General features: G+C 41.1%; 1 protein-coding gene across 3 annotated transcripts; it reads left to right on the top strand.

Moving 5' to 3' along the window:
- Window positions 1-27,916: 27,916 nt before the first annotated feature.
- Window positions 27,917-57,414, top strand: LOC147626486 (uncharacterized). 3 transcript variants are annotated; one of them, XM_086816931.1, is made up of 4 exons: window positions 27,917-28,002; window positions 28,197-28,310; window positions 28,437-28,799; window positions 57,207-57,414. In XM_086816931.1, exons 3-4 carry the CDS (start codon window positions 28,442-28,444, stop codon window positions 57,299-57,301), a joined length of 453 nt encoding a protein of 150 aa, XP_086673057.1. In that variant the 5' UTR covers window positions 27,917-28,002; window positions 28,197-28,310; window positions 28,437-28,441; the 3' UTR covers window positions 57,302-57,414. The 3 variants fall into 3 exon arrangements, with proteins under 3 accessions (XP_086673057.1, XP_086673058.1, XP_086673056.1); XM_086816932.1 differs by lacking the exon at window positions 27,917-28,002 and having other exon boundaries at window positions 28,037-28,310; window positions 28,431-28,799; XM_086816930.1 differs by lacking the exon at window positions 27,917-28,002 and having other exon boundaries at window positions 28,074-28,310.
- Window positions 57,415-72,089: the final 14,675 nt, after the last annotated feature.

The raw sequence follows: 72,089 nt of genomic DNA, 5'->3' as shown, positions 1-72,089 counted from the left end.
ATGAAGCATCGGAGGTGTGATGCATAGACTGCAGATACCAGACCTCGCTAGCTTAATAGAGAGGAGTGAAGGGCTATCAGAGAGAAGAGGACAACTACTCCAGATAGGTAGCAGTAGCACAGGCCCCGCAGACAGAGCTCGAGTGGAGGCTAGATCATCCCATCACCTTGGGAGTGGTGACTGGGCCAATTTTGAGGAGGATTTTGTAAGATTTTTGCACTAAACACTCTTTTACTTATGCATATTTTTACTGGCCGTGTGTTGTCCAAAAATTTGACTTTTTATAATTTAAATTTATGTTCAATAGTATGAGGTCACTGGGAGAGCGCCGTCCAACAAGTTGGAGAGGGTGTATGGACAGAAGCAAGGCTTGGCAGAACTGCTGGAGATCTTGAAGGGATGGGGTGGAGAGGTGAGAAAACTAAACACTTTGATAGTCTTTTCCAACTTGCATTATGGTATGTATATCTATTCGTGTACATTTTTTTAAGTTCTAAATGGTGCGTTATATATCTTGCAGTCCCCTTACACGAAGCCTTTGACATGAGCAGAGCTACCAGATGTGCAGTAGCAGATTCGATCCCATATATAGGGCAATTTTTATAGTGCCGGCCATTTTGTATGTAGTGGATCATTAGTCTCGCATTTTTTGGTTATGCTGGCCATTTTGTCTCCCGACATATATGCTAGCTAGTAGTGATAGACACTCTTGTATCCCATCTATCATTTTTTTGGCTGATCACATTTTACCTATGGACATGTATATTTTTATACTCTTATACACATTGATCACGTTGCACTTATGGTGATACCAACCATGACACACTTGTATTTTTTGGATGATATATACAGTTATCTCTTCCAACATTAATTAATGTGTATATTAAGCTTCAATTTTGTTCATGTATCATCTTCAAGTTTCTCAAGTGCATAGCTTAAACATTTAAAATTTCTGTACTTTGAAAAAATAGGGGCTAGACCTCTATAGTTTATGGATAGAATGTCCAAGAGGTCATTCCATCTATAAAAATTTTCTGTTTATAGCATCGGTATGTGTGTCTCTTTTTGGGTCGTTAAATTTTTTTTGTTTATATGGTATGGTCGTCGGTATATACGTCTCTATTAGAGTCGTTATGAGCATTGTTATTAGCGTTGCTAATAACATCAATAGTGAAATTAATACCAATGCTTATAGTGATGCTTATACCTAAGGCCTACACCCATTGGACCTTATATATGTGGGGAATGTGGTGGAGACCATAGAACTCAAGAGTGTATACCTACGAAGAAGTGGTGTCAAGAATTTTTTTGGAACTATATCCACACAACACAGGAATGTCCACAGATAGCTAGAAGGTTGCAGGAATGGGCTTTGGCTAGTTCTTTGCAACCACCTATGAAACAAGTGATAGATAGTGAGAGACCGATCATGACTAATCAGGGTAACTTGGAAAACACTCAAGAAAAAATGAAACTGCCAATGAATTAGTCCTTGCATGGAATGTGGAGAAGACCATTGGACGAAGGACTGCCCTCATAGGCAGGTACCAGTAACACAATGTGGGGATACAAATACGCAAATTGTTCCTTGCATGGAGTGTGGACAAGATCATTCGATGAAGGATTGTTCGTATAGAGACCCACCAATAATCAAACCCAAGGAGACTGACATTTTATTTCCACCTATTGAGAGGTATTGTGTAGGATGTTCAATGGAACACTTTCCTTGGCATTGTGAATCACGACCGAGAGATGATAGAGAGATAGGAAAATATCTTCCCCCAATACATCTAAAGCTGAGAAGGAACTAATTCCTTTGCGAGTGATCACTCGTACTCAAGCAAAGAGGAATGTGCAAATAGACATCAATGAGGGGACAAAAGGCCCTAAGAACGACAAAGCCCAAGAGGATGTTCCATCCTCGTTCAAACAAAAAAGAAAACACCCGATAAGTAGATGAGGCAAGAAGTCTAATGGGAAAAAGAGTTCTGACAGAAGAAACTCAATTCCGGAAGAGCTTGAAGGAGTTCTAAGATCGAGACAGGATCCAAAAAAATACAACGAGCACAAAGAAAGCAAACCAAATCCAAAAGAGCAAGAATTAGAATCTGAGAAGGACTTGAGTGGATCAATTCTTGTCAAGAAGCATAGTGAGGGGTTTGATGCTACGCTCAAGGCTTATGAGAGCAGAAATACCGCTCTGACAGAGATTCCTAAGAAGTTGCAAAAATATCCTAACCCTAGGATGGAAAAGATAAACCTTGCTATCCATCAGCAATTGATTAGGGACACTCAAACACTTTTTGAAGGACCTCCACCAGCCCTCGGGGCCTTCACTATATAGAAATGTACTATATCACGTGCGTTTAAGGGGTATTTATAAAATCCCTTATCTGTAAATTTTCTATGATTATTACACACCCTTTTCCTATTCAATCTGTAATTTTTTTTCAAATTTTTTTAAATCATACCCCTCTATAAATAAAAATGTGAGAAAATTTTGAATTAAAAATTTCCTTCTGTTGCACTCACGTGATACTTCACATATTTTATACAGTGACCTCCCTGAGCACCACCCTATGCTAGAAGGCTAGTGGCATAGAAACCAAACTTGGAAACCATACATGAGGTCACTTCAAGTATGGAAAAAGAGAGCGAGCCATCTGTTATTCCACACTTGGACAAGGATGTGCTTGAGAACAAACCACTGGCGATTGAAACTCAGAAGCCATTGACCATAGCGGACTTTGGAGATATGATACCTGAAATAGAGGAAGTGTTGGCTATCGAGATGTGGGAATCAGTAAGTAGCCAAGAAGGAGAGAAGTCCGAGATCAAATCTCCACCTCTTTCAATGTTGGATTTCATGGGTTGACAGGCGTATGAAATGGACAACGCATCTCTGCTATAGAGGATGAGAAAATTGTGGTTTCAAAGCAAACCCTCATAACAATGCCATTGTACATAGGAGAATATGAGGATCATTCCCAAGTCATGCGAGTACCATCAATGTGGAAGTTGTTTCCAAAAAAGGAGGATACATCAAACCTATGAGCTATCTTATCAACACCTGTTGATTATACCCTTCCACTAGCAGACTTGTTAAAGGTCAAACCAGGAATTTGGGATGAGGTAGCAGTTCTTCTAAGTGAACGAGAACCAAACAGTAGGTCCTTGGGACTGAAAGAACTTATGAATGATCACATGCAAATGCAACCTACCCCGATACCTATCAACAAAGTGGGAAAATATGAGGGCGATGAAGGAAATACTACACTGCCACTAGAGATTAACAAAGTGAAATCCATAGCTATTCTAGATGGTGGGGCAGGGGTTAGTATAGCAACAAAAGCCATATGGAAAATGTGGGGAACCCAGCAGTGAGGAGTACGCATATGAATCTACAGTTGGCCGATGGAAGCTTAGAGAACCCCATAGGATTGCTTGAAGGTATCTTAGTGCATTCCTGCAGCATTGAGTATGAACATACCTTTGCAATTGTGGACTTCAGCAAGAATCCAAACTATGAGGTAATCCTAGGACGACCCTTTATGTGCCAATTTAAGATGATCCATGATTGGGGCTATAACTACTTATATCTCAGACACGAGGGTAAATCTCAGAAACCACAACTCGAGAGATATATCTAAATCACCAGTTGAAGTGTTTGACTCAGTTCACTCATCTGAGGAATCATCAAAGGAAACCATGTCAGAAGATAAAGTGGGCTTATGGATGTGTGGCGCTTCATCAAGTAAGAGCTTTCATCTTGACAAATGTGAGTGCTAGAGATGTACAAGGGATGACTCATATACACCAATACCCTTTCTTGAGCACCAACTAGATCCTCAAGAATGGATCCATGCCTTAGCTACTCTTTCCGTGAGTGCATTTCCAAAGAAAAATCGATTCTTTAATCGAGATGGCTATGACATCATCCCCATATGGATGCTTAGAGTTTATCTAGATTCTGATGATACCAGTTCTGGAGCAGTTTTGACCATGATAGCTCTATTGAAGAATATTATGAGATGGACCATAATTCTAACACGAGTAGAATTCTGGAGATGCATGAGGAATGCGATGATTCTTTAGAGAATAATGATGGAAAGCGGAAAATTCAGAATACCTTGACATCAACAAAGTCTGGACCAACAAAACCTGTAGATACCCCACTGATAGATCAAGCCATTATGTCCATAATACCTCCATACAAGATTGAACTAGTATACAAAATTTCTCCATACTTCTACGAGTATGAGGATTAGAGGGGAAATTTTTCTAGGTTGTTAAAAAGGCACACCAACATGTCCATCTACCAGACACAGGTCGTACCACTTGGAGAAAATCCACAAGGACCATTGCAAGACATTGACAAGATCAACAGTTCATTTCAAGCATACCTTCCCTAATTAGTTGTGGCATATGGTTTCATACTTCTTGGGGTATTGTGTTTGAATTGTTTTATCCTAATCCTCCAAATCATGTGTCTAAATCATATATATATATATATATATATATATATATTGGAATTTGGCACAAAGAATAGAAAGAGGCATTAAACATCATTTGGGAATGTAAATTCACACATTAAGAGGAATCCCAATAAGGAAAGTGCATTAACAAATCTGCCAATTTCCTAGTGACATAGCAGCACACATACACTTCATACATCTTAGGTCAAGGAGGACCATTGCATCCGGTTCAAGTTACGCCTCAAGGGTTTCTCTCTAAGGGAGTGGGACAAGGAACCCAGAACCACTTGACCCCATAAACAAATAGACATTCTCAGAGTCAAGCAATTTAATAAGCGCATCTGCTATTGAAGCATCCAATGATAGAGGTGACTTCAAAAGCCAAGGAGGGCAAATTCTTTGTTAAAGGCAAACTCACAATGAACTTGAATCCCATCTATGACACAATTGAAGTGAGGTCACTTGGCACTCACCTTGGTTTTTATGCTGACCCCTACGAGACGGTCTATATGAATCACAAGGACTATAAGCCTGAGAATATCACCAAGCTACATCAAGAATCAAGTCTAGTGCAGCAAGAGTGTCTACAACCTTTTGAAGAAGAACTACACCATTGTGGTCATATATATAATGCTAATGCTCAACAATTCTATGTAGATGATGCAGGGAAGAGATATGTGAGAGGAACACACAACCCCAAAGCAATTCTAGAGCAAGTCGAGGTCATACCACTTGGAGAAAATCCACAAGGACCATTGCAAGACATTGACAAGGCCATTTACTATCACCAAGGACTGTAAGCTTGAGCATATCACCAAGCTGCATCAAGAATCAAGTCTAGTGCAGCAAGAGTGTCTACAACGTTTTGAAAAATCACTATGCCATTATGGTCATATATATAATGCTAATGCTCAACAATTCTATGTAGATGATGTAGGAGGGCAGAGATAAGTGAGAGGAACATGCAACCTTGAAGCGATTCCACAGTAAGTTGAGGTCGTACCACTTGGAGAAAATCCACAAGGACCATTGCAAGACATTGACAAGGCCATTTTCTATCCAATCGCAGATCTTGATCCTCAAAAGGTATCCCCCTATGACTCATTAAATGTTATTCATTCTTTTAGTCAAACAAATGTGGATGATGTCATTAAATCAAAAAGAGCCATGCTGCATGTCATAGATCAACAATTCATTTCAAACATACCTTCCCCAATTAGTTGTGGCATATGGTTTTGTACTTCTTGGGGTATTGTGTTTGAATTTTTTTATCCTAATCCTCAAAATCATGTGTCCAAAAAACCTCTCTTGAATATGCTTCAAGAACCCAATGACAAGACCATCGAGTATGAGGATGAAAATCAAAATTTCTATAGACCCATTCCTCTACCTGCCTGGCATGTCTGATGAAGAAGCCAAAGAGTGGCATCCCAGCCTAACTCGCATAGACCCAAGGACCAGAAGACCTCTACTAATTTCTAGCAATCCTAGACTGAGTGAATCTAGCAATCCTAGATTGAGTGCACCAGTGGCAACATTTGCCCCACAAAATGTGAGTCACTCTAGCAATCAGAGTGAACAAAGCAGTGAAAGAGACCCAATCTCTAGCATGATTGCTGAAAAGAAACAACCCATAGATATTCTTTGCACCATAAGCTAACAAGTAGCAAACTTGAGCTCAAATTCTTTGACCATAGAGACTCCCTCAAGCCAGGAACAAAGTACATCTTAAGGGTAATCCCAAGTGATCCCTGCCACCAGCAAACAACCACAAAAGCTAAAGCTCATCATCATGAGCTATCAAAAAGGCCACATATTCAATGTCATAAAGAAGACTGACAAGGACATAGACCCATCGATTGAGCCTATGGTTGCATGCCAAATTGATCCCACAAGTGGTCTTGAAACTTACACGGATGAGATGGCCAATGTCTACAAATTGATACCTTTGTTGCTTTCTCAAGGCAAAAACCAACCTAGAAAGAGGGGGGAACCATCAAGTATGTCATTGAATGCATTGCTTAGATTTGATTCCAAGCAGACTATCCCACTTTGCCAAGATACAGAAGATCCTAGGAAGGGGGGGAGCCTGCCTAGATTTGATGCTAATGGAATATCACCAGAGTTTGGTATGAAGGAGATACAGCCTAGCTTTATTCCTAAGGAAATTCCAGCTTTGAACATTATTTCACAAGCTGAGAAAAAGCCTTTGAGTCTCCTTGTAATGCCCAAAACTTTGGTCTTTGAAGTACCACCGTCAAAAAATCACATGCTAGTGGATAAATATCTACCAATGCCCAAAGCTTCTAGTGATGAGAACTTATGCTTGTATGAAACAAAAAATGGAACCTTGTTCCAATTGTTTCACTATGAAGTGGAAAAGCAGTGTGCCAAAGTGAGATGCCCAAGTATCCTATTGTAGGCAAGTACCTCCATGCGACCCATCTCACATACACCTTTATAGACAAAGAAGGAAATAAATACCAGCCACATCAAGGGCAATCAGAAGTGCGAAAAGCATTTGATGCTATCTCTTTAGCGAGTGAGCATGCGCCTAAGTGCAAAGATCGATACCTTGTAGGTATGGGCACCGTACAAGAAAGGGAATCTCCTTAATTTGCACTTGTCCTAGATGTGTGATTGACCACCTCTTCAAAGATTGTATATTAAAGAGCAAGACAATGAGCACCCAAGCACAAGAGGTTAGCAAGAAAAAGGAACAGAGCACAACAATTGGCAAAATCACCTCCCAGATTGCCACCCAAAAGGTAATTTTTTCCCCAAATGACTACGGATCTTATTCGATCCTAGATTATACAAGATTGAGAAAGGAATGCTGAAATAGAGCAAGCTAAGAGCGCCAATGGCAATACTACTCTAGCCATAGAAACCACAAAAACCTCCCATGTTAGCTCACCCGTTTGCCCCAATAAGGAGGCTCCAAAGCTAATAATTGTTTCTATTGAAGAACATGTTCAATCTTGTGTGATTGAAAAACCAGGTATAGTAGGCAACACCTACAACCATGAAGAGCACACAAAAAGTGCAAAGGGATATCCAATCTAGCAAGAACCTACCTCACAAAGTCCAGCATTAAAGCCTAATGTGCAGAAGGACTCAAGTTCTAGCTCAAAAGTAGGTACACAACCTGAAATGACTCAAGAGCAAGCACTGATACCCCTACAACAAGATGCCAAGATTGCATATGAGAAGGCCAAAGAGAATGTACCATCTACAAGGATTAATATCAATATCCAGAGTGATAATGGACATCAACTCCAAAGGATAGCTGTACTTGATAGGTGTGCACAATATTAATTGATGTCCTATCAAACTTGGTGTTTGCTCGGTAAGCCTAAACTCAAATTTTCAACCAAGTTTGTACAAATTTTCAACCAAGAGTTGCTTACACTAAACAGGAGTAAGGATGAGTGCACAAGCCTTGACACCCGATGCCCTTGGACCAAATTTTTCCAAGACCCTCAGTATTTGTAGAACATATTCTTTTTAATGCATTGATTGTGATGGCATGATAGGGCTACATTACAAAGCCATGCATAGGCACTTTTACTCACCAGGACCATAATAGCTTGCAGCTATATAAAGACAACTCCTCTACAATCAATTAACTATTCTAGCATCCGAGGACAGATACTGCTATAGGTGTGGGGGAGGGAACATCCAAAAGAACAAGAGTAGAACAAGAGCACTTCAAGATGCTCGCAAAGATCAAAGTCATTTGGGCAATGTTTTCATTGATTGACAATAGCATAGTTTTGTTTGATTGCATTAGTTTTTACACAAATTTTGCATGAGTCTTCCCAAAAAAGTCCAAATTGATAGGGGATAATACCAAATGTGAGCCCCTTAACTTCATCAATTGGATATATGAGCTAAGAAATTATGCAATTAATGGGATATTTACTATATTAGCTAAGATGGTGCATACGGAGTCATATGGATATGTGGGTTCATTTGTAGCAAAGATAACATCATTATCTTCGATTCGAGCATCCAACTCCATCAAATGGATATGTGAGCTAAAGATGGGAAAATTAACAATCACCAGCAGTGGCATGTCATGCTACGAGAATGTGCAAAGTGAACGGGAATGAAACCCATGCCTAAGTGCAATGTAAATATATGTGAAACCAGAAGATGGGCTCGTGAGAGTTCCAAGTTGTATAATTCTTAACCCATTTCCCTGTGATATCCATTTTCTTAGAAGTGTCTTCTGCCCAAGAGTGAAAAGCCTAGTAAGCTTTTGCCCTAGGTATAAAGATTAACTTTTCTAAGAATTTGGGACTTTTTGGTCATTTTCTCTAAAGAGCTCTCCATTTTAGCTCTCCTCTACTCTAAGCTAAGCTTCAAGATTCCATAGCTTAAGCACCCATTGTAATAGATCTTTATTGATTAATGAAGTGGGCAATGGCTTCTCTCTTCTTCTCTCTTACTCTCTCATTGTCTATGTACGCTATGCATGGATGATTCTTTGCTTGTGTGTGATCAAGTAGTTGTGTGTGTGCTTGCTTGTTTGCTTTCTTGATTAGCATTCTCTTTTGATTAAGCATTGTGTGGTGAGTGTATGCATTGTGGGCTTGACTATAATTCTCTTCTTCTATCTTACTCTCTCATTGTCTATATAAGCTATGCATGGATGATTCTTTGCTTGTCTGTGATCAAGTAGTTGTGTATGTGCTTGCTTGTTTGCTTTCTTGATTAGCATTCTCTTTTGATTAAGCATTGTGTGGTGAGTGTATGCATTGTGGGCTTGACTATAATTGTTATTTCATTCTCTCTTTGATTGGATTAAGAGTAGACTTGTGAGCTAGATTAAAGATTGTGGGTTAATTATCTTGTCAATTCAACTTGTGGGCTTTGATTAAGTGCTTGTGGGCTTGTGAATGTTGCTTGGATTAAGAGTAGGCTTGTGAGCTAGATTAAAGATTGTGGGTTAATTATCTTGCCTATTCAACTTGTGGACTTTGATTAAGTGCTTGTGGGCTTGTGAATGTAGTCAATAGATATCTTAGTACTGGAAAAATGAGATTCCCTATCTTGTAGTGAATGGGTAGCAAGAGCTATGCCTCGATCATGCCCATAGTGATATTGCTATCACGGTCATGAAGGCTTATCCCTAATGGGAGAATACATAAGCTAATCTACTTACCATTGCCTACTCATTCACACTCTACCACACACACACACACCTTATCAAAGTAAATCGAGCTATCCCAAAACAAGAAGACAATGCTACTTAAAGCATACAACAAGAGCTTCTCAATCTAATCCTTCCTAATCACATGCCATTGATCAATAACCCACTCAACTCACCTAAGCAACCTCTCTACCACTCATACACTAACCTAGAAGCAAAGAAGCATTTCCACATGCAACCAATTCTACAAAGCATACAAGGAAAGACTATGCATTCAACCATTCCCATGTGTGTAAGCTAATGGTTAATGGCTAATGAAGCTAAGTAATCCTCTTCTAACAAACCCACAATGCAAGCAAGCTCTATCTCTTTCCTACTCAAGCAAGCAAACCGCAAAGAATACAAGCAAGCTACCAAAGCAATGGTGCTCAACTCACACACACACGCTAATGTTCAAACCCACAAGCTACTAAACAAGAGAGCACTTAAGCATTGAAGATTATTTAAGAAAGAAGATTAGTAAAAAATATTAATCCCACAAAGCATTCTATGCACTAAACATAAGAGAAAAAAGAGTGAGGAGAATTTAGGGTATCATTGCCTACACATTACATGCAAACAAGAGCCTAAATTAATCACAAAACATAAGATTAAGCAAGATTAAAGATTAGCACAATGTACATCTTCATTGCATTAGTGAACACATGGCATAGATAGCCATGGCTCAAGAGTATAGAATGGATTAGGTTCTGAATCAACTATATGATACTCCTTGACTGTGGCTATTCTACAAGCTTATCAATGGAGCGAAGGTTGGTTAGATTTCTCTCCTTTGAGCTTTATGGTCATATCTTCCTCATGGCACCATATGCGCTGCATGAGTGCATATGGGCAATGCATGAAGCTCATATGCACTCATGCGGTGCATATGGTGCAATTACACAGTGTAAATGCTCCATCCATTGCCTATATATGCATAAACACTCTCCGATTGCACCATGTGTGCTGCATAAGGCGCAGCATGAGCGCATATGGGTAATGCATCAAACCCATAGGCGCTCATGCGGCACATATGGTGCAATTGAAGAGTGTTCATGCTCTACAAATGCCCCATATGCACCACATGAGTGCATATGGACAATGCATCAAGCCCATATGCACTCATACGGGGCATATGGTGCAATCAAAGAGCATTTATGCTCCCCAAATGCCCCATATGCACCGCATGAGCCCATATGGGCAAGGCATGAGCAATGATCTCCCTAAGTTGTGCATGATCACATGCCTTGATGATCATTAAATACACCCATATTATTCACTTTGGCATCCTGAGCATTTGCAACCATGTTGCTAATTTTGAGTTAAGCTAATATAGCGACCTTTGGGATCTCTTCATACAAAGTAATTCAGCCCCAAATTTCCATGATCTTCCAATGGCGACATGGATTTAGCCAACACAAGAACGGAAAAATCAAGATCGAAAACTGGATTCAATAAACTCAAGATCGGCAACATGGCTGTAAATGCCCGAGACAAGGCACAGGATCATGCACAACAAATAATGGGATGTGATAGTATATATCTACAAGCAAGACTCCTAAACACTCAAAGCACTCACATATTTCCATCTCATAATACAATGTCGATCTCAAAATACAATGCCAATCTCTAGAGATGATGCAAGAAAGATACTCCAAAAGTTGGGCGTAGACTATAATCTCATTTATGCCTGCCGCAACAACTCTGTCCTTTTTTGAAGGGAGTATGAGGACTTGGAAAAATGTCCAAAGTGTGGTGATGATAGATATCATAAAGATGTTTAAGGGGAAACTATGCCAGAGAAGGTCTTGAGGCATTCTCCACTAATACCAGGCATTCAACACATGTTCAAGTGCAAATCAATTGCAAAACTTATGTCTTGGCACTCCCAAAATCACTCCACGGATGGTGTGCAACATATTCCTATAGATTGCATGACATGAAAACACATCGACGACACTTGTCCAAATTTTGCAAAAGAGCCTCGTCATTTTACACCTTGGTTTGGCAATGGATGGAATAAATTTATTTTGTCAACACTTGACAACGTATAGTGTGTGGCCCATAGTTGTTGTGTAAAAGAGGAAAGAGTACAACTTTTATGAAAGCCCTATTGTGTACTGAAAACAAGAACATAGGCAGGCTAAGTATGTATGCCAGCTATGTACAACTACCCACTACTAAGCATAAATGAAACCGCCAGCAAATCAGCTCCGTATCCCACCAATCACACTGGCATGTGTCAGTGAAGTAGTTGGTGTAGATGACTCATCACCCTGGTGAGTCATGTGTTGAGCTTGATATTTCAACACTCCCCCTCAAGCTCAATTTGTAGTCCTATACTCCCATCATGCTCCTGAATGTTTTACCTTTTCTGTGCCCAAGCATTTTGTGAAAATGTCAGCCACTTGCTCCTCTGTGCTGACATACACCAAATCCACATCTCCTACAATGACCTTCTCATGCTTACAATGATAGTGCACCTCTATGTGTTTTGTCCTTGCATAAAACACCAGGTTGTTTGCCAACTAGATGCTGCTCATGTTGTCAAAATACAATGTGACTGTCTTCATACCATCCTGTCCCAAATCCTATAAGAGCTTGTGTAACCAAGCTGCTCATGTTGTCACATTACAATGTGACTTTCTTCATACCATCCTGTCCCAAATTCTGTAAGAGCTTGTGTAACCAAGCTATCTCACATGCAGTTATGGATGCACCTCTGTAATTGGCCTCTATGCTAGACAAAGCAACTATTGGTTGCTTCTTGCTGCTCCAACTCAGACCAGCATTACCAAAATTGAATACAAAGCCACTAGTGGACCCCCTGTCATATGAGCACCCTGCCCAATCTGCGTCAGTGTATCCAAACACTTCAATGCCCACTCCATATGCATAAAAGAGTCCATAATTCAGCGTGCTCTTTGCATAACATAGCACTCTACGTGCTGCATCCAAGTGGGGCTTCTTGGGTCAAACCTGCATAAATTGGCTCAACACTCCTACATCATGACACATGTCAGGCCTTGTGAGTGTTGCATAGATAAGACTTCCAACTATTTTCCTGTACATAGTTGGGTCTTCCAAAACTTCTCCAACATCAGCCCTCAACTTTGCATTCTGCTCCATAGGCGTGGCTATAGGCTTACAAGCCGTCATCCCATACTTCTTCAACATGTCTAGCACATATTGTCTTTGCAGCATCCATATGCCTTGAGGTGTTTGCACCACCTCAATGCCCAAGAAATACTTCAGTTCTCCTAAGTCCTTCATGTCAAATTCAGTCCCAAGCACCTTCTTTACATTCGCAATCTCATCCTTATTGCATCCTATCACAATAAGATCATCTACATAGATGACAATGATGATCAATCCACAACCTATTTTCTTTACATACAATGAATGATCAGCCTTGTTGATCTCAAATCCAATGCTTTGTAAAAACCTGCTCATTCTATCTGTCCATCCTCCTGGTGCTTGCTTCAGCCCATATAAGCATCAAAGCTTACTTTTATATGAAGTTTGGGAAGCATTAGGTAAGCCGATTCTAACTCCTCTAGAGCCCTAGGATAAAAGATGCATAGGGTCTGTAATCTTGAAAGTCAGAATACAATTGCAGTCTATTTACTCTACTTTTCATGTTGCTAACATGGGTGAGACAGTCGAAGATGCAACTTTGGGCTGGTATTGGATGTGTAGAATAGATTACCAAGTGGACAAGAAGCTCAACACATACTCGGTGAAGGTAAATTCTATAATTCTTACAGGAAAATGATGTACCAAGATACCCAAAGAAGTTCAAGAAGTCCAACCTCTTCGACAAACTCCTTTAAAGCCATGGCAACACTTACGGTGAAAATAAAACCATCGACAAAGAAAGTCTCATTCAAGGAACCAGTGTAGATAGTGGTGACAACCACTACGGTAGACCATTTTGAGAAAGCTAGTGTTGAAGAGGGAAAAAAAATTTAATCATTGCAAGGCTTAGGAAGGGGGGAGTCTAGATCTTCCACAACCACCTGCCAAGATAAAGGCAAGGCAAAAGCGAAATCTGCCATTTGACCTCTGAATCCCCAAGTCAAAACCTCACAATGTTTACATCCGCTCATTAAGGAGTCATCCACAAGTTCTTCATCAGCAACTAAAGACTCACCAAAGATAGAGTCTCACACTAAGCGGCAAGGAATAGTTTACCACATCCAAAATACCCATCACTGAGAACACAACAAAGAAGACAACCCCAACAAGTCTTAGTGCCGAAACCCATACTTGGAGCATACTGGCTTTGCAACAGTGATGAATACAAGTGGGTAGAACATCAAGCAATAACAAGTATATAATCAAGTAGCTGGTGGATGTCTACTCAAAGGTCACTGGAAGCACAAGGCTACCACCAAGGACATAGGGAGTTGTGGATGCTAAAGCCAAAGTTTACAACATACAAAGTGCCTTCCACAACTGATTTTCCACCAACTGGAGCTCAAAAGAGACAACAAAGAACACAACAGCAAAGATGTAAGAAAAGGAAATCGAAGCCAAGGAGAAGACAGCCACCCAATACATAACATTGGTATGTTCAGACTTGGATCCCTAAGGATAGCATATCTCAAATATCATCTAAGGGAAGGAGCCACTTAGTTTGGATCCTAGCCAAACGAGAAGAATCAAGGGCATACCAAGAGCGGATTGTCCTAGAAGATCTAATTTGAGCACAAGGATATTATGAGGGGAGTGCACAACTATGGTTACCAAAACCTCTTCTTCAAAGCCAAACTAACCATCTACCTTTTTCAAAAGAGATGCCACAGTAATAAAGCCCACCAAACAATGAAGGCTAGTAACACCGGCTTCAAAAAGGGTCTCAAAACCTCATGCTAATCAAGCTAGATCCATCAAGCCGGAACAAAAGTGGGTCCCAAAGAATATTCATGTTGACAAGCCTAAAGCATTAGCAAAGACGAATTCCAAGCCAAGGCAACAATGGGTCCCAAAAAGAAGCTTTACTGAGGCTAGTCTCAAGTCTACGGCCCCTGAATCAATCGACAAAGAGTCACTACCAGGAGAACCTTCATGGCTATACAAAATCTTCAATCCAATTTTTGAGCTACTAAACCTCATGTCTCAATAGAAAAAGTCGTACAAATGAATAATCAAGTTCTATATGTGTACTTCAAGACACACACAGGAAAGTCCAAGTCGCTAGTAGTAAACACTATGGGCATAAAAGTCAAGAGTCGGGTATCCAAAAGCCAAAATATGCATAGTTGTCAAGCCCAGTGCTTCAAGTCAATATTAGCTTTGTGACTAAGAGTCAGAGCTACTAGGTTACTGCTCAAGTTGGAGAGTTGAGATAGGTAAGTCAGTTGCTCATGCTGGATGAGGTGGGCATAAGAGTTGAAGTCTAAGTCTATTTATGGATCGAAGATAATGAGAGTTCACACAAAGCACAAATGCACTGAGAGGTGAGTGAGTGTGATATCCTTGTCAACAAATGCCACTTAACTGATGGTTAGCAGCCATTTAGATGCTCTTGAGTGTTAAAGTTGCTATAATTCATCTCTTGAGTACCCATAGACTTCTCTTGCATTGCATATGCTTTCAAATGCATTAATCTATGAAAAGCATATAGAATGTCCCACATTTGGACATTACGCATTAGGCACTCTTTGCTAGCTCACCCAGACACTGCACCACAAAATAACATGCTTACCACAACAACTTACAGGTGGATAACAGGTTCAAACAAGCTATACACAAGTCTAAGAATCACCAAAATGTTCAATTGTAGGTACAAAGAAAGTAAGCCTTATCAATGAAAACCCTTTTAGGAGTTTTGAAAGCTATTGGAGCATTTCCAAGTGCTTCATGTGCTACATTTACTCCTAAAAGAACCCTTCATTACTCTTGTCTCGCACAACATACTGTTTAGTTGTAAAATCTTTGAAAGCATATAAGGTGTTTCACTCTTGAACACATGCATTAGACACACTTTTTGCTTCCACCCATGCACAAAAATACAGCATGACACACCACCAAAGACATCTCCCACAATAACATAATAAGATCGACAAGTTGAGGGCACTTTTTCCCCACAGGGTTTTTTTCCCTTGGCCACATTCGGTGTCAAGCACCACAGTTTCATTTTCTTTCTAAAAAACAAAGCAGTGATTAACCAACGACAATCAAGAAGGCTACAACAAACCAAGCGGACATCCTAATCTACAAGCAGCATCATCTTCACTACCACAGGCACAACCATCCTAACAGAACTAGGGACTTCCATCCCAAAGCACTACAAAGCATGTCCAAGGATGGACATAGTTTAGGAAGGGGGGAATGTTTTGGGAATACTGGAACATGAGTCAAGACCGCCAAAACAGGAGCGATAGATATGCCAAAATAGGAAAGTTACTATTTTTAGCCTCATAGAGGGACATGTGGGTTTGTTTGTTATGAAGCTTATGTCAACCCCTTTGATTCGAGCACTCAACTTCATCAAATGGAGCATCGAGCTACAAATAGGAATTTTATTTGTTCCATGGGTACGAGAAATATTTAAGTGTTAATCATTATGAGAATCCCGTCACTCAAATAAAATCCCAATTTCATTGTAATACTATTGTGGGATTTTCTCCTATTTTTGGTGGGCTCAAGGAGTTCCGAGGTTTTAATGCAAGAAATTTTAGGGTTTTAGCCTCCTTTGGCCGGCCGATCAAGTGTGAACAACTTTATAAAAACTCTATGTAAGCCACTTTTGTAGAGGATTAGGGGTTCCACTTATCATTTGGTTGAGTGAGCTATTGAGGAGCTTGGCAAAGAGAACACTAGCATTCCCATATCTCCCATCTCCTCCACTACCATTGTACACCTTTGAGCTATGGCTTGTATGCTATAAGCTTGTTAATACAATGAAGATGAACACTCTCTTGCTCTCTAATCTCTTTGTTAATTAAGTTGTTGTTTATGCTTAAGCTTATGTCTATGTGTGAATGTGGGCATTCTAGCCCTTATGCTCTCTACTCTTTTTGATGTATGCTAAAGTTTGATTAGTTGATTGTGGGTTTGTGGGTTAGCTTAATCTTCTCATTTATTACTTGATTATGCGTAGGAGCTCTCTTTAATTAGTGGTGGGAAAATCCGACAGAGTATCCCCTGTATCTGGAGCAAAATCTCAACACACATGATGCTATCAAAGCATAAACAAGAGTTATCTTCTCTATAACATGTACAAGGGCAATGCACATAAACCAATGTCGAAGAGAAGTGCACCAAACCTGGACCAAAAGGAGCTCCCTGCGGGGAGAAAACACTCTCAAAAGAGCTCACCGACACTCATAGTGCTCAAGCGCATCAACACATAAAATCTCCTGCGGTAGTGTAAACCACACTGTGCTCTGTAATTGTCACATTGATGCAAGTCTCAACTGCCAAAATGTACCTGGAACCTGTAGAGCGAGTGGAGGAACGTCTCGACTACTGCCAAAGCTTAAGTACGGCTCACCTTCCTGTATTTTGTTAGGAGGATCACCACTATCCATACCATCTCCCTCCCCATCCCAAATATGTCTCCCCACTCTAAATGACTAGATTCATCCGCAAAATGAGACCTACCCTGCTCATCCACTGTAATGGGGATGTCCGGCTTTGTAAAGTTTGTGATGAAGATTGGGAACCTACCATTTTTTTTTGGACAAAAGAGAAAATTAGATGACTTAGTCGAAGGACTAGTGAGCAGACTCCTTATCCTCCCTCTTACTTATTACACTCTATGACAAAACTGTGTATTCATTCATTATTTCTTCAAAAAATGGGTACTCCTGCTTCCTTTGAATTTTTTTTATTTATTGAATCCCGCACCTTTTACAATAACAATATCTCAACATTTGAAGGCTAGTGGTAATGTCACTATTCAGTGCAAATTTTCCTCCAATGACAAGATCCTTTTTTGAGAATGCTATTCTTGATAATGTTTTCACCCATCTAAAAGTCTTCCTAGCTAGCCCGTAGACTACGGCACGGTCTTTGAACAAATGAAGGGGGGTCTCAGCTGTTAATTTGCATCCTAAACATGTGTCACTGCCAATATCTCTCAGCAAGATTTTATTTCTTGTTGGAATTGCATATGCTTCAGCCATTTTAATGTTCACGGAGCCTAAATCTACAGAGATTTTATCCACCGATATGCGGTAAAGGTATGCGGTAAAGGTCAAGGATCATCCCTCTAACTTTGAACATACCCCGCGAGTCAGCTATCAAGGGGATCACTACATGAGTACTAACGGTGTGATGTACCTACTCATAGAGTGGACCTAACTAAGCTAAGGTTGGTCAACTCTCTGTTAGCTCAAAGAACCCTTGTAGATGACCCCCAAAAGGCTGTATACAAACTTGAGGACGGCGGTTCTGATTTCTATTATGTAGCGGATTATCCTCCCACATATAGCTTTGACACCCCAAAAGATTTTGTATGTCTTCGACAAACCAAACACAGATAATGGGTTTTCAATCATGTTTCTAGACAAATTTGGGATAGAATGGGGGATGAGATTCGAGAACAAGATGTTAGAGTTTACCTACCTAGGAAAACCTATTGTTAGAGAAGAGACTAGAAGACCAGAGACGAGTACTTCAAGCTTTGTGTTTAGAACTCCTACATCCATACCAATGCCAACACCAAGTGCTCCTCCTATGCCCATGCCTAGGCCGACACCAAGTGGTCCAAGAGTTTCATTCGCATGAACACTATGGACAAGCGGACCTAGACCGGTTGAATCGGGTCCATCGCATGCAATGAGTGGTCTTCCGGCAGCAAGAGTGCCAACAGGACCACCAATATCCATACACCACCATCCCTTGGCATCTCCAAGTGTGCCTGGAATGTTTTGGGGAACTTCCAAAAACAAGACAAGGCCATCCCATTTTCAAAAGTGGGTTACCAAGTTCAATGGATCAGGAGATCCATATGACCATTTGGCCTCATTCAACCAAGTTGTAAGAGCTAAAGAAGTCATAGATCTTCATGTCCTCAAAGAGGGATTTGGATTGACTTTGTCGGGAAAAGCTCTACCATGGTTTCAAACACTAGATACTAGTTTGTATCTTGATTTGGACTTGCTCCAAAGGGACTTCATAGTAGCCCACAACTTAACGGGAATCAAGCATAGCGTCAGTGAACTAATACAAAAGTTCAAACAAGAGGAGAAAGAGTCAGTACGAGACTGTGCCAACCGCTTACGGCAATACATAGCACGATGCCCTCAGAGAGAATTGCCAACACCAGAGAAGTTAGTATCCACCTTCTTAGAAGGACTACTAAAACAAAATCTCCACGCAAACCTCTATGGCATGAAGCATAAAACTAGAGAATTGCCAACACCAGAGAAGTTAGTAACCATCTTCTTAGAAGGACTACTAAAACAAAATCTCCACGCAAACCTCTATGGCATGAAGCATAAAACGCTCAATGATTGCATAAAGGATGCCATTGACTTGGACGATAACTGCGACATCTACGGAAAAAACAAGCCGGTCAGATGCTTCAAGCATCAGAACAGGAAGTGACATGGAAAGAGCAAAGTTAGGGGAAACCAAGGCCATGGTCAAGATGATCATGAAGAGAATGAGTCAAACATTTCAACCACCTCAATTACGATGCGAGGTATGTGGAGGAGACCATCTAAGGGAAGGAGCCACTTAGTTTGGATCCTAGCCAAACGAGAAGAATCAAGGGCATACCAAGAGCGGATTGTCCTAGAAGATCTAATTTGAGCACAAGGATATTATGAGGGGAGTGCACAACTATGGTTACCAAAACCTCTTCTTCAAAGCCAAACTAACCATCTACCTTTTTCAAAAGAGATGCCACAGTAATAAAGCCCACCAAACAATGAAGGCTAGTAACACCGGCTTCAAAAAGGGTCTCAAAACCTCATGCTAATCAAGCTAGATCCATCAAGCCGGAACAAAAGTGGGTCCCAAAGAATATTCATGTTGACAAGCCTAAAGCATTAGCAAAGACGAATTCCAAGCCAAGGCAACAATGGGTCCCAAAAAGAAGCTTTACTGAGGCTAGTCTCAAGTCTACAGCCCCTGAATCAATCGACAAAGAGTCACTACCAGGAGAACCTTCATGGCTATACAAAATCTTCAATCCAATTTTTGAGCTACTAAACCTCATGTCTCAATAGAAAAAGTCGTACAAATGAATAATCAAGTTCTATATGTGTACTTCAAGACACACACAGGAAAGTCCAAGTCGCTAGTAGTAAACACTATGGGCATAAAAGTCAAGAGTCGGGTATCCAAAAGCCAAAATATGCATAGTTGTCAAGCCCAGTGCTTCAAGTCAATATTAGCTTTGTGACTAAGAGTCAGAGCTACTAGGTTACTGCTCAAGTTGGAGAGTTGAGATAGGTAAGTCAGTTGCTCATGCTGGATGAGGTGGGCATAAGAGTTGAAGTCTAAGTCTATTTATGGATCGAAGATAATGAGAGTTCACACAAAGCACAAATGCACTGAGAGGTGAGTGAGTGTGATATCCTTGTCAACAAATGCCACTTAACTGATGGTTAGCAGCCATTTAGATGCTCTTGAGTGTTAAAGTTGCTATAATTCATCTCTTGAGTACCCATAGACTTCTCTTGCATTGCATATGCTTTCAAATGCATTAATCTATGAAAAGCATATAGAATGTCCCACATTTGGACATTACGCATTAGGCACTCTTTGCTAGCTCACCCAGACACTGCACCACAAAATAACATGCTTACCACAACAACTTACAGGTGGATAACAGGTTCAAACAAGCTATACACAAGTCTAAGAATCACCAAAATGTTCAATTGTAGGTACAAAGAAAGTAAGCCTTATCAATGAAAACCCTTTTAGGAGTTTTGAAAGCTATTGGAGCATTTCCAAGTGCTTCATGTGCTACATTTACTCCTAAAAGAACCCTTCATTACTCTTGTCTCGCACAACATACTGTTTAGTTGTAAAATCTTTGAAAGCATATAAGGTGTTTCACTCTTGAACACATGCATTAGACACACTTTTTGCTTCCACCCATGCACAAAAATACAGCATGACACACCACCAAAGACATCTCCCACAATAACATAATAAGATCGACAAGTTGAGGGCACTTTTTCCCCACAGGGTTTTTTTCCCTTGGCCACATTCGGTGTCAAGCACCACAGTTTCATTTTCTTTCTAAAAAACAAAGCAGTGATTAACCAACGACAATCAAGAAGGCTACAACAAACCAAGCGGACATCCTAATCTACAAGCAGCATCATCTTCACTACCACAGGCACAACCATCCTAACAGAACTAGGGACTTCCATCCCAAAGCACTACAAAGCATGTCCAAGGATGGACATAGTTTAGGAAGGGGGGAATGTTTTGGGAATACTGGAACATGAGTCAAGACCGCCAAAACAGGAGCGGTAGATATGCCAAAATAGGAAAGTTACTATTTTTAGCCTCATAGAGGGACATGTGGGTTTGTTTGTTATGAAGCTTATGTCAACCCCTTTGATTCGAGCACTCAACTTCATCAAATGGAGCATCGAGCTACAAATAGGAATTTTATTTGTTCCATGGGTACGAGAAATATTTAAGTGTTAATCATTATGAGAATCCCGTCACTCAAATAAAATCCCAATTTCATTGTAATACTATTGTGGGATTTTCTCCTATTTTTGGTGGGCTCAAGGAGTTCCGAGGTTTTAATGCAAGAAATTTTAGGGTTTTAGCCTCCTTTGGCCGGCCGATCAAGTGTGAACAACTTTATAAAAACTCTATGTAAGCCACTTTTGTAGAGGATTAGGGGTTCCACTTATCATTTGGTTGAGTGAGCTATTGAGGAGCTTGGCAAAGAGAACACTAGCATTCCCATATCTCCCATCTCCTCCACTACCATTGTACACCTTTGAGCTATGGCTTGTATGCTATAAGCTTGTTAATACAATGAAGATGAACACTCTCTTGCTCTCTAATCTCTTTGTTAATTAAGTTGTTGTTTATGCTTAAGCTTATGTCTATGTGTGAATGTGGGCATTCTAGCCCTTATGCTCTCTACTCTTTTTGATGTATGCTAAAGTTTGATTAGTTGATTGTGGGTTTGTGGGTTAGCTTAATCTTCTCATTTATTACTTGATTATGCGTAGGAGCTCTCTTTAATTAGTGGTGGGAAAATCCGACAGAGTATCCCCTGTATCTGGAGCAAAATCTCAACACACATGATGCTATCAAAGCATAAACAAGAGTTATCTTCTCTATAACATGTACAAGGGCAATGCACATAAACCAATGTCGAAGAGAAGTGCACCAAACCTGGACCAAAAGGAGCTCCCTGCGGGGAGAAAACACTCTCAAAAGAGCTCACCGACACTCATAGTGCTCAAGCGCATCAACACATAAAATCTCCTGCGGTAGTGTAAACCACACTGTGCTCTGTAATTGTCACATTGATGCAAGTCTCAACTGCCAAAATGTACCTGGAACCTGTAGAGCGAGTGGAGGAACGTCTCGACTACTGCCAAAGCTTAAGTACGGCTCACCTTCCTGTATTTTGTTAGGAGGATCACCACTATCCATACCATCTCCCTCCCCATCCCAAATATGTCTCCCCACTCTAAATGACTAGATTCATCCGCAAAATGAGACCTACCCTGCTCATCCACTGTAATGGGGATGTCCGGCTTTGTAAAGTTTGTGATGAAGATTGGGAACCTACCATTTTTTTTTGGACAAAAGAGAAAATTAGATGACTTAGTCGAAGGACTAGTGAGCAGACTCCTTATCCTCCCTCTTACTTATTACACTCTATGACAAAACTGTGTATTCATTCATTATTTCTTCAAAAAATGGGTACTCCTGCTTCCTTTGAATTTTTTTTATTTATTGAATCCCGCACCTTTTACAATAACAATATCTCAACATTTGAAGGCTAGTGGTAATGTCACTATTCAGTGCAAATTTTCCTCCAATGACAAGATCCTTTTTTGAGAATGCTATTCTTGATAATGTTTTCACCCATCTAAAAGTCTTCCTAGCTAGCCCGTAGACTACGGCACGGTCTTTGAACAAATGAAGGGGGGTCTCAGCTGTTAATTTGCATCCTAAACATGTGTCACTGCCAATATCTCTCAGCAAGATTTTATTTCTTGTTGGAATTGCATATGCTTCAGCCATTTTAATAGCCATATTTGGTTACTACACCTTGTATGGAAAATGTTCACGGAGCCTAAATCTACAGAGATTTTATCCACCGATATGCGGTAAAGGTATGCGGTAAAGGTCAAGGATCATCCCTCTAACTTTGAACATACCCCGCGAGTCAGCTATCAAGGGGATCACTACATGAGTACTAACGGTGTGATGTACCTACTCATTGAGTGGACCTAACTAAGCTAAGGTTGGTCAACTCTCTGTTAGCTCAAAGAACCCTTGTAGATGACCCCCAAAAGGCTGTATACAAACTTGAGAACGGCGGTTCTGATTTCTATTATGTAGCAGATTATCCTCCCATATCTCTTACGGAGATCTCATCGTGTATATTCAAGTGAAAGATCACTTTGATAACCTCTTGCACTCTTTCCTTGGCGTTGTTTCCATTGTTATCTTCTTGATTGTTGTCTTCTGCGTCATGAAAGACTTTAACCATCTGTAGGGGGACAATGTCGTACCCTTCTTCATCACAGAACCCACTATCTAGGATGGCGATAACTTGTTGCCCTTTGCAGTGTTCACAAAAAACTATTATTTAAACCAATGGAAAAACGCCCTACTCTAAATTCAATCCGATTTTTCCCAAATTTAGCCGGTTTGAAAAAGACATTACAAATTTTTCTTCGGTTTTTTCCAAGTGTAGCTTAGTTTGTCTTGCATTCCTGCATTGCATTCCCGAAATATTACACAAATTTACAAGATAATATATATATATATATATATATATATACACACACATAAATACCTAGTACGTACGTACGTACATACGTACATACATACATACCTACGTACATACCTACGTACCTACCTACCTACCTACATACATACATACATACATACATACATACATACCTACATACATACATACATACATACCTACATACGTAAATACATACATACATACATACATACGTACCTACATACCTGCATACATACTTGCACATACATACATACATACATACATACATACATACATGTGTGTGTGTGTGTGTGTGTGTGTGTATGTGTGTGTGTGTGCGCGCGTGTGTGTGTTTGTGTGATTTTTAAAGGATGTATTTTTCCCAAGCCTGCCAGTAAATTAAGGGTGGATATCACCCTTGCCTTGAAAATAAAGAACTATTTGGATTTTTCCTCCTTTAAAAAAAAGGAAAAGCCTTTAAAATTTTCCATAAATTGTAAAAATTAAATTTTTGGGTATGAAATCATACTAGCAGTATAATGCTATATGTTTTAATCCACCATGAATTTAAATTAACACATTATGTGTTATCGAGAGAGTGAGAGAGGAAACTAGATAAAAGGAAGCTTATAAGAGCTACTTAGTATAGAGTATATGAGTATATAATTTTGAAATGGGTGTGCAAGTAGGAGAGAGAGAGAGAGAGAGAGAGAGAGAGCTCGCAAAGCTAGCAAGGAGGAAGCTAACAAGTATGAAAAACATTAGCTCAACCCTTTTCATCTTCCAAAATTAATCAGAGTCTAACATGAACTCCAATTAATACCAATAGTTAAGCATAAAGAGAAATGGCTTCAAGAGTGTGTTATTGAGAATGAGTATGGGTGTGTGTGTAAGTGTAAGTGTGTAAGAGCACCAGTTGCTAAAAGAGCGAATTCCACTTTACAGAGGGAACAATTTTAATTGTTTATTAAGTCAACTAATGTGTTTAGATGAAGAGCATTTGAATAATTAATGCATTAAGTGCCTAAAGCACTTGTTTACTGAAAAATGAAATCAATACTTATTGCTAACTATGACCCATAAAACAAGGTTTTTGTAGTTATAATTGGGAAGCTTTTTGCAATAATACATAACACAAAATAGAAATTAGAGCCATCTTCCAAAATTTTAGATTTAACAAATCCTATTAAAGTTTGAATAATATCCTGCAGTAAGAGTGAAAAAACCATTTATCATCTTGCTTATTAACATCAAGAAAACTATTTATCATCTTGCTTATTAAAGCCTGTTTTGAAATACTTTTTTGAAGTCAAATTATACAATTTTGATTTATTAGGTAAATAACAAGGACCAAACCTGCCAATACATGCACAATAAAAAGACTATACCATAACAGTCACTATAGTTAATTAAATTATTTGCTTGGTTAAAGAAGAATTGCGACAAAGCAAAAGCTCAAATAACTCAATTATGAAGGTATCATTTCAAAAAAATCATTGCATCAATAATAAAACAAAACCTTCACTTAAGAAAACCTTCACTTAATTGCCCTAGTAGAGTGTGATGGCACTCTAACTGAGCCATAACTGTGAACCACAGTAATATGGGGTGAAGATCCAAGGGGAGGGTGTATTTATGAAGAGGATGTAGATCTGCTTTCTTGCATTAAGAAATAGTGAGTGAAGCGGGTCGGATTAAAAAAAAAACCACCAATATTTTTATTTTCTTGCAAAGAAAATTATTGTGGCGATAAAGAGGAGTGAATAGAGCATAATAGAGAAGTAATAGTAAACAGGTAAAGAAATAGAGCTAAAATAGAAAGCTTTATAGTTTAGGTGATGTAGGACTCAGTGTCCCACCATAGAAATTATAATTAAAAACATCACTTTTTTTACAAAATTATATATATTGCATACCAATTGTGGTATGTCAATACCATTTATGGTATTCAGAAGTCATTTGAGGGCAAAAGGGTTTCACATTACAATAAAGTATGCAAAGTTACCTTACATGCATGCATAGGATAAAAGTTTCAAAATAGAAAGCTAAGAATACCTTCCCACACTGTAGTTAAAAAATAGAAAGCTAAGAATACCTTCCCACACTGTAGTTAAAAATAACCATTTTCTATGTCTAGAATAGAATGTCTAGCTTCAAAGTCAAGCTTAATATAGATTTTAATTTAGGTTACTAGGTTTCAGACCATGTGTCCATTACCAAGAAAATATGTGATCTTTTTATATATGCATACTACAAGGGTAATAATACATAGGTAGGGAAAAAGAGTTAAAATTAGAAAGCTTTATAATAATGTAAGAGTTAGTGTCCCACATACCATTTGCAATTAAAAATCACTTGAAGAATATTTTCCATACCAATTGTGGTATGGTAATACCATTTGTGGTATTAAAAAATTGTATATACCAGGTGTGGTGTGAATTTCAAGCCAATTATGGCAAGATGCTTACTAAAATGATATATGTGTGTTTGTGTGTGTGTGTGTGTGTGTGTGTGTGTCCCTGATTACTAAAATTGCAAGGAAGTATTTGGGTATAGGTCAATGTGTGTATAAAATAAATCCTTAGTAATGGACACCCATGTGTATTAGAGTAAAGAGGTAGAGGGTTAGGTAGAAATAAAATGTTCAGACCAAGATATTGCCAAGCTGAGTTTCCCACCTAATCAAGTAGAGAATAAATTTAATTGCCCATACCAATTGTGGTATGAAAATACCAAGTGTGGTATTCAATGGAGTAAAATACCAAGTGTGGTATGTAATTTAATTGCCCACACTAATTGTGGTATGAAAATACCAAGTGTGGTATTCAATGGAGTAAAATACCAAGTGTGGTATGTAATTCAAGCCATTTATGGCTTAATGTTTTGATAAATTGATATGTGTGTGTGTGTGTGTGCGTGCGAGAGAGAGAGAGAGAGAGAGAGAGAGATCCAAGAGAGAGAGAGAGAGAGAGAGAGAGAGAGAGAGAGAGAGAGAGAGAGAGAGAGGCTTACATGTGTGTGTGTGTGTGTGTGTGTGTGAGAGAGAGAGAGAGAGAGAGAGAGAGAGAGAGAGAGAGAGATCCAAGAGAGAGAGAATAATAAATACATATGCAATGATGAAGATAGGATTTTCATGTTTCAACAAATATTGGAGTGGGGTGGCCCTTTAATTAAAAGATATTTTGTTGTCATTAGTATTTTGACACAATCTAAATTTAATTAAATATTATACCTGGTGGTGCTTGTGGACTTCGTGCTAGAAGAGATTCATGCTGTCGCTTACCTTGCTATAGCATAACCTTAATACCATTTTCTACAATGGAGACGGCTTGTCTGAGAGATGAAGCTAAAAAGAAGCATGTAGAGCTAGCAACTACGAATGGTATCATTGAGGTTTCCAAACATTATCTCTCATTAACATTTGGATTGAAGGAAGATTCAATAACTCTACATCAGATAGTTGGTGCTGAGACTAACGGCCTTTCATTTGAGATGCCAACTATTAAAAGAGGAGATGAAAATTTCTTTCAACTGGACATTCAGTTTGGGAGAACCTTTGTGGTTAATGGACACAAAATTCCATCACAAGTCTCCACAGATGACCTACTGGTTGATGCTAAGGGGACTGAGGATAGAGTAAAACTGGAGCCCCTTTTCAACATTGAGACCTCAGATACAATGAGTGTTGTTGAGATGTTGAAAATTTTGCCTGTGCAGAATTCACTCCAAATCACATTTGATCTGATCAGAGAAATCCGTCAGGTTGAAGAGCTCCCTACAAGATATAATGGGAATATAATGTTTGAGTTGCCATTTGCCAAGGCTAGTAATAGAATGGTTGGCCTAGAAAATAAATTTGATGGCCATGTGTGGACAGATGAAATGACAAGCAATGTTTCCAGTTTCATGGGGACAATTAGGATTAGAAGATGTGGGGGTATTTAGCGTGCTCTAATGTACTGTGTGATGGATTGAAGAGGTCAAGGGAGAATAATAAGCCGCATTGGATTGGTCGTTTGACAAAAGTTGGTCCTACTGGGAGAAATGTGGGAAGCTATGATACTTTGAAGTGCTTTTATTGCTCAACACCTCCCATGTGCTTGGTGATGTGCTTCCCCTCTGAACAAATAGGGAAGAAAGTAACACGAGCAATTCTATACACTGGCTCTGATATGCACCTTGTTGCATCAGGAATCACAAGAATGGCTCTAGATGAGGTCAAGGTCAAAAAGAGATGGTACAATAAGATTTTTTGGGTAGACCGAAAGCCATGCAACATAAATTGGCTAAAGAGATTCTTGTTGAGTCAGCCATCTTTGGAGATGGGACAGCCAACATTTGCTGTCCAACATTGGGCACCCTTGCACTCCTCCAACAGCTTTTCTTCCCGCCATCACCTTCACTCGTGCAGACTGACAATAGTAACCTTTTCAGCAGCCTTTTTTTTTTCCAAGCGAACGTTGCTTTTTTGTTTTTTCCCAAGTGAGGGTGTGTGTGGTTGGGCAACGTATTTTTTTGAGTACCCCAGTAATGGGCTGCGATTGGGGCGCCGTGTGTAAAAAAGCCTAACTTAAGCTGAGTTGAAACTTGAAGCTAGCACTTGTGTCTGCTGCAGCGTGCTGTGTAACAAGCTTGAGCCGGCTACTGCCGCGCCATCTCCTCGTCCTGACTCCCAGCCTGCCCGCAGCCCTCCTCCCACTGCCCAGTGCCCAACCTCTGTAGGTTACAGGTATGAGCTGCAGCCTGCGCTTGAGAGAGAGAGATCATGCGTTGTGAGTGTGCGTGTGTGTGAGAAGAGAGAGAGAGAGAGAGAGAGAGAGAGAGAGTCAGTAATGTCTATGTCTGTAAGCTGCAGCATCAATGCCGAAGAAGCAGTACCTACGTGTGAAAGATCTAAGGACAAAACAAAAGCTGAGCATTTCAGAAAATGTATTCACTTGCAAAGTCAGAAGGCAAAGTCTCATCTGCTTCGCCAAAGGTCGGCAGACATCTGACATGGTCTTTTGGTGTCCGACTGTGAGTCCTGGTCCATTGGAGGAGTTCCTCAACGTGATAGAAGAAGGCGCTCTCATTGGTATCGATGACATGAACCTTCCTGCCTATGCGGATGCACTAACAATGTTGAAAGAAGAGTATGAACGTCTAGTGGAATCTAGAATGAAGATGGCAGAAAGCCTGCTAGAGGAAGAAAAGCCAGGAGTATCAACTTCAAGAGCAGGTGCTTTGTTTGTGAAGTGCTTTAATTTGTAGTATTGAGCTTAGTTTAAGAATTAAGGTGTTGTAAAATTCTCTTATTTTTGCTTGTTTAGGAGTTAGGTGAATGTTTGGTTTTTAGTAAAGAGTTTTTGGTTAAGTATGGTAGTCTGAACCATGTCATGATGAATAGCCCCCTCCTAACCCCCCTCCCCCCCAACACACACACATGGATTGTGGTGATGACCTTGGAGTTGGACATGCGAGTAAAGCCGACTAGATAGATCCCCCACTTCAGATGTGGTTGAAATGGAAGCCCAAATGCTTCGTGTTACATGCACCACCTCTTGACGCGCAGGTTACTGTCACCAGCAAGGTGCATGTTAGTGCACACCACAGTACCTAGAAACCTGCTTGCATTTAGGCCACTTTTTAAAGTTGCCCTATGCCGTCTGCGAGAGTCTCTAGGTCTCTAGACGAGCCACATAGGCATCCATTCAGAATCTTAGAATCATGAAATTTCATGTAGAAAATAAGGGGTTTTGATACTTTATAGGTTTGGGGTCAATTTCTCACCAAAAGCACTCATTTTTGGTGAGTTATTGATTTTCCAGTTTTTGATTTTTGATCTTGCTCGATCTAGAACTCAAAAACCAAACCTGTATAAAGAACCCTTTGTTTTTCGGACTCACAAGTCAAGAACTCAGGGGGTGATAGAATTGCTTAAGAGGCAGTTAGCAGCAACAAGCCTTGCCGTACCCGTCGAGCAGATGAAGAGTAACATTGTGGGAAGATGAAGGGTCATCATCAAGTAGCTTGCACTGTTACAACATTCTCTTTGCTTTCAGTTTACTATGCGTACACCCTCAAGTCAGCAAGATTGTGTCATCGAGGGAAGACGAAGGGTCATCATCAAGTAGCTTGCACCGTTACCAACATTCTCTTTGCTTTCAGTTTACTATGCGCACACCCTCAAGTGAGCATGATTGTGTTCTTCAGTTACGCTTCTCTATCTGTGGTGGATAGAGTAGTTTCATCGGCTGTGTGTTACACTTTGCATGCAGTTACAGTTTGAACGGACTCTTACAGCTCTTACTTTTGAGATGACCGGCTTGTATAGTTGAAATCAGCCTCAATAACTTGAACGGGTGGTGGGGGATCAAGAACACTTCAAAAAATGAGAAGAACACGTTAAATAACTTCACGAACACTTGCACATGGGAGCTAGCATGCTTCTGCATTAGAGATACTAGCCTCAAACCTTGGTGCCCCTTTCGGTATTACTTTATATTTATGGCATGCTTACTGTACAACATGAGGTTTCATGCGAGATTTGATGTGCTACAATGAGGGTCTCACCCTCCTTTTATTCTTTTTGGCTAAAAGCGTATTGCTAGCACTCAAAAATAAAATTGTTCTAAAAATAAAGCACTATTTGACGTCTCACATCTGAATAGCTGAAGAGAGAAATTACCTCCAAAGTGAGAGAAATGAAATGAAATGTTATATTAACGTCTAGAATGACCTATGAGACCAAGATAATACAAAATAGATGGTCAGATTATACAACTCTCCTTTTGCCAGCGTATCTATCACTGGCCGACCGGACCAGTGCTTGGGCTGCTAGTCTTTTGGACACTTAGCTCATGATTGGCCTCACCCTACTCGACGCCCCAGATAGCAGGCTCAGGCACAGCATCCGCGTCGCACTTCGCAGCAGCAGCAGCCGCGACCCCTTAGTAGCCGTGTGCTACCCACCCCCCGGAGACAGGGGGCTGGCGCACAGTTGATCGTCGTCATCATTTTAGGGCACCAGTCACTCGGGATGCCCCACCCTCTTCTAGTGCTCAGAGATAGTAGCAGCAGGTTGCCCCTTCACTTTTCATTGTGTCAGAGGAGGGTTCTCAGGAGGACCTTTGCCTTTCCTTGGTTCCTGCTTCACCGCAGGAGGTGCACGTTTCGGCTCCTCCTCTGGGACCTCCTATACCTCCTCCTTTTGCTGGGTTTGGTGCGATGGATACAGAATTTCCAGTACTTCCTTCTTCGCCCTCTCGGGCCTTGGTGCTCTTGCCAGCCCCGAGATAGGCACCCCCTGTGGGGAAGGAGGTTTCATAGTTATTTATGGACAGTGCACCTATATCATGGCGTTTTTGATTTGGCAGGTGTTAGTGCGGATGACTCTGGCCCTCTTGAGATCCGAGCATACTGCTCTCGTCATCAGACCCTGCTTGCTCCATAGCGTGAGAGGATTCCTTTCCTCTCTTTCCTCCTACCTTTCACTGGGCAGCAGGAGGACTAGTCAGAGGATTCGGCCCTTTCTTTCACATGCACTCAGATTTTGCAGCGTCTCACTGGGCACCTGCACTTGTAGCTGATATCTCACTCTTCCAGATCACCCACTGCATTGGTAGGGCGAAATGAGAGAATGGTCTTTGTAGATATGTCTTACCAGTGCTCTTCTGTTTTGCAGACTCCTGGTCCCCTCCCTCGAAAACTCTTCAGTGGTCAGTGAAGAGAATCTGCAAGGCCCTCAGATGCTCTCAACCATATGTGTAGAGATGGTTTAGCTTGACACTTGATTTTAGACCTGGGGGAGACATCTTTCTGCTTCCTCCAGACTCAGGGAGGTTTGATCAGCTAGTTTCTCGGCCAGAGGCCAAGCGCCAGCGGCCCAACGCAGTTAGATGTATGCTCATTGTGGGTTACTAGATGTATGCTCATTGTGGGTTGCCAATGATGTATGCTTGCTGTGGTCTTTACTGTTATGATGGACTTGCATATTGTCACTTGAAACACCAATGGGTTACATAGCTCTCGCCAGTGTGGTGCGAGGAAACTTCTTTTGAGACAGGATTTGCACAGATATGTGGCTGGTGAGGTGGATGTTTTATTTGTGCAGGAGCACAAACTCTGGCAGACACACAATCCTGTGGGAAGATTCTCCCAGGCAACTCGAACACTTTTTGGGAGCCTGCCACGGGAGTGATGTCTTGCAGTGGAGGTGTTGCTTCTTGGTGGGTCCGCGCTGGATCTCGTGTTAGGGACCACGGGACATTGATTACTGGTAGATGCATATGGGTTTCGATGCAGATTGGTGATCAGTTGATTGGTTTATTATGTGTTTATGCGCCTACGGATGCTCGTCTGAGAGCAGATTTCTGGCATGAGATTGTGGATGTATTGCCACCTGTGGACTCTTGGATAGTGGGAGGGGATTTCAATAACCTTAAATCTCCCTCTGACTATCGTGCTAACACTCCTCATTTGTTTGAGATTGCTACAGTTGAGATTGATGCTTGGGACAGGTTCCTGTTTGCTTTGAGACTTTCAGATGCGTGCCATGAGCAGTCTTTTTTCTGCACACAGAGGGTACCTTCGATTTTCATGGGGTTTTCGTAGACAAGCCGGTCGGCTATTGGAGAGATTGGATCGCTTCTACATTGGTGCATGGGCATCTAGGATTGGTGGTTCTATGATGATATGGCCAGGCACTGTGCTTTCAAATCATGCTCCTGTCTCTATCCGCATTGTAGCTCAGAGGCCGGATGCTCCTCACTGGGGTTGCAGGATTCCAGATGTGGTTTTGTCTTCTAACACTTTGCATACCCAACTGGAGGACATCTGACGTATTTCTCCTGAGGTCCCCCCCTTAGATTACGCACATTTTATTTTGGATTGCCTTGCTGTCTCTAGTGAGACGTGTCGTCATCATGCGATTGCGCGGAGACGTTTCTTGACTGCCAGTGAGCAGGGCCTCCATATTTGCCTTGCCTCTATTCATCGGCTATAGGAGCAGCACTCACAGGATTCCTATCTTGCTCAGGAGGAGAGTGAGGCTAGGGTAGAGCTCTCTCTAGTTTTGGAAAGAAGGGCTGAGTTCACTTATCATGCTTCGGTCTCTCAGTGGATTACCAAAGCTGATACTATGAACAAGGACTTCTTTGCCACCTTTCAAGAGCGCCCCTCTGGTTCTTGCTTGAGAGCCATCAGGCACTCGGATGGGGTATTGTACTCACAGCCGGATGCAGTTTTAGCCTTGGCACCTGATTATTTTGAGACTCTTTTTTGAGATTGCTGATGCTAGAGATGAGGTCTGGTCTCATGTGCCTATGGTAGTCACCCCAGACATGTCTGCTTCCCTTATGCGTCCGTTCATGGATATAGAGCTTCGGGCTGCAGTCGGCTCCTTGGATGCCTCCTCTTGCCTAGGAGATAATGGTCTCACCCGGCAGTTTTTTCTAGAGTACTGGGAGTTGCTGCACCGACCCTTGCTCCTTGGTTTACAGCAAATGTTTGATACTGGTAGCATGCCCCCATCCTATGACATCTGGATTGATTGCACTTATCCCCAAAGGGGGGGACCCTACTTTGCTACGATAGTGGAGACCTATTACTTTGCTTTCCTCCTCCTACAAGCTTATGGCTCATTTGATTTCGGCTCGGTTGAAGCCTTTTATGCCTTTACTCATTCATGGATCTCCGACAGCTTTCATACAGGACATGTGCATACTTGATAATGTGTTTACTTTTTAAGCTGCAGCCGAATGGGTCAAGTCTTCTTCTCAGCGTTTGGTAGTCCTCCTCGATTTTGAGAAGGCCTATGATAGAGTCGGCAGGGATTTCCTAGAGGGTACCCTCGCCAGATTGGGCTTTCCAGACGGATGGATTAGAGGCATCTCAAGTCTCTACCGCTCCGCGACCAGTGCGGTCACCATTGGAGGTTTTGTTAGTTGCCACTCCTCCTTGGGCAGATTGGTCAGACAGGGTTGCCCTCTTGCTCCTTCCTTGTTCTTATTCTTTGCAGAGCCCTGTCATCCTATTTGTGCACTCAGTCCACTCGCATTCCCGGCTTGCATCTGCCGATCGCTGCGGGGCAGCAGACTGAGCTACTGGATTTAGAGTAGGCAGATGACACTCTTTTGATCACGGAGTTCTCTGAGGATACGCGTGATAGAGTACGAGGTATGATTGACAGGTTCTGTGTTGCTAGCGGCGGTCGTGTCAACTGGAATAAATCATCGGGTATTCTTGTTGGCACAGACAACAGATGGATTCATCATGGTTGCAGCCTGGTGAATCATGCAGATATTTGGGATTTCAGATTGGCCTGGATGTGAGTCCGCCCAGCAGTTCTTCCCGGTACTTGATTCCATCCGCAAGAAGCTCACTCATTGGCCAGCTTATCATTTATCTCTGGCTAGATGGGCTCTTGTGGTGAATCAGGTACATTGCCTCGTGTTGGATGCTGCACCCTGGTGTGATCTCTAGGCTCAGGTGCTTGGTGCGTAACTATTTCTAGACTGGATCTGATGGTTCCCATGACACTAGAGCTCGGGTTGCTCGGCACACATGCATTTTGCCTCGGTCGCAGGGAGGTTTGGGTATCATTGATCCTGATATACAGAGTAGAGCTCTTATTTATCATTCGGGGAATGTTCTGTGGGAACGAGCCTTGGAAATCTTTTCTTCGCCATGCAGTTTTGCACTCGACCCCCGCTAGGGGAGGTGACTGGGCTCCTTATAGATTCATTTTGAGTGATGCAGCTCTCACGATCTTACTTCTTGCGTTTCATTCTCGGGTCTGGCATGCTCCGCGCAAGTGCATTATTCATCGGCACTCGGTCCTTACAGAGGAGATTGAGCGTCAGCCTCTCATCTGGAATCCCAGGGTTCTAGATGTAGAGGGTCGACAGTTGGGCTTACGTAATCACATAGATTGGGCAGCTTGGGCCAGGGGCCCTGCGGCATCTTTACAGTCTTGGCTGGCCGCTCGATGCCTTGATACAAATTTGATAGCCACCACTTACTCTATTGGCAAGGGTGTTGTTTCTCATATGCAGGAGATTGATACTGCTATCCCACAGCATTGGATTGAGGCAGATCCTCAGATGGAGAGTCAAATCTTTTTTGGCAAGGTGGTGGGCTTTTTCGAGACGACAGACTCTCTGCCATCCTAGGCCCGTCATGGTGATATTCTCTTTGCGGTTCTTCATGATTTCAGATTATTGCATTCAGATTCTGCCTCCCCTTTGACCTTTGCGATTGGCATCGCATCCACGTTGTTGGTTCCAAAGGCAAGGTACAAAGAGTTGATCCACAGATTGAGCTGGACGAGATTGTTCTTTGGACATTGTGGATTTGGGAGGGGCGTCCATTGTCTGGGTTGTCTTGGGATCCTGGAGAGTGGTTATGGCCAGCTGTTCTTTCATCAGACCCTGTAGTTTCCTTTTTGGAGTACTCAGTACCGATTGGCAGAGCTATATTTCTCACACATGACTACAGGCAGCTATTAGAATGCGCTCATGGCTGCATTTTGGCCTTTCCCATGCATTCACATGTAAGTTCTGAGTCAATGTGCTCATGCTGGGTTGGCTATTGGGACCTGGTCAGCACAGATGGGTCATGCTTCTTCTTGTTTACGTTGCATCGCTCACTTGCCAGAGTCACACAGACACTGCTTTTGGACTTGTGCTCAGGTGCAGCCGATCTGGAGATCTATTTGCCTACTCTCTCGTGTGGGTGTTTGTTAGGGCTATGTCACGTGGGGTGCAGTCTCCTAGCTTCTGCAGTTCTCTGGCCCACACCTTTTCTTCGAGGGGGAGCCTACATACCCCGTTTATTTACTGGCCCTTGCGACTTATTATGGGAGTTCACTTTCCATGATTCCCGTATTAGTTCGCGATGTTGCTGACCAGAGTAGGGAGCCTATTGTTGCCACTATTGCTTTTATCACACTGTGGTGTATTTGGAAGGTTCGATGCATGCATGTTCTTAGTCACGAGCCTTCCTCTGCAGAGGACACCTTGCATATCATTTGGTCCGAGTTACTGCGCTCTCTCTGTAGTGAGTGGGATGCTTCACAGGGGGATTCTAGAGCTACACAACAGCGGAGATTTGATTTTCTTCATACTTGGGGGCGGTCTTCACTGTTCTTTCATTTTGACAGGGGCTTCATGGTATGGCACTATGCTGTGCCAGAGTGGCTGATTCTTCATGCATCACATCAGCCACCTTGATCTTTTGATTTTGTACTTTTCTCTTTGATTTGTTCTGCCCATAGTGCGAGGCCATTTGGCGGTCTATGGGATACAGTACGACATAATATAGCCTTGGATACTCCAAAAAAGAGAGAGAGAGAGAGAGAGAGAGACTTCAACAACATTGAGTCTCCCCAGGACTACCAGGCGGAGATTGCCCCTGTGTTGACATCTATTGCGCAGTTAGAGCAGGATGCTTGGGAGAGATTTTTGTTATGTATTCATTCTTTTGCACACCATCCCCGCTCCTTAGGCTTCTCATGGGGCTTGCGCCGTCAGCAGGGCCGCTTACTGGAGAGGTTGGATAGATTTTATATTGGAGATTGGGCATCTTTCTTGGGTGGCTCCATCTACATTTGCCCAGGCACCTCGATATCAGATCACAGTCCTTTATCTTTGGATATTACTTTTGCGCGCCCCCTTGCAGGGCCGCGGGGATCTAGGATTCCGGACAGATTGCTCTCAGATCCTGATTTATCTGATCGTATTTCTCAGATATGGAGTGCTGATCCTATAGCACATGACCCCCTGCACAGTACACACATGTTGAGTTTCTTGCCACCTGTATCACAGAGTCGAGTACATCTTGCAGGGAGACCACCTCCGCTTGTCGTCGTGCGGTGGCCCAGCGTGCGCGCTCCTTGGTTGCTCCTTTAGCTTCGGTCCAACGGCTATTACAGTCCCATCCGGGTGATGCACATTATGATGGTACCCATGCTGAGATTCTTGCAGAGATTCGGGAGATTCAGGAGAGACGATCTGAGTTCTCCAGTCACATGACAGCGGCTCGTTGGATAGCGCTTGGTGACCGGATGAATAAAGACTTCTTTTCTGCACACAGGGAGAGACCCTCTGGTACTACTCTCCGTGCTGTTCTGGACAACCAGGGACTTTTGCAGACACACCCAGACCGTGTTCTTGACATTGCCACTTCCTATTATGAGACTCTTTTCAGTGCTGATCCGGTCACAGCTGAGATTGAGGATGCCAGAGATACTCTGTGGTCTCATACGATACGCTCTTTCACTGCTGATATGGCCCGCACTCTTTCCTCGAGGTTTACAGTGCAGGAGCTACGAGAGGCAGTGAATGCTCTTGATCTCGTTTCCTGCCCGGGAGATGACGGTCTCACCAGACAGTTCTTCGTCACACATTGGGATGCTATCTCTGGGGTTCTGCTTCGCGGCCTACAGGAGATATATGATTCGGGTTCTATGCCACGTTCTCTTTGCTCAGGACTTATATCTCTTATACCTAAGGGAGGGGATACCACACTTTGCGTCAGTGGAGACCTATTACCCTCCTCCCGATGGTATATAAGATATTTGCGACTATGCTGGCAGCTCGGGTAAGACCTTTTCTTCCTGACATCATTCATGGATCTCAAACTGCCTTTATCCAGGATCGCAGCATCTTGGATAACATCTTTTGCTATCACCAGGCTGTTGAGTGGGCTCGCTCTACTAGCACTCCCCTTGCTTTGTTGTTTCTCGATTTTGAGAAAGCCTACGAGACAGGGTGGATTGGTCTTTTTTAGAGGGGACTCTTTTGCGCATGGGATTTCCGCAGCAGTGGATCACTGGAGTCTCTGCTCTTTACAGGTCAGCATCGAGTGCAGTCACTATTGGGGGTTTTGTTGGCAGATCTTTTGACATCTCTCGCTCAGTGAGACAGGGCTGCCCGCTGGCAGTTTATCTATACCTTTTTGTGGGCGAGGCGCTTTCGGACTTCATTCATGCACGTCAGAGAGATATACAGGGTGCACGATTTGGTTGATCAGGAGTATGCTGATGACACTCTATCGATGGTTCTTTATGCCTTTGCGACCCTTGATGCGACACGCTCAGTTTTGGATGTTTACTGCTTGGCCAGTGGTGCCCGCATCAACTGGCACAAATCATATGGTATGCTTGTTGGTTCAGATGATGCACCGACCTGGGGTTTGGCAGAGGGGTTTACTTGGCTGCAGCCAGGACAGTCTTGTCGTTATCTGGGTTTTTAGGTTGGATTGGATATTACGTCTCAGCAGCAGTTTGATCCGGTTCTGCAGTCACTTCGTCGGAAGCTATGCCATTGGTCAGCTTAGCATTTATCTCTTGCAGGACGGGCCCTTGTGGCCAACCAGGTCCTCCTGGCCTCTGTTTGGTACATTGCTTCTTGCTGGATGCTTAGTGCGGGTGTATTGCGACAGGTGCGACGCCTGATCCGCAACTTTCTATGGAGTGGTCAGGATGGCACTGTTAACACCAGAGCCAGAGTTAGTTGGGCGACGATTATCCTGCCCACGGCAGAAGGAGGCCTTGGTATTATTGATCCTGAGATGCAGTGTCGTGCTTTACTTACCAAGTTTATTGTCCGTGGTTTGTTCCCTGGAAATGAATCTTGGAAGATGTTGTTCAGATCAGTGTCGCACTCTGTGTCACCTCGCTTAGGTACTCGAGATGGTCACACTTGGTCTGTTGGCATTCGCTATATTTTTTCAGATGCGCCTTTGCAGACAGCTCACCTGTCTCCCTTTATGCGCTCTATTTTAGACATTTGGTCTTCTATGCGGCAGAGTTTGCGGAGGCGTCCTCCTGCTTCATTACCAGAGATTGAGCGTTAGCCTCTCATTTGGAGTCCCCATGTACTGGATGAAGAGGGTCGTCAGCTTGGACAGAGGACGCACATTGACTGGGCTTCCTGGGATCGTGGTCTTGCTGCTTCTATGTATGTATGGTCCCAGACACGTCAGCTCCCAGCGGATCTTATTGCGGAGGAGTTGTCCATTGGCAGGGGTGTTATCCCTCGTTTGGCCGAGATTGATGCAGGTATACCTGAGCTTTGGGACAGCGCTGTTTGTGGTTTACATGAGATGCCGGAACACATTGGCTGGTTATGTATGTTTGGTGATGAGGGCACTCCATCTCTTGTTTGGAGTTCACACTGTCACTATCCTATGCTGTTTATCCCTGTGGGTGTCCCGGACTGCTTTGGTCATGTCAGATTACAGTATCATGGTTTGGGATGCCTGGAGGAGTTGAGGCAGTATGATTAGACTCCCATTTGTGTGGTGGGGTCATACAGAAAAAGGCGGGAGGTGGATCTGTCTTTTCACATTGACATTGCCCCCAGCTGGCGATTATGGATTTGGGAGGGACGCCCCCTTTCGCAGTTGTATTGGGACCCTGGAGAGTGGGAGTGGCCAGCTGTAGACCCAGGGGCTCGTCATGCATCTTTCTTTGCATACTCTGTGCGCATGGGGAGACATTGCTTGCTTCGTCGTTCATTGCATAGACCGACTCGCTTAGGCACATGGCTGCATGCTGGTCTCTCTCATGCCTTTTTGACACAGTTTTGGACTTCCATATGGAGTTGGAGGATCTCCCGCAGGATCAATTTTTTCTTTTGGATGGCTGCTCATGCGGGTCTTGCAGTTTCTCTGACATTGCTCTCTTAAGATTTCTGCAGTAGAGAGAGTGACAAAGAGAGTGGCAGTGAGAGTGGTTTTCTGCTATCCTTGGCCCCTGGCATTTCCTCTCCGCAACTTTATTCAGGTTTCCCCAACTAGGATGGCGTCTACGCCGGTAGCGAGTTTCCACCAGGAGGCTCTCCCACCACCTCTTCGCCAGTTCGTGATCCCGGAAAAAGTGATGGATGGAGCGGACGCTTCGAGCCGAGTCCTCAGAGAGACAGCAATTGTGGGTCGCATTTCAGGCCGCGCAATCACCCGAGCTACTTTGCGTGATCACCTGCAGGCTGCTATGGGGACCCACCAGGGCCGGGTTGTGGAGGTTTCTTGCCTAGGCCGCGGGATTTTCATGGCCTTACTTTCTGACTCTGCTTCAGTGGCCGCTCTCTGTGCAATTGCTCCCATCTTAGCTGGTGGCCGGGCCTTGTACATCCTGCCCTGGTACCCTTCCTTGACTGAGGACGAGTTTGAGGCCCGACAGATTGCTCCTCGGTTCCCTCTCACACTCTCTCTGCCTTCCCTTCCTCGCCAGTTTGTGCAGGAGGACTTTGTGGTAGCTCTAGCATCTAACCTGGGGGCTGTTGTTCCTGGCTCCGTGCGCCTTTCCGCTGGTCCTCCTCGTGTTCAGTTGTTTGTCTCCTCCGACATCTCGGATTCTATTCTTGTCACTGGTCGAGGTTGATGCCGATTTATCCAGTGCCTTTTTGTTACTGGTAGGCCAGGCCAGTGTCTCAGGTGTTATGAGATGGGACACATGGCTCGTCATTGCCCCACCCTTCCTGCACCTCGTCAGGGAGGGCCTTCCTCGGACTAGACCAGAACCCAGCAGCATCGCCAGGGGAAGGCGCCGGCTCGGACAGATATCCTCTCTTCGAGTCATCACCCCCCCCCCCCTCCTCTGCTCCTGCTCCTCCAGCTGATGAGTGGAGACCTGTGCCGCGCCGCCACAGTTTTCAGCAACGCCAGCGGTCTGCCCCTTCTGCTCCACCTGTTGACCTCGCCCCTCCAGCTAGGCCTCTTTCGCCGGAGATCTCTTCAGTCCCAGGTACTCAGTTTTCCTCAGAGAGGGATCTTCAGGCCCCACCAGCTGGACTACAGGCATCTCATTTTCCCCCTTTACCCTCGCCACGGGCGTCTGCTCCATCGCCCCAGTCCCGACCGCCTGCACAGCCCCAGTTCAGCTGCCAGAGCCTGTACCTATGCAGGTCGATACCCGTTTCACACCTACTCCACTTCCTCTTTCTGCGCCCTTGGTTGCTCCTCCACTACTGCCTCTACTTGCACCCTTGGTTTCTACTCCACTGCTGCCTCCGCCCCCGCCGCCGCCTCCCACCGCCGCCTCCCAGAGTGCCTCGCGCATTCCTTGATTTCAGTCCGCCAGCCTGGGGTGCAGATCGTGCAGAGTCTAGTGGTCATGCCTTGGGCCCCTTTCTCATCAGGACTTACTTGTCACAGCGCTCAGCTCGAGTTAGTGCTGGTTTTCAGTTTGTTGGTGGTGTCTCTGCACCTATGCGCTCTTTTGTTCTACCTTTTGGTGGGTCGGAGGTATGGTCAGAGGAGAGTGCTACAGTTTGTTCGTACCCACACTCTGGCACAGTTGCAGGATTGGCTTGGTACTCATCTTGACGATGGCTGGCTGGAGTCTTTGGTTCCCCACTGCTGTGGTGCCATACAGTGGTTAGATGCAGAGTCTTGCTTCTGCTTGCCATTGGTGATCTTCTTACAGGACTCCTTCTCGATGCCCTCCTCGATGAAGATTTGGGGCATCAAGAGGGTAGCTATAGCCTTGAGATGTACGCAGACTGTGGTTAGTCAGTGGCTTGCTGATGTACATTTCTTTGCGGAGGGGAAGAGGATTCCCTGTCTTCCTCCACAGGATGCTTCCTTGGAGAAGACAACCTCTTCCAAGAGGCAGAGATTGTGATGCAGATATGTTTTGTTCGCCATCTTGCAGGCATACTATGTACACTTTTGTGGATGGATGCCATGCTGGCTTATGGGATGTATTGTCTTATGGTTCCCCAGATTGTGATGCTGTCAGTTTTGCTAGCCATCTTGTAGGCACGCTATGTACACTTTGTGGATGGATGCCATGCTGGCTTATGGGATGTATTGTCTTATAGATGTACAGCTCTTGCTCTATTTGTGGTGCTATGCATATCTTATCTTGGAATGTTAATGGTTTATGCACTTCAAGGATAGTTGGGAATAGAGCCTCCCGACTCAAGAGAGAGATTGCCAGTGCCATTCCTTCTCCTGTGGACATTTTGATGTTGCAAGAGCATAAGTTAGCACACCCCTATGGCCGTCTCTTGGGCACTGGGTCTCGTACTTACTGGTCACCTTCTATTGGGGAGTCGGGTCATAGTTGTGGCGTATGCATTTCAGTTAGCCCGGCCTTTGTAGCCTCAGTGTGTCAGCATGGTATTTTAGTTCCTGGCAGGGCTATGTATGTGATTTTGAGGATTGCAGATACTTGGATTGGCTTCTTATCGATTTATGCGCCGACTCATGCTCGATCTAGATCTGCTTTTTTGCGCCTGTTGGTGGATGCCGTGTCTCCTGTGCTTTCGTTAGTGGAGTCATGGGTTGTTGGAGGAGATTTCAACAACATTGAGTCTGCTCAGGACTACCAGGCTGAGGTTGCCCCTGTGTTGACTTCTATTGCGCGGTCAGAGCAGGATGATTGGGAAAGATTTTTGCTATGTATTCATGCCGTTGATGCATGGTGTACGCCCTCTTTTGCTCACCTCCCTCGCTCCTTGGACTTCTCCTGGGGATTGCGCCGTCAGCAGGGCCGTTTATTGGAGAGACTGGATAGATTTTATATTGGAGATTGGGCCTCCTTCTTGGGTGGCTCCATTTGCATTTGGCCCGGCACCTCGATGTCAGATCATTGCCCTGTTTCATTGACTATTACTTTTGCGCGACCCCTTGCAGTTCGGCGGGGGTCCAGGATTCCGGATAGGTTGCTTTCCAGTCCTGATTTATTTGTTGGCATTGCTCAGATTTGGGAAGCTGATCCCATACTGCAGGCTCCTACTGCACAGTTTATGCATGCTGAGTTTCTTCTCCATTGGCATCGGTACAGCGGCTTTTAAAGTGCCATCCGGGTGATGCACATTTTGCTGGTAGACATTCTGAGTTACTTACAGAGATTCGGGAGGTTCAGGACAGAAGATCGGAGTTGTCCAGTCACGCGACAGCGGCTCGTTGGGTAGCGCTTGGTGACCGGATGAACAAAGACTTCTTTACCGCACAGAGAGAGAGACCATCTGGGACTACTCTCCGGGCAGTTCTGGATTACCAGGGACTATTGGAGACTCACCCAGGCCGTGTTCTTGACATTGCTACTACCTATTATGAGGATCTCTTTAGTGCTGACCCGGTCACAGCCGAGGTTGAGGTTGCGAGAGATACTGTTTGGTCTCATACGAGACGCTCAGTCACAGCTGACATGGCCCACACTCTTTGTTTGGAGTTTACAGTGCAGGAGTTACGAGAGGGAGTGGATGCTCTTGATCCTGCTTCCTGTCCAGGGGATGATGGTCTTACCCGTCAATTTTTCATTACACATTGGGATGTTATCTCTGGGGCTTTACTCAGAGGACTATAGGAGGTATACGATTCGAGATCTATGCCACGTTCCCTTTGCTCAGGGCTTATATCTCTTATACCTAAAGGAGGGGATTGTGCGCTAGTGGAGACCTATTACCCTCCTCCCCACGGTATATAAGATATTCGCTACTATGTTGGCATCGCGATTGAGACCTTATCTTCCTGATATCATTCATGGATCTCAGACCGCTTTTATCCAGGATCGATGCATCTTGGATAACATCTTTTGCTACCATCAGGCTGTTGAGTGGGCCACATCTACTGGTACCCCCCTCGCTCTCTTGTTTCTCGATTTTGAGAAAGCCTATGACAGAGTGGACTGGTCTTTTCTTGAGGGAACCCTTTTACGCATGGGATTTCCACAGCAGTGGATCACTGGAGTTTCAGCTCTTTATAAATCAGCATCTAGTGCAGTGACTATTGGGGGTTTTATTGGCAGATCCTTTGACATTTCTCGCTCGGTGCGACAGGGATGCCCCTTGGCAGATTGAGTCCGAGCTGAGTATGAAGTAGAGATGGGTCACTTGGGTCTAGTCTCATCTCTTGCCAGTTTAGAGAGAGTCTCACCAAATAGGAGCCTTCTAGCAAGCTCAGACAAGTTTCACAGAGAATATTGCAGATACTCTAGTGTGATTATAAGAACATCCACATATACAAGAAGTAACACAATATGGCCATCTTTGTGCAAGATATAAAGATTTGGATCAGACTTATCCTTGTTTGAAAGGATATTCATCAATCCTCAAGTGCCAACTCAAGCTCTTGGATCTTACTTAAAAACCATACAAAGCTTCTGTGAATTTACACACAAGATGCCTTTTCCTTTTACCACATAACCCACTGGCGATTGAATGTAAGATTGTTCTTCAAGAAAAGCCATTACAAAGTGCACCCTTTACATCGATTTGAACAACATCCCAATTATAATGTGTAGTAATGGAAAGAACCATTTGAATTATGTTCATTTTTACAATTGGAGCATAAGCGTCTTCATAAATGCCTTCTTTTATGTACATTTGAACAACATCCCAATTATAATATGTAAAAATGGTAAGAACGGTTTGAATTATGCTTATTTTTACAATTGGACCACAAGTTTCTTCATATCCTTTTGATACTACTAGCATTGCCTTGTGTTTGTCAATGCTACTACTCAGTTTATACTTAGGCTTACCTTTTGCTACTGACCTTGTCTTGTGTTTATCAATACTACTATCCTAAGCTTGTAAAGCCATTTTGTTCTTATTTCTTTCTTTTCTTTTGGTAATTGGATAAGCTTCCATGTATCATTCTTCAAGATGGGTTTGTTTTCCTCATCCATTGCTTCTTTCCACTTCTTACTGGACATGCTTCTACATAAGATGTTGGTTTAAAAAATTTCAACTCATTTTCTATTAATACAACATTTGCATACCTCTCTTTCTTTCCATTTGCTATTAATACAATGTTTTCATATCTCTCTTTATTTCCATTAAGACATGCTCTAAAGCTTGTTCACTAGATTTAGGTTGACCTTCAAGACGTGCTTTAAAGCTTGTTCACTAGATTTAGGTTGAACTTCAAGACATGCTTTGATAGATTTGGGTTGATCTTCAATTATCATTTTCAAGTATCACTTTAGAGGTTTCTTCAACACCTTTCGAGGTGACTCCACTTTAGAATCATTTGCAATATTGTGTACTTATGTACTCTCTCAACCCTCATCTCTCATCTCAACCCTCATCTCTCATCTCAGTTTTTAGCATTGTTGTGCATCATTCTTTATTGGTGAATGCTTCTGCATAAGGTGCATGAATTAAAAAATGTTACTTGGGCTATTTTGGATTGAATTTTGATGTGATAACACATCTTCATCATGTGCTGAACCATTCATCAACAAGCTTAAAATCTTCATATTTCACATGATCATTATTATAAACCAAGATAAAGAGTTGAAGTCTTATTTTTATGTGAAAATTTAGCATCTTACATTCATCAAACCTATATGCTGTTTTATTTTAAGCATATAACCAACCAATATTCATTTCTTGGACTTCACATCTATCTCTCTTCTTCTCTGGTCTAGTATATGCACGTATACATCACATCTAAAGACTCTCAAGTTTGAAATACATGGTTTGATAAAAATCGATCCATGTACACTTGACTATGTAAGGGTCATGGCGATGGAGGTGGTTTGTTTGGTGGAGGAGACATTCCCACGGTCAATTCTCACAAGCCAACTACATCTTATGGTTCATGTAATTGATCAAATTCCATATGTGGCACTGTGTATGCTCGATGGATGTCCTTTCTTGAGCGTTTCATGAAGACCTTGAGAAGGATTTTGTAAGGCAAAATGCAAAGCCAGAAGGTAGTTTGGCTGAGGGTTTGGTTGGTACAAGAATCACTTGTTTATATCTTAGAATACCTGGCCAAAGTGGATCCCTCTCTCCCTCGCCTATGGAGCAATGAAGAAGACTTGAGGATGACCTCTCATATTCCTTAAGGAAAGGGAAAGACCAAAGTCATGGATACAGAGATGCATAGTAAGCTTAATACCTTTTGTGTGCTTAATAAGTGATGTGATGAGAAGATGGGTGGCAAAGTATGAGGATGAAAAGGCAAGAAGACAAAGTGAAAGGTCGGCATTCTGTAAGCGCCATGGATGTAGTGTGCCATACCTCGAGCACCTATGATCACTTCCTAAGGATCTTGATGTAGATTGGCTACATGAGGAGATGGAGAGAGTGGCGCAAAACGAAAACATGCATATCACATTGGAGGAGTGGGAGTATGCCCGAGGATGCTTCAAAAAGGTAAACAAACTTGTGTTCTCAATCATATTTTAGTATGTTAAACTTGCAAAAATTTATTTTGAGGTATTTATAAATTTTTTTGTCTTGGGATGTGCACAATGTTTAATGCTTTGTGGTCGGAGGGTAAACATTTTCGTACACAAAGGATTGATGTGAGAAGAGGAACACCCAAGATTGTGGGGTAATTGCAAGCTTTGAGGGAGCCAATGGAGCCATGGATGATTATTGTGGATTGATCCAAAATATCAATAAGCTTGACTTTTGAAGCTTCTTTGTATATATTTTGGATGTCAAGTGGTTTAAGGATGTGGTGGAAAGAGGTCCTAATGCAACAATCAAGCATCATGCAAGTGGCTTTGTGAGACCATTGACTCTACAAAGTTTTGGCAAGGAAAGGATGGGACTCTAGTGCTACCACAACATTGTGAATAGGTACATATAATTATTGGTTATTACAATATATGCATTTACAGATAGTAGAGATGTAATTTTTTTGTAGTATGATGTACCTTTGTGCTTGAATAGGTCGTGCATCAACCAATAATTGACAATAAGGGATGGTGGCATATAATCCCAATCTCACCACATTCAAGAGCCATTATAGTACATTCACCCACATTGAGCATATGGAGGAGCATGTCAACTCAACTATGGAGGGAGATAGCTTGGAAAACATTAATGATGATCGTGCCATTGGAGATGATGATCGTGCCTCTCATAGTGATGATTCTAGTAGTGGGATGGATCTCTTTGATATAGGCATAGACATTGAGATAGATACTTTAGCAAGGGTTGACCTCATTGATGATAGTTCCATTACCCATATTAACAATGATGTCTGAGACTTCTAGACGTGGATTGGCCATCTTCTCCCAACATTTCTTCATGATTATGCTCACTCCTGCACCACCATCTAGGACTCCCATTACTGTGATGCCCTTGGCCGGCAGTAAGTGGTAGTAGTGCGTTAGACTCATCACCTTCAAAGTATTGTCCCAGTTTGTTAAGTGGAATTTAAACCATAGATTTGATATTTGCTTCTTCCAATGGGACTATCCATTTGGGTACAACTCAAGGTGTCTCCATTGTAAATGGGGACGTGCCTTATATGCATGTCAGCAAATAGGGGTAATCGAACATCGAGTTCTCCATTAAGGAGAGCTCTCATTGCTTCAAACAATTTAGGATCTCTACTCAATCAGGCGGTTATGGTTGTACTGGTTTTTGAGGCCATAAAGTTTAACAATTTGGGGATATTTAGTGGTTCATTCATGACCTCCTTTCCATAAGTAGGTGTTGGTGAGACTCAAAAATCCATCTCTAAGATGGGCTTACGGTTTCCATATGGTAGTTATCCCTTCAACCAATTAGGGATCAAACTATGTGAGTGGTGGAGGCCTCAGTCTCTTCCATGATGACACTTAAAACATCTAGAGGTTTGCAAATCTCAGCAATAGACGTTAAGGTACTAGGGTGTATAGTATTTGAGACTCTCACTTTCTTGGGTTTTGGTTCAAGCTCGTCTTATGTTTTTGTAACTAAATCACTAAATTCTAAGCATTTCTCAGTCTCCTTTTTTTGAGGGTCAGGATAAGAGACAAGTTTTGTCATGTGTGATCTAGTTTCAGGAATTACAGGTTTCCATGGGATCTCCTTTCCCGTGCTCTTAGTTTTGGAGGGTATTTCCCTACCCTATTCAGAATTGGCCCTCTTTTTGGTTTCCTTAAATTTTCCATTCTTAACCGATTTTTTAAATCCTATTTCTCTTCTTCTTCTTAGATTTTGCTACTACCAATGCCATAGAATATGTTGGTTTTGGGCTTGCCAAGTGACAACATTCAAAGATTTGTGGTCTAAATTTTTTATGATCTGCCTTTGAGTTTGATTACTTATTCCAATCATGTTTAGGGGTGTGATGATGGGTCTCGTCTATGGGCTTGTCACCACAATCTTGTTGGGGCAGTGCTTAATCCAATGATCTATGCCACAATGGTTACAAGTAGCCAGTGGCATGTTTGAGACCACACCTACTTGGTTGAGTTGAGGAAACTTCAAAGGGCATTCTAAAACACGATGGGGACCTTGATAGTGGTAAAATTGAAGAGGCATTCTTCTAGTTGTGGCGTTAATTTCCTGATCCCTTTCCATCATAAAAATTTGGTAAATTGGCTTGATTCCCTCTCTCCCATCCACTACATAATAGTTAGGATGAAGCTCGGTGGGGTCCTCAATGAGGTGGGGGGTGGGTTCCACATCCACCTTATATTCTTGGTAATTAATGGGCTCCTTGAAGCTTACTTGATTAAGAGGTGTCATCCTTAGTGGAGGTGGTTCAGTCCCAAGACTGGTGGAGATAATGGCACATTGGGTGCATGGTGCATGACCTTTGATAGGAGTTACTGCGTGTCTCTTAAATGGGTTGTTTAACCATTGCTTAATTTATTACAAGAAAAAGGGCTAGTGTTGTTGCGGTGTTAGCAATGCTAGCTATGGTCTCATTGTATTGGCTATGGCATGTAGGCATGTTTAGAAATCTCGGGCTTTGTGACCATAGTGCCCACAAAAGATACAGTTACCATTGCAACGAGCTCTTAAAATTGGACATTTGCTAGTGGTATGTCCCTGACAGAAAATGGAACACCAATGTAACTCTCTCCTTCTTTTGGTACATGTGCACATTGTTTGAAGCTTTGGTAGCCTTCATTTCATCTTGGAGGGATTTTGAGAAGTCTGTCCAAGTCATTTCCGCTAAAGTGTTACCTTCAACTATAGGTTTTGTAGTGTTGGTGCTAATGTAACATACTTAGAATCTAAAGCTCTTACTCCCTTTATCATTAAGGTATCCTTAAGTTGGATGGCATTAGCCCATGATGTCCTCCCAAATGGTGATGCCTCTAAACTTTTATGGATATGTTCATGTTTAAGCCCGATTGATCAAGCAGTTGATTGTTGGAAAAGCACTCGTGTAGAGAAAAGAGAGAGTTCAAATGCTTAAGATGACTATTAAGATCTCTTATTGACTCATCGTCTTTTGTCTCAGTTTTGTGCAAGTGTGAAGCCACGCTCCACAAACCTCTCACTGACTCATCTTCTTCTCTCTCAGATTTGTGCAACTATGAAGCCACACTCCACAAAGCTCCCTCACTCACAAAATGCTTTAGGAATAACCTTCAAAGCCCAGTAAAGTTTGGAAATTGTTCAACTCTCAGAGTCTGACACCAATCACCAGCTTTGTCATTTACTGTAAAGCTAAATGTGTTGGTCTTTGCAAGATCATTCCTCTCATCTTTGCAAGATCATTCCTCCCATCTAAGGCCTCACAAACTTGATCAAAGACCTTGAGGTGTCTTCTAGGGTTTCCCTCTCCATTGAACTTGTGTGTAAGCTTCGCGATTTGTGCAGCCTCTCTAGAGCTGCTACTCCGTTCATTATTACTCATGATTGGTCTTATACTTTTAGCCATAGCTCTCCCCAATTCTTTCGCAATCAATTGGAAGGGGCCTGCTTCTTGAGGTATTCGTACAACAGGGGAAACATGTGGTATGTAAGGTGTTGCCTCTGCAAGTGGAATGACATGAATCACAGAGGAGTAATATGTGTAGCCTCTCTAGGGTTGCTACTCCATTCATTATTACTCATGATTGGTCTTATACTTTTAGCCATAGCTCTCCCCAATTCTTCCGCACAAAGGCTATTGGATCAGTTGGAAGGGGCCTGCTTCTTGAGGTATTTGTACAACAGGGGAAACATGTGGTATGTAAGGTGTTGCCTCTGCAAGTGGAATGACGTGAATCACAGAGGAGTAATATGAGTCCGATAGGTGGGGGTCGTACATGAATTTCCATAGGTACTGATAGCATATGAGCTAAGGGCACCATTGGTCTAGTCATTTGTCCTTGCTCTAGGGTGCATTGGAAAAGTAGAGGAAGATGCAAGGAATCAAGGATCTTGGGTGAAGGTTCCTCCTTCTACGGACCTAGCTGATGAGAAGGATGTGTTAACTATGGCTGGAGCCATTGCTATAGGGACTCTTGCAATCGTGGTCGCCATAGTTGTAACCGAGGTCATGAAATAAATCTTGCATGATGGTTGGTCAGGTGGTGCCGTTATGAGTGGTGCAAAACTGTAAAATGGGGGGGGGGGGGTGTATTAGTAAGAAACCCTATGTATCACGTGCATTCAATGATTATTTAAAAACACCCTTACCTGTGAATTTTACATGAATAAAATGACCCATTTTTCTTTATGGACTAAAGATTTTTTTTAAAAATCAATTAAAAAAACCCTTTCTGTAAATGTAATTCAGTAAATTCACCTTAAAATTTTGAATTAAAAATCCCCTTATTTGAACTCATGTGCTATAATTACATATTTTTAAGTGAACCTCCCGAAAGATGATCCAAATACAAGCAAGGGTTCATATACGTTGTTTTGTTATCAATGTAATTTTGCAAGCTGAGACCATCACCTTGTCTTCTAACTAAATAGAAATATTTAGATATGTATTCTTGATCGATTCCTTTAGTGGAGACATTGATTTATTAGTATAACTAGTAAATCACAATATAAGCTCATATTATTGTCATATTTTGGGTGTCAAAGCTCAACAACTAAAAAGAGATTTTGAGAAGTACATTTAATTGAATTAATTATTAATGTAATAAAGTTTTTTGTCATGGAAAATCTATCTCTTATCTCTTAAATGCTATATAAAGTTTAGGATAAATTTGTAATGAGTCGAGATCATTTTTTTCTTGCATGTACGAACCTACTTTGTAAATTTGTAACGAGTCGAGATCATTTTTTTCTTGCATGTACGAACCTACTTTGTAAATTTGTAACCTATTTGGATTATAGTGCTGGATATACCTCTACTTATTCGTGATTTATCAATTATACTTCAGGTTATTTTTATCATTTTAATAAATTTTTAAGGTTTTCCACATTCATAAAGACATGCCTTAGAAGAGAAATGCTAAAATATCGCTCCCATTCATAAGATATGATTTTTTTTAGCAAACCCTGAAAGGACATATTTAGGTCTGCAAAGCTACCAAACTAGTGTTAAAGCCCTTTATTAATAGGTTTTTAGCCACACAAGGTCCCATCCCACTGAGATCAAGCTATGGTTCCAAGGCTCCATCACTAAGAGCCAAAAGTCCTACCTAGATCTCACATGGCGATGGTTTTCATCTTGTGGTTTTTTTTGTTTTCTTTTGTATTTATACTTTGTTTTTTATTTAAAAAAACTAGTTTCACTTTCACAATTCACCTAGAAGGATCTATTTTAACTAAAGAGGGCACACTAAGGAAGGTGGAGTACTTGGCATACACCTTTGGCACACTTTAAGGTCGATCTCAAAAAGGATTGAAATCGAGCCAAATCCTAAATGGTTATCCAAGTAAGAACTAGAAAAGTGATAGACCAGTCACATAATGATGCAAGAAAGCACTCAGACAAGTACTAAATGGATAATCATTAAAAATATTGAAACAATAACAATAATTGAGGATGGGTTTAGAATACACTTGGACAAGTGGGAAAATCTCGTCCATCAAGGTTGTGTCCATTGTAAGTTGTAAATTTGGATCTAGTGTACATGACTGCACCTCAATAACCTGTAAATCAAACTCAACTTGCAAGCTCATCATCAGATAACCATAGCTCGTAAGCATGCTTTGATTTGACATCCCTAGGTTGATTTTGTTCCTCACTTGGGTTTGCTTCATATATATATGTCTCATCTAGTGTACTAGTTAGGCAACAGTCTGAGTGAAGATATGGCACGGGTACTATATGTAAGTGAGCTAAAGAGCTACTGCAAGCTAAGTTATCTAGGGAACCACCCACTATATCTAGAAGGGACAAGGAGTCCGTAACATTACTTCATATAATAATAGTGTAATTCCATAAGTTCTTGCCCTCCTTCCCTGCTCTACAAGCTGTTCCTTGTAGTTCTTACTTGATAGGGTCCTGCCACCACTAGGTAATGTAAATTCACATCATCGTGATGTTATGGTGTCTCTCCTACTATGGACTGCAATAATCCTATCCCATAGCACCTAAAATAATTTCTATAGTGCCAACATAAGTACAACACTACGTACCACATGTGACAATCCTATCATGGATTGCAATACTCTTATCCCATAGTGCCTAAAATAATTTCTACAGTGCCAACATAAGTAGGACACTACGTACAACATGTAAAGCATAGTGCAAGGGGATGAAACTATAGGCAGAAGAGTCCCACAAAGGTGGCTTCACAACATCACTTACAGATTGGTGCATAAAAATAGTGAATGGGTCTCAAAAGGAGGAATACTTAGCTAGTACCATTTTAGGAAATATGGGTCCAAGATAGGATCACTTGTATCGATCCATGAAAAGTTCATGATCATGGCCTGAAGTCATAGTAGAGTCATACTTCATTCTTTTATTTGACATGTGCTCTTTCTCATCATCTTTTTTATTTCTATTTTTTATTTTTTATTTTTATCTTTATGGTTAGTCTGATTTTTAGTATGTGTATAGTTGTATTGTTGTTACACTCTTGGTTCAAGCTATATTATCGTGGGTTAGCTTTTTCCAATAGGTTCCCTCTCTTGATATAGACATAAACTTTTTGGGAAAAACATGGAGGGTAAAAGTAATGATATTAGCATAAGTCTCCCCTTCCTGCTTTCAATTATACCTTGATCTTGTGGAAGTTATTTGTAGGTTTTTGGTAACCATCCCTTCCAACTGTGCTCCATTAGTGTTTGTTGGCTATGAGCGCCCTTTGTTACTTGTTGTGGCATGTCAATTTATAGCTTTAATGGTGGTAAAGGGCTCTCATAAGACCAGATGGAGCTTATGGGTTCTCCCTTATAGATGAGCAATGGAGTTGACACTTGCATAGTGGGTCAGTCTAGGGAAACCAATGGGTCAGGTCTTGGTGGATAGCCAACAATGGTTTTGTAACATTTAGTGATGTATAAGATTCACCACATCAATCACCATATCTTACATGATAGTGTTTCTCTTTGGGATCCATACTTGTTTGGGCATTGGTGGTGAAGGTTCTTTTACAATAGCTTTCCCTTTGATGGCATTTGAGCTATTGAATATTTTATCCATCACTAAGGAGACTTGGGAATTTGTAAGCGGCATCAGTGAGACTAGTGATATACATTTATGTTTTGGTGTCCAAATACAATGATTACCCCCATAAGTGGCTTTGATATTTTAATAATTAGGGATCAAACTATGAGAGGTGGAGTCATTATAGCATCATATTCACTTTGCATTGCAGCCAACCAATTTTCTGATTTTTGTGCCTCATCAAATGAAAGAGGTTCTTCCTCTTCACACATACTAGACATAGCCAAAGCATAACAATCTGATGCATAAGAGGCATGCTGAAAACTTGAACGAGTACGAGTAGAAATAGGTGCATCAATTTTACTATCACGCAAGGTTTGCACCAGCCATTTAGGCATACCTCTAGCCTGCTCATTTTCAGCCCTATCCTCATGAATTACATCCTGTAAATCTGCATCAAAAATAGGCTGATCTATGATGTCGTTTGAAATTTGCATAGGCTGAGTATTTACCTCATTAGGACTTACATTTGAATTCCCACTTGTAAATAGAGGCAACAACGTATCAAATACATCCCATGAGCTCACACCTATCTCTTTGGTACATGATAACAAAGGCTGCACAGCATCTTCCACAAAAACAACATCTCGACTAATCAAGATACGCTTTAACTGCGGATGATACAATCTGTAACCCTTGCTCTCAGCACTGTAACCAATAGTCTGAGTTTAGTCACTCTATCAACGGCAACCCAATCAAAATATCATCTCTAACTGCCGGTCGACGTGCGCATCGAGGCTGCTGTGCACGTCGAGGAGGCTGTGCCGGCTGCGGGGGTCGTCGAATGTCTGCGGGGAGGTCTGCCTCAAAGGCAGGATCGTACACACACACACACATACACACACACACACACACATACACACACACACACACACACACATATACATATACATATACATATACATATACATATACATACGCATGTATATGTATATGTATATATACATACATATATACATACATACATATATACATACATATGTACGTACGTACGTACGTACGTACATACGTACATACATACATACATACATACATACATACATACATACATACATACATATACATATATATATATATATATATATATATATATATATATATATATATATATATGAAGTCAGCCACCTCATCAATGTATAACCCAAATAGCGTGGGGGAAAGTGGGCATCATCACCACTAGAAACTGGATCAAGAGTCTGCATATCTACAATTGGGAGCAAGTCATCCTCCTTGGAAAAACCAAGGCCACTCTGATCTTAAGCATGTCCATAAGACACATGAACACAACAAGCTGTTAGATGTCGAGTATGGAAAGCTAGCATCGCTGACATAACCACCTTAGGAACCATGGAAAACCACACCTCCAGACTACGACTCCAGACTACGAGGTGACATGCAATCATAATCACTGTCAGACACCAAAGCCTCCTTTGCCGTGGATTTCTCTTCTCTCTCTCTCCCTCTCTCTCTCTCTCTCTCTATATATATATATATATATATATATATATCTATATATATATATAGATACATACATACATATATATATATATCATACATACGTACATACATACATACATACATACATATACATATATATACATATGTATGTACACATCTATGTATGTATGTATGATATCATACATACATACATAGATACATACATACCTACATATATATATATGTATGTATGTATGTGTGTGTGTGTGTGTGTGTGTGTGTGTCTAGATATACATATTTGAGTAAGGATCCTTTTTCATCCCTTCCAAGTGAAAATCCTCATTTTACATAGAATGTTCTGTTTCAAGTCTAAAACGAAGCTTAGTTAGCTTTGGTAATCCACCAAGCCTAAAGATCTTGCCATATGTGAGCTTAGTTAGTGTTTTTAGTCTAGGCTTGGTGGGTAGACCTCCTGAATGTTCATGTTAGCTTGTGTCCACATCAACTTGGGAAAAGTCCATGTAAGCATCATCTTGGAAAGTTTCCACGTAAGCTTCATGTTGCAACTTGCCACCTCAATTATCCATGTCAACTTGGGGAGAGTCTATGTAAGCATCATGCTATGCCACCTAAAGTATCCATGCTAGCATGGTCAACCTAGTTGACTCACGATTCTCATCATCGTAGTCATTCTTAATGTCACATCATTTGTCCACCTTTGCATGCCACCTCACAGATGTTGACATGGAATACCACCTTACGTAATTCCATGTCATGCACACTCCTCATTATCCCTCCACATTGTATGATGTGTCCCATGTCATGCACAGATGGACATGTCACGCATGATGACACTCTTGGCACATCATCAACACCCCCATGGCTTTATACATGCATATATCCCTATGAAAAAATACATTTTTAGGATTTAAATTATGTTTTTATGATATTTATAATTTTAATAATTAAATAGTAAAAAATATATTAATAATTAATATTAAAATTACATTTTTAATTTATATAATTTTAATATTATAAAAAAATAAAATAAAAGAAAAAATAGTAACTATATAGCTACATACTATTATGTATTTTTTTGGCTTAAAAAACAATATATCTATCACATTTTTTAAAATTTTTTAAAATTTAGAATTTTTAAAATTTAAATCTATAATAATAATAATTATGTTTAAATACTCATGTATATATTCTAATTGATATCCAATAAATTTTAAGCAAGATTCCTTGCTCACTAAGCACAAACTCCTACTAACAAAGTAATCGAGCACAAACTCCTACTACTAATAAAGCAATATCGTAAGAGCATCTTTACTCTCTTCTTCTCTTTGAGCTCTTAACTCTCTTCTTATAGCTCTCTTAACTCTTAATTCTCTTCTTATTAGCTCTCTTAACTCTTAATTCTCTTCTTATTAGCTCTCTTAACTCTTAATTCTTCTCTTTGAGCTCTTAACTCTCTTCTTATAGCTCTCTTAACTCTTAATTCTCTTCTTATCAGCTCTCTTAAATATCTTAACTCTCTTAACTATTCTAAACTCTTACATAACTCTCTTCGCTTCTTGAGTCTCTTCTAAACTCTCTGAACTATTCTAGACTAGACTTACCTTAACTCTCTTAGCTTTTCCAACATCTTAAGTCTCAGAAACTCTTACCCTTTTTTCTCTTCTTAATTATTATAAAATCTTAGCTCAACTCTCTTTATAATGGGTTCTCAAAGCTGTAAGAGCAAAAATTGCAGAAAATCCCATGCCCTTGGTGTTTGTGAGGAATAAAGAAAGAGGGATAACATGTGAACACATCAACATGCTATTGGTGAGCCAAAACCTACCCCTCCCCTTTCTTTGGATGCTCTTCACAACCCACTTTGCCTTCTTCTCCTCCCCTCCCCATTCTCTGGACACTCTTCACACACCCACTTTGCCTTCTTCTCCTCCCCTCGCCACCATTACTTTAGATATTTCCTCCTCCACACAAGAACTTGCTCCACAAGTCCTCCCACAGGTGCCCATAGTGCACATAGAAAAGAATATTCACTTATGGGGTGCATAATCTTGTGAACGTAAAACACCATTTCTAGGATCTGACACCTTCATCTCCCAATGTTCATTTATCATTGCTCTGATTGAGCATCCTAACATAGAGTAGTGCAAGATGGTTTTCGGTATCGGTGGAGGTGAAAGACATAGGGAGACCTACATGGATGTGCTCAATATGATGCTTCATTCATATGCGATAACCAAAAGGAGGAATGATGAGGATACTATGGCATAACTTATGCTCTGAGTACCATAAGTTAACATATGACTGACCTAAAAAAGTCACATTAGAGAGTAGCAAAGTGTGTACTCAAATATCCACACATCATCTTGTGATTTGATACTTTTAAGAAATTGTGATATAGATTGGGCAAGTAATATTGTGATTGAAAGTCAATATCCACAATTATATTTTCACTTAGTTCTAGGTCTATTTTGTGGAAAAATAAAAAGCAAGAAACTACGGCTTTATCTTCTATTAAAGTGAAGTATAATTCAGTCAAAAATGTAGTGTGCAAATGTCTTTGGCTGAGGATATTACTTGAAGAGATCATGGGTGGTGAATCAAGAAGACACAATATTTGGTGACAACCAAAACTATATTAAACTTGGAAAGAACCTAGTTTTTCATGAAGGACAAAGCATATTGAAGCTAATTATTATTTTGTTTGTGACAAGGTTCAAGAAGCAAGAGAACTATAGAAGAACAATTTATTGTATGTATTTTCACAAAGCCACTTGGAAATGCAAGGTTGAGTACCTTAGGGATATGATAGGTGTAAAGGAAAATAAGAGAGAGAGAGAGAGAGAGAGAGAGAGAGAGAGAGAGAGAGAGATTTGAAGGACACATTGTCATTTGTTTAGGTTTTTTCACATTTGTATGGTTCTTGTAGACTATGGTGATTATAATAATGGATGGAGCATAGGACCAATTATAGTTAGTCCAAAGATCAAGGCCTTTGACATTCCTCTTGAGTGGAATATTTAAGCAGGGCTAAATCGTTGTATTTTCTATATGTACACAGTACAAATGAGTCAAGTTTATGCCCTTCTATTCATGAATGAAATCTAGCTTGTTGTTGTGATGATGTATATTTGATGAGCCCCTTTGAACATATCGGAGTCATAAAAACCAAGTATAAAATTTATGCCTACAACATAGTCTAAGATGATGCCATACTCTTGACTACCTTGGATGTATCTTAACACTTATATAGCTTTCTAATGATTCTCTAAGAGCTTGTAGAGAGAACTTGCTCAAAATGACAACTACACAATTGATCTCTACCCTAGTATTTCATGGGAAGATTAGACTACTAGTTAGCATCTTGCATAAGGTCTCATCCACAAGGTTTAAAGTGTCTTTAATGGAAAGATTCAGATCCACCTTCATTAAATAGTACCAACTAGCTTGTATTTGTAATAACTAGCATATAAATGTTTATAGATTTAAAAATAGTATAGTACATATTAAAGTTTATAAACTAAAAATAATCACACCCAAAGAAGGTATATGATAAAATAGCGTACGTGTTTTAAGGTAGACAAAGCTATAGGTATGTGATAAAATTGCATGCATGTGTTTTTAGACAAAGCTATAGATATCTTTGTTTTAAAAAAGAACTAAATCAAAAGAGTTAAAAAATTTTAGTGAATGAAATAAATAAATAAATAAATTATATATATATAAATAGAAAGAGAGCGAGAGAGTACTGGGTTAAATTTACCCATGCTATATAGGTTATGTGGTATCTAACATAAATAACATATTGATATAAATTATATATTAATATATTAACTAGATCTTTAAACTTAATTATAGTAGCTAACTAATTATGAATAAGTAGCTAATTAATTAAAACTTAATTATAGTACCTAAATTGATTATGAAGAAGTAATAGATTTGTAAGAGCATGAAGTCCTCATAGTTTCTATTGTGTAGTCACAATAGTTTTGAGAGTTATAAAAGACTAAAATACTCCATGTAATCTAAAAATAATAGCCCTTCTTTCATGCATATACACACAAACATACTTGAGGACCATAGATTGATAATATGACCCTTAGGGGATACACATGAAAATGTTAAGGGGTGCCAACCTTCCAAATATTTTTTTGGTAGTTACTCAAATAAATAAAAGAACTATGAGTGATGACCAAATATATTTACTCAAATCTAGTCACTCACGAGCAAATACATTTACTCAAATCTAGTCACGAGCAAATACATTTACTCAAATCTAGTCACGAGCAAATAATTTACTCAAATCTAGTCACGAGCAAATACATTTACTCAAATCTAGTCACGAGCAAATACATTTACTCAAAACTAATTGACTTTCCAAATACATGTATGATATCACGTGATTGACTGCAAATGGATGACTCTTTCTATTTCCTTATGGAAGGTGTATTGTTTAAATCCAATAACAATTTTTAATATTTATCATAAAAGTGTTTATACTTGCAAGAGATGGTATTCATAAAAATATCTAAAATAATTTATTTCACATTATACTCTGCAAAGAGAAGTTTTGTGATGCTTTTGTTTCTTACTAAGAATCTTGAGAATATTCTTGGCATATTTAGTAACTTTGATCCGCCACTTCATGGAGTCATTGATGGTGATGTGTGGGTTATGTTTAGTTTTCAATCAACCAAAAAGGCTTATTTAATAGAAATGATAAGAAAACAAAGGTGCAAATGAAAACTTTCAATGAAACTAGCAGTTTTTTACAAAGTAAAGGCCAAACATGAAACTTAGAAGTAGGTCCTCACTTAGATCCATTTAAAATTACTAAAGTTTAGAGAAATTTAAAAACATTAGAGCATGAAAACTTTATAAGAAATGTGTTATTGTTATCCTTTGTCAAGAAATAGTGGGTATCACCTTTTGAAGAAGCTATGAAAGGCTTGAGAATTAACGATTGCATACTAGACTTAAGAAATAGCTTCTCAAGTAAGAACCAATTATCGATTTTACAAGAGCACGGATGTATATCCCAATGTATTTGTGTGACTGGATAACACTAGTGAGGCTTAATCAATGCCAAAGAAGATTCATGGGCCTACCTTTTCCTCCCTCCCATCCACATTGCCACCACAATAGATAACAAATCTTAAAGGTTGAAGGGCTAATTTTAATAATTTTATAACACTATAATACAATGGTGCTAATGACGTTTTTAGGACATTAATTATTTGAATATAGGTTGATGGATCTCTAAGAAGCTTTATTAGTGCCCGAAAGTGCCTCTCAGTATCCTACATTATTGATGCTCACTACCCACTTAATAGCACATTGAAGCCTTCATTAAAGGCTGTCACTTTTTTTAAAGGTTGAGAGACTTAACAAGTCTAAAAGACATGGAATTACGATTGGAAATCTAATAAAGGGCTCTTAAGTGATTGAAGGCAATGATCTATAAAGGCTTGCAACTCTTGTGCCGCCCATTTCCTACTAGCACTACAACATATGGGGCATTATACCTGCATTTATTACTAACATTTTTTCCATGTTTTATGGAGCATTGAAAGAGACAAGAGTAGAGATGGTTAGACAAGGAGAACATATAATATCGAATAAAGAAAGGGGACTAATCAAGGAAAAACGTTTGCCAAGATGGTCGTAGGAAAAGAAAGAGGCAACATAAATCACAATAAGTAAAAAAAGGTAGTGGAGATGCCAAGCCAGAAGATACATTGCAACAACTAGGGTAATGATGGAAAGATTCAGATCCACCTTCAGTAAATATTACCAACAACTAGCTTGTAATTGTAATAACTAGCATATAAAAGTTTATAGATTTAAAAATAGTACAGTACATATTAAAGTTTATAAACTAAAAATAAACACACCCAAAGAAGGTATATGATAAAATAGCATACATGTGTTTTAAGGTAAACAAAGCTATAGGTATATGATAAAATTGCATACATGTGTTTTTAGACAAAGCTATAGATATCTTGGTTTTAAAAAAGAACCAAATCAAAAGAGTTAAAAAATTTTAGTGAATGAAATAAATAAATAAATTATATATATAATGGTATGGGCCAGGAATACCTAGGAATTCTCCCACTAGGTGTGTTGCCATCATAGTATGTTTCTATTTGTACTAGCCCAAGAACCTTGGTGTTTCTACCATGGATATCTTTCACCTTTAAGGAGGTATCTATGAGTTGGAGTTTTCCCAACTGGTTTCACGCATTGAAGGAACTTAGATTGTGACTAGTCCCCGTATCAAGCAATGCATTTCAAAGCACTTTACCATAAGGGATATGCAATTGAATGGATGTTTGTAGAGGTGCTATGTGCTCCTCTGTGTCTCCTTTAACCTCTCCAACAAAGGCTTGTGCAGCAGGTCTAAGTTTTTCTTCTCGACGTTGTTGAAGTTTGGCTCGTCTTTCCCTTGCCTCCTCTTAGACTTATGTCTTCTTTTGAGTGGCCCTTTCCTTGGCGGCTTTCTTGTAATGAGAAGCATGCAAGTTCACCATAACCAATCCACTTGGCATCAGAAGGTAGAGCATGAATCATTCATAGGAGGGGCACAACCTTAGGGAGCTCCTCACACCACCCATGTAGATCCTCTGGTTCCCTAGTGACTATTAATTGTGGCCATCATATGTAATCTAGTTTAGATCATCTTTAGGCTTAATATCTTTTTTCTCAGCATCCTTATGGGGTGGATTCTTCCCTGCATCACTCTCTTCTCTACAAGTATAGCAATATTGTAATGGGGATGAATAAATGGTGGTGTCTAAACGGTTTTAAAAAAGTCCTCCACTACCTATAGGATGTATGTGGCCAGTCATAAGATCAACCTTGATGATGGAATCATCCAATTGGAGGTTATATATGGTTCTTAGACTAGTTGTGTACCATCTTTTCCTCTCTTATGAGAACAGGTGTCCTAAGATCATTTCATATGATTCGGCTTGTTTGGAAAATTCCATAACAATGAAGAGATGTTTAACCCGATGTTTACGAACCTTGATCCCAATAGGTTTGGTGATAGTTCCATTACCCATATTGACAATGATGTCTCAGACTTCTAGACATGGATTGGCCATCTTCTCCCAACATTTCTTGGTGATTATGCTCACTCCTGCACCACCATCTAGGACGCCCATTACTGTGATGCCCTTGGCGGCGACAGTAACTGGTAGTAGTGCGTTAGACTCATCACCTTCAAAGTATTGTCCCAGTTTGTTAAGTGGAATTTAAACCATAGATTTGATATTTTCTTCTTCCAATGGGACTATCCATTTGGGTACAACTCAAGGTGTCTCCACCATTGTATATGGGGACGTGCCTTATATGCATGTCTGCAAATAGGGGTAATCCAACATCGAGTTCTCCATTAAGGAGAGCTCTCATCGCTTCAAACAATTTAGGATCTCTACTCAATCAGGCGGTTATGGTTGTACCGGTTTTTGAGGCCATAAAGTTTAACAATTTGGGGATATTAAGTGGTGCATTCATGACCTCCTTTCCATAAATAGGTGTTGGTGAGACTCAAAAATCCATCTCTAAGATGGGCTTAGGGTTTCCATATGGTAGTTATCCCTTCAACCAGTTAGGGACCAAACTATGTGAGTGGTGGAGGCCTCAGTATCTTCCATGATGACACTTAAGACATCTAGAGGTTTGCAAATCTCAGTAGTAGACATTAAGGTACTAGGGTGTATAGTATTTGAGACTCTCACTTGCTTGGGTTTTGGTTCAAGCTCGTATTATGTTTTTTTAACTAAATCACTAAATTCTTAGCATTTCTCAGTCTCGTTTTGAGGGTCAAGATAAGAGATAAGTTTTGTCATGTGTGATCTAGTTTCAAGAATTACAGGTTCCCATGGCCCGTCTCCTTTCCCATGCTCTTAGTTTTGGAGGGTATTTCCCTACCCTATTCAAAATCGGCCCTCTTTTTGGTTTCCTTAATTTTTCCATTCTTAACCAATTTTTTAAATCCTATTTCTCTTCTTCTTCTTAGATTTTGCTACTACCAATGCCATAGATTGTTACTTGAGAATATGCTGATTTTGGGCTTGCCAAATGATAGCATTCAAAGATTTGTGGTCTAAATTTTTTATGATCTTCCTTTGAGTCTGATTCTTTATTCCAATCATGTTTAGGGGTGTGGGTGTTTAGGGGTGTGATGATGGGTCTCGTCTATGGGCTTGTCCACCACAATCTTGTTGGGGCAGTGCTTAATCCAATGATCTATGCCACAATGGTTACAAGTAGCCAGTGGCATGTTTGAGCACACTACTTGGTTGAGTTGAGAAAACTTCAAAGGGCATTCCAAAACACAATGGGGACCTTGATAGTGGTGAAATTGAAGAGGCATTCTTCTAGTTGTGGCATTAATTTCTAGACCCCTTCCCATCGTAAAAAGTTGGTAATTGGCTTGATTCCCTCTCTCCCATCCACTACATAATAGTTAGGATGAAGCTCGATGGGGTCCTCAATGAGGTGGGGGGTGGGTTCGACATCCACCTTATATTCTTGGTAATTGGTGGGCTCCTTGAAGCCTACTTGATTAAGAGGTGTCATCCTTAGTGGAGGTGGTTCAGTCCCAAGACTGGTGGAGATAATGGCACATTGGGTGCATGGTGCATGCCCTTTGAAAGGAGTTATTGCATGTCTCTTAAATGGGTTGCTTAACCATTGCTTAATTTGTTACAGGAAAAAGGGCTAGTGTTTGTTGTGGTGTTGGCAATGCTAGCTATGGTCTCATTGTATTGGCTATGGCATGTAGGCATGTTCAGAAATCTCGGGCTTTGTGACCATAGTGCCCACAAAAGATACAGTTACCATTGCAACAAGCTCTTAAAATTGGAAATTTGCTAGTGGTATGTCCCTGACAGAAAATGGAAAACCAACGTAACTCTCTCCTTGGTACATGTGCACATTGTTTGAAGCTTTGGTAGCCTTCATTTCATCTTGGAGGGATTTTGAGAAGTCTGTCCAAGTCATTTCCGCTAAAGTGTTACCTTTAGCTATAGGTTTTGTAGTGGTGGTGCTAACGTAGCATACTTAGAATCTAAAGCTCTTACTCCCTTTATCCTTAAGTTGGATGGCATTAGCCATGATGTCCTCCCAAATGGTGATACCTCTAATGACCAAACTTTTATGGATATGTTCATGTTTAAGCCCGATTGATCAAGCAGTTGATTGTTGGAAAAGCACTCGTGTAGAGAAAAGAGAGAGTTCAAATGCTTAAGATGACTAATAAGATCTCTCATTGACTCATCGTCTTTTGTCTTAGCTTTGTGCAAGTGTGAAGCCACGCTCCACAAACCTCTCACTGACTCATCTTCTCTCAGATTTGTGCAACTATGAAGCCACAATCCACAAAGCTCCCTCACTCACAAAATGCTTTAGGAATAACCTTCAAAGCCTAGTAAAGTTTGGAAATTGTTCAACTCTCAGAGTCTGACACCAATCACCAACTTTGTCATTTACTGTAAAGCTAAATGTGTTGGTCTTTGCAAGATCATTCCTCTCATCTCAGGCCTCACAAATTTGATCAAAGATCTTGAGGTGTCTTCTAGGGTTTCCCTCTCCAGTGATTTTGTGTGTAAGCTTCCGATTTGTGCAGCCTCTCCAGAGCTACTCCGTTCATTATTACTCATGATTGGTCTTATACTTTTAGCCATAGCTCTCCCCAATTATTTTGCACAAAGGCTATTGGATCAGTTGTTGGAAGGGGCCTACTTCTTAAGGTATTCGTACAATAGGGGAAACATGTGGTATGTAAGGTGTTGCCTCTGCAGGTGGAATGACATGAATAAGAGAGGAGTAATATGAGTACATGAATTTCCATAGGTACCAATAGCATATGAGCTAAGGGTGCCATTGGTCTAGTCATTTGTGATGAGGATGTCCCCCTTGCTCTAGAGTGCATTGGAAAAGTAGAGGAAGATGCAAGGAATCAAGGATCTTGGGTGAAGGTTCCTCCTTCTACGGACCTAGCCGATGAGAAGGATGTGTTAACTATGGCTAGTGCCATTGCTATAGGGACTCTTGCAATCGTGGTCGCCATAGTTGTAACTGAGGTCATGAAACTGATGGGAAATCTTGCATGATGGTTGGTCAGGTGGCGCCGTTATGAGTGGTGTAGAACTGTAAAATATAGTTGGCCAGCATATACATAGTCGACCAACAGAGGACATCAGTCGGCCAGACCAGAGAGAGTCAGCCAGCACAAGACAGCCTCCCACAACCCACAAAAAAATAGGAGAAACATGAGTGCCGTTATGAGTGGTGTAGAACTGTAAAATATAGTTGGCCAGCATATACATAGTCGACCAACAAAGGACATCAGTCGGCCAGACCAGAGAGAGTCAGCCAGCACAAGACAGCCTCCCACAACCCACAAAAAAATAGGAGAAACATGGAAAACTAGGGAACAATGAGAAAAGCTCCTGAGCGGGCACCCACAACAAAGGCCCTCATTGTACAGACAGGAGATGACTGCTAACACCCCCTCTTAGATCTTGGATGTTGAACCAACCCTAGTGAGTTGGAGTGTTGCTGAAGCATAGCTTGAGGTAGAGACTCCGTGTTGTGAAGAGGTCCACCGCATTATTCTCAGTCAAATAATAAACAAGAAAGATGTAACTAGCCTACATCTTCTCACAAGAAAAGTTACTCTAGATGACCGTGGGTTCCGCCAGTGGAAACCCAATCTCACTAACCTCACCACCTCGCAAGAAGCACCACAAGTAGCCCGGTACTCTGCCTCTATAGAAGACAAGGCAATGGTTGGTTGCCTCTTGCTGCTTCATGAAATAGCTCCTGAGCCAAGGGTAAATCCGTAGCCTGATGTAGATCTCCTCGTGTCTGGATCTCCTCCTCCCAATTTGAGTCACTCCAACCATGGAGTCTATCGTTTTCCCTCTAGTGTCATAGAAGAGTCCAAGATCCTTCGTACCCTACAGATATCGCAAGATCTGTAATCTTGCGTCCCAATGAGTCTTCAAAGGTGTATGCATAATCAACAGCTCCATTGGGAAGCTCAAGTCCAATCTAGTGTTCAACAACCAAATTAATGAACCAAACTGCTTCCGATACAAGGAGGCATCAACTTGCTCGGATCATCAATTGTAACTTTGGTATGCCAAGTCCTAGGAACTTGCTGAAGACCAGATAAGGCCTTTTGGAACCTGTAAACCACCCCCTCTGAACCTGGAACCTCAAAGCGTGGGGGTTGCTTAATAGACACCTCCCCCTGCAAGTCACCATCTACCACTTGCCAATGGCTTTCCTATACAAGGGAGTGTGGCTTCACACTTGCACAAAGATGAAAGAGAAGAAGATGAGTCAATGAGAGATTTATGGAGTGTGGCTTCATAGTTGCACAAAGTTGAGAGAGAAGAAGATGAGTCAGTGAGAGATTTTATTAGTTGTCTTAAGCATTTGAACTCTCGCTTTTCTCTACATGAGCGCTTTTCCAACAATCAACTACTTGATCAATTTATCCACCGGCTTAAACATGAACATATCCATAAAGGTTTGGTCATTAGAGGTATCACCACCTGGGAGGAAATCATGGCTAATTCCATCCAACTTGAGGATAACTTCATGATAAAGGGAGTAAGAGCTTTAGATTCTAAGTCTGTTACGTCAGCACAACCAATGGTCTTAGAACCACCACTGCAAAACTTGTAGCTAAAGGTAATACTTTAGCAGAAATGACTTGGACGGACTTCTCGAAATCCCTCCAAGACAAAAAGGCTACTAGAGCTTCAAACAATGCGCACATGTACCAAGGAGAGAGCTACATTGGTGTTCTATTTTTCGTTAGGGACATATACCACTAGCAAATGTCCAATTTTAAGAGCTCATTGCAATGGTAACTATAGCTTTTGTGGGTGCTATGGTCGTGAAGCCCAAGATTTTTAAACATGCCTATGGGCTATAGCCAATACAATGAGACCATAGCTAGCATTGTCAACACAACAATAAACACTAGCCCTGGTCATGTAACAAATCAAGAAATGGTTAAACAACCCATGTAAGAGCCACACACTAACTCCTATCAAAGGGCATGCACGATGCACCCAATGTGTCATTACCTCCACAACTCTTACGACTTAACCACCTCCACTAAGGATGGCATCTCATAATCAAGTAAGCGCGAGTTTCCCATCGATTACCAAGAATATAAGGTGGATGTCAAACCCACCCCCACCTCTTTGAGGACCCCACAAAGCTTCATCTCGACTATTATGTAGTGGATGGGAGAGGGGGAGTCAAGCCAGTTTACCAACTTGAGCAAAATTCCCTCTGAAGTTTCCTCAACTCAACCAAGAAATGCACTCAAACATGTCACCATTGTGGCATAGATCATTGGATTAAGGATTGCCCCAACAAGATTATGGTGGTGAGTGATAAGCCCACAAATGGGACGTGGTGCCACAGGAACAAGGACCTAGTGCTGATGAGGAGAAGCCACAAGAACAAGGACCTGCTGCTGCTGCTGATGTTATTGAGGAGATGATGGAGCAGTAGCAAACAAATGCTCCAGGGGCAGTAGAGGAGACAATGGAGCAGCACCAAGAGACTGTACACGACATGATGGAGCAGCAGAAAATAGATTCTCCAAATAAAGATGATACGGTGAGCTTGGACCATGTAGAGCAGCCTCTAGATCAGCCTCCTGTAGATAAATAGAAAATTGTTGTCAAGAATATGTTCTACATATATAATTAAACACTTTTGTACAGAATTTTACTTTATTGAATATAATAACTTTGCTTATGGAGTCTTTGTTATCTCAATTTTTAAATTTTCAATGTCTTTGCATTTTATTGAACTCTCTCTTCTTTTGAGCACCTGCAAAAAAGCAATATGAAACAATAGGGTAAAGTAAACTAATAGCAGTGCTTAATGAGACTAGGATAAGTCAAATGGTATACCTTCTTATTGTTGTAGATAAATAAAAAGTCCTTTGAAATAGAACCTTCTGTCTCAAACAGAATATCATTGCGCAATTGAGCTAGGGAGCAAAATTGTCTTAATGAGATATTGACTAGCACATCACCATTCTCAACAACATCAATATCAAGAAGTTTATTTTCTGCACCAAAAGAATCTTCATCTTGATCCATTGGGACTAGTTTTGTACCTAGCATTCTACTGCGCTTATAATAAAAAGAAAAAATAAAATTTTGTGATGCAACCATGTACTTCAGTTGCATAGAAGGTTGGACAACCTTACAAAACATTGAACTACATGTCTTCTTATCCCAACCTTTATCCAAAAATTGTGGCATGTATGCCAAACTTGTTGCTTTAACTGTGAACATTGTTTTTGAAACCTTCACTGGAAAGGTATTAAACAAGTCTACAAAAACTGAGAGGCATGCATAAAGAAATTTTTATTATCCTTGTGGCAATATTGGGCCTCAGAGCTTTCTGTACTTCTTTGAAAAGCTTGGCCCTATATGCCTCTGTAACACTAAAATGTGGGAGAGGCCAATCCACTGAATTCCATGCCGGAAGGTCTTGTTTTCTTAACACACTATGTGTGTTAGCATTGTCCAGCAATTGATAAAAATGATCAGTAAAAAATATACCTGATTGAGCTAGCTCTGTTGCACATCGACCTTGGTATTGTTGTTCTCCTATCGATCCATGCAAAACATTTATAAATCCAAGAATACAATCGATGTTTTGCCATGTCTCATACGATGAAGGGTATAAATCTGAAATAAAATAACACAAGAATGTCAATAAGCAAAGAAAGAAAGCTTCATCTTAAAAATCCATACACCTCATAAAGAACAAAACCACAATAGAAAAATATACAATTAGGCCTGTGTTGCGGAAGATCATTTGGATAGTCTCGCAAGATAAGTTCTTTATGCATGTACACATGCTGAATCAAAACTTCTTTCACCGATATCTTCCCTCTGGTGATTTTAAAATCTCGTACTCTTCCCTTCCATGACGCCAAGAAAATATTTTTTTGTCTGGGGTCTCTTTCTTTTGCTAGGTTGCATGAGCACCCATGCTCCTTTCAAAACACTAAACCTTTCCCAAGTTCCTTCTGTTTTGACTGTACTTGAATTCTCTACCGAAGAAATAGAAGAAGCAGGTCGACGGGGTAAGGATGTGTGGTATAATTCTGCCTTCATAGCATTATCATCAACAGAGCGTCTTCCACAAGAACGGCCATAGTTTTTATTCACCATGGAGACCTTGTGAATTTGTAACAACAGCAAAGTAATGTAAACAAGATAACAAAGTGAAGTTTCAAGAAAGAGAAAGTGGGTAGACAGATAGTTGACAAGAAACATCTTACTCTAAGCCAAACAGGATCAAGGGAGCAGTTTTGGAAAAGAAGAGGCTGCTGCACAATGAGGTAGTGGTGTAGAATGGTAGACCTTTTGAAGGAAAGGCAGCACAACATTTCAAAGTTCAAAGGAAGGTGGAAGCGGGAAGGCCCTTGTCAGAGAAAATGTCAGACTAGATTCTATCTTCATGTCCAAAGATCTTGTGAGAATAAAAAACCAATCTCCACATTAATGTAGCACGCTTGTACCTACATAAAGTATTGTTTCTTTTATCTAGTTTCTCTTATTTTTGTGAATTTCCAACATTACGTTGGCCCTCTGTTGATTGGTTGAGAGCTTATTTTTCCAAACCGTAAAAGGCCCCAAAATGAGCTCCCTTTTTCCTAATGCCACCAGTGCTCCCACCAATGCCCCCACCAGTGCCGATGCGCACGTGCACTGGCACTTTGTGTGTCACATGCGACATCACGCCTGACGGGGGTATCCTTCAGGTCAGAGCCGGCATCGCCTCCTTCAGACGTCGGATGAGAGACCTTTGCATGTCTTATCTACAACGAGTTTATATACCATGGCAATAAGTATTATTTAACATAAAGAATATGAATTATAGTTTTTTATTTGAATTACTATAACTGACTGTATTTTGCAATGCAGCGATCAACTTGAGGATGATAAGAAATATGTCATCAACACAATGGAGACAGAGTTTGGGATAGGATGGAGTCAGAAGTGGTTGCTGAAGCAAATGTGCAAACTCATGAGTCATCGCACGGTAAGTAGAGAGAGAGAGAAATGAAACAAAATGAAATGCTATATTTACGTCTTCAAAAGGCCAAAATGGCCTATGAGACCAAAAAGTTACCACCAGAGAGCTCTGATACCAATGTCAGGTAGAACAACGGTACTGATGGTTTGCTGTGCGGAACAAGCGTGAGATCATACATATCTATGGTCTCTCAATCTGTGTTCATGAGGTGGCTGACAACAAGCATGGGGCCCATACCTACTGCCGCATACATCAAAGCTGGGGTGACCATACATCAAAGCTGGGGTGACCATAGTGTCATAGAGAGAGAGAGAGCAGAGCTGGAGCAGCAAATGGGCAACGTGGGGGGTGCTGCGGCTAAGGGTACTGCGGGTACTCACTGAGGGTGCTGCTGGAACTACTGCCACGAAATGCTAGAAGATTGCTGGCTTCAATGGTCTACTGCTAGGCCAAGTCGATCCAAGGAACAATGCTTGATTGCGGGTACTGAAGGTTGAGATGCTGATACTAGGGCTGAAACGCAAGATAGAAGCCTTGGTAGAGGAGGGGAATCAAATCCCGATACGAACTTTCTTTCAGTGAACTTGAAGCTGAAATTACCCCTCTAGAGCAAGAAAAACGAGTCTGAGGGGAATCGAACCCCGACACTAGCCATATGAGGCTATCACCAGACTTCCCACCACCCACCCTTGTTAGTAAGTTTTCAAAAGAATAAAAATCATGACTTCACAATGAATTATTTTGAGATTAAATCTTACCGAACACATAGGTTGATCCGTGAGTTGACACGTAAGACTAATAGTCCTTATCGTCATCTCTGAGATTAACCGCCGTCAATAAAATTTCATCTTCATTATCCTTGTTGACTTCTTCGAACTCCTCCATCATTAAATCTGTGTTGACGTTCATTTCCTCCATAGGCTCGACATCCATTGTTTCTTCCTCTTCGGTGTCTATAGTGTCAGAGTCTGGATCGTTGTCATTCTCATCATCTAATCGGAAAGAAGAATTCTACACCTCTCTGACGTCGATGTGTCTAGATTTGAGGATGTAATCAATTCATCCTGATTCGCTTTCTCAGAGTCAACGCTATCAAACAAGTGTTGACCTCTAGGTTGGATATGCACAACTTGCCACCATGGATGAGCATCTGTATTCTTGTAAAAGAACGCTTGTTCAACAAGAGTTGGCAAAATGTAAGGCTCTTTTGTTTCACACAATAACTTCGAGGAGTCGATGGATCAAAATCCGGACGGTTCTCTTTTCATTGTGGCATTATTGCCTTTATACTTGGCACGAAACCAATCCACCTTCAAAACCACCTGTCAAAATACACGAATCAAAACTTTAGAATTATGTATAGCTTTAAGAAATCTACATGTCATTGTTGCATGAAGAGAGATGTCATTTACCTGCTTGAAGATACTATACTTCATAAATGCCGACTATGGTTCCCATGTAACCAAGTTCACTGTCGATAAGATTTGTGTGATAAGATTTGTGTCTCTTGAACTTGCATGTGATAATTGCTTGAAAGAGGCAACAACGCAAGAATCTTGAGTTAGACGTAAGTCGTCAATAGATTTTATCCAAAGATGCTATCCATAAGCCCACATGTTGGTATACATTCGAGCCTAGACCAATAAATAAATTATTAAAAAAATGAGATTCATTTGTTTAGTTCAAAGTTTTCAAAACCCAACAAGTTACCCGTCTTTCACACCCGATCATAAACTCTCTTTGTTCCATTGAGATTGGTTCATGATCACTAACCGCTTGCATACGGGTGTATAACCAATCCATGAAAGTAGGTACGTCCCCGTCATTATCTACATTGGTTTGACATCTGGATCTCCTCTTTTTACATCTACCAACTCGTTTGCTTGGAAGTTCCTTCTCGTACTCATCAACGAATTGTTGCATGCATTCGCTATTATAGACAATGAAAGTAGAAATATCCAATTTATCTTGGACCTTAAGTCGAAAAGGGACTCCCTTACTACCGGACAATACCTCGTCTGACATGGTAGAAGACGACTCATTTGTCCATACGCGTGGAGCTTCAAAATCGATTTTCTCAAGGTATTCACAAACGTAATACATGCGTTTTTCAAGCATCCATCCCTCTGCCATAGAACCCTCTGGTCTTGCTTTTTGATGTACATAACCTTTCAATACTCCCATAAATCTCTCAACCCAAAACATCCATCGAGTGCTCACAACACCAGCGAGCTCTATCTCTTCCACTAGATGGATTAGAAGGATGAACCTGGATATCAAAAAAGGAGGTTGGAAATTCCTTTTAGAACTATTAAACAAAGAAGCTCTATACATTCATGCTTCTTTTGTGGAATTAAACCTTTGGCAATCTCTTTAGATGTAATCCATCTATCAGTAAAAGAAAGAAGATATTAGAGATGTTTTTGAATTACGAAGATATCAAATAAAATTTTATACTAAAAATTAATGACCGATAAATACCTTGCAAGCGATCCAAGGAGATATATTACATCTCGAACTCCTCTTGTAGTACATCCATCAATAACAAGGGGTAGAACATGCTGCATACATGATTAATTTGATCAACAAAACATGCAAGAAAATAAATACTTACAAAGATCTGGATAGATTTACCTTCACAAAATTGTGCCAATCATGTGTTTTTAAACCAGACAAGCTCTTGTCATCTAGAGTGAACATGTTTCAACAA

Source organism: Cibotium barometz, chromosome 22 (genome assembly GCF_041138505.1).
Source record: "Cibotium barometz isolate CiBa-2024 chromosome 22, ASM4113850v1, whole genome shotgun sequence".
In the NCBI taxonomy this organism is placed as follows: Eukaryota; Viridiplantae; Streptophyta; class Polypodiopsida; order Cyatheales; family Cibotiaceae; genus Cibotium; species Cibotium barometz.
Note: the sequence above shows the minus strand (reverse complement) of the source record. Positions and strands in the feature narration are given on the sequence as shown.

Excerpts from the sequence above, each read along its gene's own strand:
- LOC147626486 (XM_086816931.1), top strand. The coding sequence starts at position 28,442 with ATGCCGAAGAAGCAGTACCTACGTGTGAAAGATCTAAGGACAAAACAA. Across the intron at positions 28,800-57,206 it reads AGTATCAACTTCAAGAGCAG|ACTATGGTGATTATAATAAT; the intron begins GTGCTTTGTTTG and ends TGGTTCTTGTAG.